This window comes from Myotis myotis, unplaced genomic scaffold (genome assembly GCF_014108235.1).
Source record: "Myotis myotis isolate mMyoMyo1 unplaced genomic scaffold, mMyoMyo1.p scaffold_m19_p_9, whole genome shotgun sequence".
Lineage (NCBI taxonomy): Eukaryota > Metazoa > Chordata > Mammalia > Chiroptera > Vespertilionidae > Myotis > Myotis myotis.
This window is the reverse complement of record NW_023416401.1, coordinates 87,366,622-87,438,562: the sequence shown is the minus strand read 5'-3', so window position 1 is coordinate 87,438,562 and position 71,941 is coordinate 87,366,622. Positions and strand designations below refer to the sequence as shown.

The 71,941-nt window shown below is 50.7% G+C and overlaps 1 long non-coding RNA gene and 1 pseudogene across 1 annotated transcript; one reads left to right on the top strand and one right to left on the bottom strand.

The window, feature by feature from the left end:
* The first annotated feature begins 16,835 nt into the window (after positions 1-16,835).
* LOC118662506 lies at positions 16,836-17,583 on the top strand (annotated as a pseudogene).
* Positions 17,584-29,270: 11,687 nt separating this feature from the next.
* LOC118663464 lies at positions 29,271-59,696 on the bottom strand. Its single transcript, XR_004970055.1, has 3 exons — positions 59,523-59,696; positions 43,718-43,898; positions 29,271-29,459 (listed from the first exon to the last, which is right to left on the bottom strand). It is a non-coding gene; the product is annotated as an uncharacterized LOC118663464 (long non-coding RNA).
* Positions 59,697-71,941: the final 12,245 nt, after the last annotated feature.

Below are 71,941 nucleotides of genomic sequence, written 5' to 3'. Positions count from 1 at the left end.
TGTGGCCCGCTGGGTTGTGAGGACGTCTGTTCTAACATCCAGAGCTTCTCTGATTCCACTTCCAGGCCTCACGGCGGAGCAGGAGGCTGGCACACTGCCTGACTCTGTGGTCCCTGAGCAGCAGGTGTCCACCCAGGAGTCGCTTGTCATGTCTGTGCTCCTCCCCCTGCAGAGGAGGCCTCTGTCCTCACTGTGAGTTTGCAGCCCTGTCTCAGCCACATCACATCACATGGCACCCGTCAGTCTCTCCCGTCAGAATCAGATTCCCTTGATAATAAAAACATTTATTTGTTCTCATTTGCCCCCCAGCACCTTGTATGGTACCTGGGAATTGGTAGGTGTTCAATGTAAGTTTGCTGAGTGGATGGATGGATGCGTGGCAGATAGGTGAGGTAAGACGTATAGAAGCCTGGTGCTCAAGGCTTGAAGGGACATCAAGAGCTTTTCTGGGCCCACACCAGGCCTTTGGTTATCAACCCATTTGACAGATGAGACAGGTGAGGTTACTTGAAGTCACAGAATGCTCCCAGGCCCCCAAGTGACGAGGTGGTGGTGAAGGTGGAGAATACAGCACACAAACCCTGCTGACCTGTGATGGCCACACCGCCTCCGTGCTGGCCTCATGGGAGACTTCACAATCTTCTCTCCGTCCCACACCTCAGGGTCTGGAAAGGACCTCTGCCTCCTTGCAGGGATGAGACATGAAAAGAGGCAAAGGTGCCGGCAAAAGGGCTCTTCAAGGAGTTGATCCTCCTGGTCACAGGCACTCGTCACCGACGGCTGTGTGACCTCGGTGGCTTAAAACCACCACCACCACGGACTGTTCTTCCAGTTTCCACGGAGCAGGAATTCCGGAGAAGGCTAGCTGAGCAGCTCTGGCTCCGAGTCTCTCACGAGGCTACATCAAGAAGTTGGCCAAAGCTGCTGTCAACCGAAGGCTTGGCTGGGGCTGGGGGTCCAGTTCTGAGGCTGACAAGTGGGTGCTGGTTGCTGGTTCTCTCAGCCCCTCCCCCCAGGCCCTCCACAGGTTGCTTAGTGTCCTTACGACATGGCAGCCGGCTCCCCCGGAGGGTGCATCCAGGGGGAGAGCCAGTCTCAGAAGGCATGGACTCAGCCTTCCTCTGTTGCAAGGGGCGGGGCGAGGGGGCGGGGCGGGGGGGCGGAAATCTGAGGACATATTTTAAAATGCTGAACAGATTCCCAAGACCAGCCACCGGCCTGTCCATCCCGAGCCTAGCGATGGTCAACTGGTTGGCCCGAGTGTCCTGGCCGCCACTGATGATGGGCAGACTGTGGCTCACACTTGCATCACCACTGGGGACCCATCTGTGTCAACAGGTCTTCTACCAAGTGCTGGTGGAGTGGGGACCTGGGGGTGCGCCCCCTGGGCTAACCTCCTCTTAGATGGAGACAGAGGGAGTTGGGCCAGCAGGGAAGTTCCCCCTTGCCCTCCCTCCTCCCTCCCCCTCCCCCAACCTTCCGGGCTGGGAGGCTGCTTTGCCAAGAAGGGGACTTCTCTGTCCTCATCTGTCTTCCGGAGGATACACAACTGGACCTGGCACTTCGTTAAGAGACTCTGCATTTCCCAGACCACCTCTGGCATCACCCCTCCCTGAGCCGCGGCGAACATTCACTGCTCCGTGGGCCTTAAAATCAGGCACCGGGTCAAGTTGGACCCCTGGAGCCTTCTGCTGCTAATGGGCCCCTCCGCCTCGACTTGGTGGAAGAACTTGTTGACACAGACGGGTCTCAGGTGGTGATGAAAGTGTGTCAGGCTACTCGGGGTATGAACTCACACAATTCCAAGGGAGCACAACGAGGCAATAGATTGCTTTTTTAAAAAATATATATATTTTATTGATTTTTTACAGAGAGGAAGGGAGTGGGATAGAGAGCTAGAAACATCAATGAGAGAGAAGCATTGATCAGCTGCCTCCTGCACACCCCCTACTAGGGATGTGCCCGCAACCAAGGTACATACCCTTGACCAGAATAGAACCTGGGACCCTTCAGTCCCCAGGCCGACGCTCTATCCACTGAGCCAAACCAGCTAGGGTGGCAATAGACTTCTTAATTAAAAAGACACAGCCTTTGGCCAAGCATCCCCACCTTGGATAATTTACCCTGCAAATACAGCCCACCTGTGAGACAGGTGAGCACAGGATAGACTTGGCAGCATGTTCCCAGTAGCGAGAGACTGGACACGACCTAAGTGTGCGCCGTCCGGGGCTGAGTCGGTAGAGCATGAAGCAGCCGCTCCACAGAACACTCGGTGCTGTTAGAAAGAGAATGAGGCTTTTTATACTCTGAGATGGAGCGACCCCCCAAGGTACATGGTGACGTGAACTGAGCATGATGAAAAGCATTGCATATGATTTGTTATCGGTGAACACAGAGCCCCTTTTAGTTTATTCAGTAACTTATAATTTTTGAAAGCACAGACACTATGCTTGTCCGTGCTCACATTGGAAAATTTTAGGTGCCCATTTTGAGTAGTTATGTTCACATAGGTTTTGAAAATGCTACCAGCGAAGTGTAAGCAGAAGACATAAGAGCCCCTCTGAATGAAACACGGCACAACCTCTGTTTTCTAGCACGTTCCACAAATTCCCTTTTAGAATGCTCTTCTCGATGGCTTCTTGGTGAAGGGCACATTGGAACAGCCCTCTTTTTGGAGGGGATGTTGGCATTTTGGAGCCAACATTTAAATGCTTACACCTTTGATCCAACAATTTTCCTTGAACAGACGTGTCCCGTAGAGACACTCAAATGTGTGTGTGCAGATGTAGGTGTGAACAATTTCGGCTTTGACATGCATGGGGGAACAGCGGAAACCAGCCCAAATGTTTGCTCATGGGAGGCTCGCTGAGTTCTGACACCACTGAACTCTGGAATCCGATGCAACCAGCGTGAAGTAGGCTTGTGGGAGCTGAAGGGCCAGGCTGCCGGAAGGGCCAGGATGAGGCGCTAAGGGAAGAGCCCTCGAAGAACCACACCGCTGTGTCTCTACACGGGGGTGGGGAACCTTTTATCTGCCAAGGGCCACGGGATGTTTATAACAACTTTTGTGGGCCATACAAAATTATCAACTTAAAAATTAGCCTGCGCCCAGCCGGTGTGGCTCAGTGGTTGAGCATCAACCTATGAACCATGATGTCACAGTTCAATTCCTGGCCAGAACACATGCCCCGGTTGTGGTCTCGATCCCCAGTGTGGGGCGTGCAGGAGGCAGCTGATAATAACTCTCTCTTATCATTGATGTTCCTCTCTCTCCCCTCTTCCTCTCTGAAATCAATAAAAATATATTTTAAAAGATTTTTAAAAATCAGTCTGCTGTATTTGGTCAAAGATTTAATTAACTCACCCCTAATGCCTTGGCAGGGCCGGACAGTGGTTCTCAGTCGGGGCGGTGTTGGTCCAGGGAACATGTGACAACGTCGAGAGACATTTCTGGTTGTCACAGTGGGGGTGGGTTGCGACTTGTGTCGGTGGGTAGAAGCCAGGGATGATGCTGAACAGCCTACAGGGCACAGGACAGCCCCCCACAACAGAGAAGGATCCGGCCCAGTGTCAGCAGTGCCCACGCTGAGACCCTCATTGACGCCCAAAGCATAACCTGGCAGGTACTGCATCTCATGGGATGCTGTTGAATGAATGAGTTATCACTAAAACACTGCACACCTGACACTCCCGGACGCTTAGCAGCACGAGGAGAGGAATAAAGCACAGGCTTGGGACACTTTCATGCCTTACCTAGTTCACGTTTACGCTGTTAGCTTTTTAAAAAGCAGCTTCTGTCAGGAAGGAAAGAAGGAAGGGAGGAGGGAGGGAGGGAGGAGGGAGGAGGGAGGGAGGGAGGGAGAGAAACTAGCTGAAGCAAATCTTTGGTAAGTTATTTCTGTTGTTCTGGCCCCATTTTCTCGGCTCTACAGTGGGTGTGGCGCTGGCCTCACGGGGCTGTTGAGAGGGTTAACTCAGTTCGTCCATGTGATGCCCTCCATTCAGCACGGGGACTTACAAAGTGCTCAGTAAATGTCCTGTCCTGTCATTCAAAAGGCACCCTGAATGGCACTTTGGTTTATGTCCGGAACATTCTCCAGGCCCGGGGCTGGCTGCGAGCCTTGACTGTCCCCTCTGATTTCCGGAGTGGAGTTTGGGCAGGTGCCTGTGGGCCAGGTGGGCTGTCATGCCCCAGCAGGTGGGCCGTGGCCGTGGGTTTGCCCACATCTATCATCTCTCCAGCGCGGGGCCAAGTGAGAGCAGTGCAGCCTCCCTCCTTCCCCTTCTCTGGTGCCGCCATCTGCCCCTCGCGCCTGCCCAGGGTTAATGGAGCATAAATGTGTTTGTGAGCAGTGTGGGGCTCCCCCAAGCGCACTCTGGCCACAGCAGGGCTCTCCCCGACGTCAGGAGACCTGAACCCACATTTTCCCTGCTCCGGGCCAGCTGCTGATCTGGGTCCAGGAACCCCAGTGGCTGCAAAGGCGTTTTTAATGGAGGAGCGTTGTCCTGGGAGACGGAAAACTTTCTAATCAATGCAGAACGGAGACAGAGGAGAGGGCTGGACAAGAAGCCCATTACCCGCCCCCCCTGCATGCAGCCCCATTTAACAGCAAATCCTTAAGCCGGCGCTTGTCAAAAGCTGCTTGTTTGGGACTGACCTTCCCATTCATGTAACGCAATATTGCACGCTTGGCCAACCCCGGCGAGCAGCTAGACATATGCCGTCAGCTGGGCGCTGCTGCCCGCCATTAAGACGGTTCTGGAAGCATATGTGGGAATGGGCCTGCCCTGGAGACTGGAGGGGCAGGCGGGACACGGGCAATTAGAGGAGCCGCCCGACCCTGACGTGGGGCTGCAGAGGAAGTTCGGGGCTGCCTCCCATGAGCATGGGAACAATTAGGGGCAACAACTAATCGTGGAAAAGGAAACTTAAAAATAGGAACCTGGTTAAATGACCCAATAAACACCCACCCCGCCCCCAGCCCTCCCGGCGAGGGCGGAGGGCGGCATCTGGGATCCACGTGGATGGTCACTCCTCCCCCTCCTCCGGATAATGACTTCCCTTCACAATCTCCTGGAGGAAGTTGCTGGAATGATCTTCCAGGGGTAAAATGAGCGGGTGAGTCTTAATTTCAGTCTGAAGTCTCTCTCCCAGCCTCTCCTCATTACCTCGGGTGCACGGCTCTGTGCAGGAGCCCCTGCGCCCAGGAGAAGACCTTTCCTCTCGCGGGTGGGGGTGGGGTGGGTGGGTGGGCTGGCCCCGAGCTGGGGCTGGGTGGGCACAGGACCCTCCCAGCTCCAGTCACTGTCAGGGTCGGGTCAAGGAGGAGGAACTTTCCATTTCCTCTCGCTCTGCTGTTCCCAGGAACAACAGCAGCGGCCACTTCCCAAGCGCTGGCTCTCGAGCCGCTCTTGACCTGCGCCGTCCAGCAGCGCAGCCGCCAGCCGCGTGCTACGGAGCCCTGACTCGAGGCTGGCAGTGACATGAAGGAACTGAAGTTTTAACTTCATCCAACTTCAATTAGTTTCACGCTAAAGACTGACAGCCAGGGCACTGGAAACTCTTTAGTGTGCTGGGAACCCCTTGGGTGTGTCCGTCCGCCTTTTCAACTGGAAGCTGGCAGAACCTAAGCAGAGGTGAGCATTTCCACGGAAAATCTAGTGCCTGGATGGCGGTGTGCCATCGGTGTGAACACACACACCAGTTTGCAAAGACTTAAGAAACAACTGATGTTGAAATGATAATGCTCGCAATAGACTAGGTTAAATACTGCATTATTAAAGTTACTGTTGCCTACATCTGTTTGGCAGCAGTGTGAATACACACAACACTACTGAACTATATGCTGAAAAGTGGTTCAGATGGTAGATTTCATGTCATACGTTTTATCCTATATACTAAAAGGCTAATGTGCAAATTGACTGAATGGCGAAACGACGGTCACTATGATGAGCACTGACCACCAGGGGAGAGCTGCTCAGCCAGAGGACAGGCTCAGGGCTGGCGAGCGCAGGGGCAGTGGTGGGAGCCTCTCCTATCTCCGCAGCAGCACTAAGGACCCCTTGGGGGATGTCTGATTGCTGACTTAGGCCCATTCCCTGCAGGGAGCGGGCCTAAGCCAGCAGGTGGACACCTCCTGAGGGGCCCTGGACTGTGAGAGGGTGCAGGCCGGGCTGAGGGACGCCCCCCCCCTCCCCCAGTGCATGAATGTCATGCACCGGGCCTCTAGTACACAATAAAAACATTGATGTCACCTGTTCCTTTATTCATTCTATACGGCTGCTGCTAGAAATGGGAGAGTCCATCATGGCCCACACTGTAGTCCTATTGGACAGAGCTGGATGCACACGACCTCTTTTGTGGACCATGGCCCTCCCGGAAGACCAAGCCTGCGTCGGGGAGGAGGGGATGTCCCTCCATAGTGCTAGGCTCGAGGCAGCCAAGCCAAGGAAATATTTTGGACTGGAACGTGGAGGTCTGGGATGATAACTTCCTGCTGCCTCTCCGTTGGAGAGGGGGCGGGGGAGTTAGGAGAGCATTTAGAGACGAAACAGCTAGGCTTTAAGCTCAGGCACGGCACAGGCAATTTTACTCAACAACTACCTGCCTAGTTAATCAATCTGGACTCTCCCTTAGACACTGGTGCCTGAGGGTTACTCCCCAACTGATATTCACCCCTCCCTCCTCTTCTCCATGGAGTTGTAGTAAGAGATGGAGAGACATTTGAAAGGAGAGTTCGCTCCTTCCTGGCGCATTTCCCAAACCCCTGTCGAAGGGGGTCGGTGCCCTTCCTCAGACCCTCCCAGGGCTCAGTGCGCACAGGCTGGCGGCAGGGCCCAGCCGTGCAGTCTCCATTCGGGCTCTGCCCTCAGAGAGTAGGAGAGACGGCACAGAGGTGACCTGGCCGGCCTCAACCTGCTCTCCTGACAACGCCCCCCACGGAGATGGTGCAGACCCAGGCTGAGCACAGGACACAGGGCGGAGCTACTGGGCTCTGCGGGCCCACAGGACCCTGATGCACTCTGGCAGCTGTCACACTCCCCTGGCCTCTGTGCCTCCAAGGCTCTGAGCAGAGGAGCACCCACTGGACAGGGGCAGGGGTGCCAAGGGCCCACGCACGCCTGGTGTCCACAGCCATTCACTTCACTCGGCAAATGCCCGCCCGCAGATCTCGTTTGGCACAGGCACCCGCCAGGCGTCGGGGACTGTCCTGGTGAATGATCTGCACAGGCTTCTTGCCCCAAGGAGTGTACATTTCCCCCGAGACAGGGAGCAAGCAGACTTGTGACAAGTGGTCTGTGGGGGCGCGGGCCGCTTGGGGCAGGCCAGGTCGACCAGCATGTTCTCCAAGCTCTCACGCAAGGCGCTGTCACCTGCTCCTGAAGGCTGGGGTCGGAAAGCCGCCAGCCGGAGCCGCAGAGAGAGGGAAGAGACACCCTGGCTACAGGGTGGAGGGGGGTTCTGGGAAGCCGAGGACTAGCCATCTGCAATTCTGCTACATGCAACTTCAAAAAAGTGCAATAAACTATAACCCACATGTAAGGAAGTCCAACGAAGTTCTACATTTCCCAGGACGGCCAGTTTGATACCTTTTGTTTCTTGAATATCACATATGATTTCTTTCCTCCAGGATTTCCGCTCAGTTTGGGATGCCTCTGCCTTGCTGTCACTTTCAGTGGGCGCTTCGGTGGCTGGTGCAGGAATCAAAACCAGGCGTCGATTCGAGGATGGAGTGAGAAGTGCTCCCTGTATGGGCGACTGGGCGCCGACTTCACACCTGCAGCCATCAGCCCGGCCACAGGTGGGAGAGGCGATGACCCCATGGGGCCACAATGTCACTCGTGGGACCTGAGGCAGGTGGGAGCCAGTCCCACCCACATAAGTGAAGCGTGCTCTCCTGCCGGCTAGACACCGTCCCCACGGGGGGAGGGGGCCGAGGGGTGGCCATGACTGACAATCGCTATGTGGGGCAGTGGCCCTTGTGCCAACTCGTTCACAACACCTGTCATCACGCGCTGTCAGGAAGCACTCGCTTAGGATTTAATTTATGCCTTGGGTGTCAGAGCGGCACAGGCTGTGGGAGCCATCACGTGGCCATTGTTGACGAGCCACGTCTCTCCTGACAGATGTTGGGGGTGGACTGTTGGGGACACCTCCAAAGCCTCCCAGCCCTTGAATCCCAGGACAGAGGGTGGCGGTGGTGGCTCCCACCTGGAAAGCTAACAGCAGAGCTGCTCAGGGAAAGGGGAGGAGAAAGGGCCACCTCCTCGGGTTTGGGACACCCCACCCATCACAGGAAGCCAGTGACAGCCGCCTCGCAGCCCAGAGACCTTCGGAACGCCTTCGTTCCCCAGCCATCTGAGCATGGATTTCCGCATTGCGCTCAAGGCCAGATTCTCACCACGCCTCGGCCGCGCGTGGCGGCTGTAAGCAGTCTTCGTGCGCGGAGATGTCAGTGCATAATTGATCTTTTGGAAAACGCCAGCCGTGGAGGCGCATGATTTGCCTCTGACAGCCGGCGCGTCTGAAATGTAAATCAGGCGGCCGGGTCCTTCTCTAGGAGCAGAGTGGCGGGATTTCGCAGATGCCAATGGAGGGAGAGGGTGAGGATATCGTGGTTTTACAATTCTACACAGAGCTCGAACTTTCTATGTGAGAATTCTTTTCCTTCCCCAAGAACCCATTTCCTGTTTTACATAGGGTGCTGGTGTTATTGTTTTTTGGTTCAATATTGGAGACAGAGGACAACTTTGGCACCACTAGCTGTCACCTGAGGCTACAGAGCTGGTGGCAGGAAGCTCCACCCCCTTAACCCATCGCAAGGGCTTACACATGAAGAGCCGGAGATCGGAAATCCGGAAAATAATCAAAGGGGCCGATGGATGCCTCCTCTTCCGCTTTTAAGGACTTTGTGATGTCACTGGGCTCACCTGGCAGCCAGCATAGTCTCTGCATCTGAAAGTCGGCTGAGCAACAACCTTAATTCTACCTTCGACGTGAACTTCCCTTTACTGTGTAAGGTCCCATAGTCATAGGTTATAGGGATTAAGATGGATGCTGGGGTGGGGGTAGTACTGTGCCATATTTTTTAAAAATATATTTTTATTGATTTCAGAGAGGAAGGGAGAGGGAGAGAGAGATAGACACATCCATGATGAGAGAGAACCATTGATCGGCTGCCCTCTGCACGCCCCCTACTGGGAATTGAGCCCGCAACCCAGGCATGTGCCCTTGACCGGAATTGAACCCAGGACCCTTCAGTCCACAGGCCGACACTCTAGCCACTTAGCCAAACCAGCTAGGGCCTGTGTCATATTTTAAATAAGGTGGATTCTAACATACTTCCCCCAAATTGGATGGGCCACACATTATCACCAAAACGTTTTTCTATATTTCACTTTTTTGCCTTGTTATAGAGATATGTCCAACGCAAGCCACAAAATACCAGCAGCAGCGATGACCAAGTATTGTCTTCGCCCCACACGCCAACAGTGTGCTAGTATGTCCTGGGCGTGGTCTCACTCGCCACGCCTCTCCATGTGAACACACGGCCCCACTTCAGAGGCAGGACCTGCTGGTGTCTCGCATCTGCGCTTCCTTCTCACCCTGTCGCCTCGAGACCTGCTGTCCAGACAGAGACACAGTCAAGAAACTGATGTCCTTGGCAGTGACAGTGAGGTCGGGCATCCCACACTCACTAACGTCTGCTCTTTAAAGTAAAAGGGGAGTGGAAGTCCCGAGTTTGAGGACTGGTTCGAGAAAGGAGCCCAGGCCTCACTCTTTGCCATGAGTCCTCTGTAACTGGGCTGCCTTTCCCCCTTAGGAGGATGCCATCGTAGAGTTCCTCTTTCCAATTACTGGGGGGCAATCCAGGCTGCCTGTATCAGTTTCAGACGGACTATCATTTTTCAAGAACATGGATGTCGACAAGAGAAATCAACAAAAAAGCTGCAGTAAGCACCACGTCAATTCATTCTTTCAGAAAGAAGGCTCTTCAGCCTGCACGGACCCTTCCCCTGCCAGAGAGCGCTCTCCATGCACACGGCTGCCTCTCATCCTCTGCCGCCTTCCTTTTCTTTCCTCAACATGGAGTCAACCCCTGGGAACAGAAACCGCCCCGGGAGCTGCGGGCTGTGGGGACTAACGCTGTCTCACTGGAGTGGAGGCCTGCGCCCCCGCCAGCAGAGCCACGCCAGAAAGCCAGCTCCCACAGGCGGGAGCCATGAGTGGGATTACCTGGCTGCAAGGCCAAGTTCAGGAGATCATTGCTCCCTTCGTTGTGTGGAGATGACACGGGATGTTGCCTTCAGGATCACAAAAGAAAATATTCATGCCCTTTGCAGAGTCTTTTAGAGACTGTGATGCTGTAGGAGGAAGCAGGTGTGGTGTGGGAGGGTTTAGAGCCTGAATGTAGAGTCAGTTAGACCTGGATCCAAAGCCCTACTCTGCAAGTCAGTTCCTGAAGCCTCACTCTTCTCATCTGTGAAATGGGGAGGCGGTTATTCTCAGTATTTTTCTCCAGATTTGAACATGGGCCTCCTTTTAATTATCCTTTCATTCCTCAGCAGGCCAGTTTACTTGGATGCTTGGCACACATCCGTCAGATTTTCACCACTCACGCATACCATCTCACAAAGCACGTTCTATAATTTAAAGACCGATAATGATTCGATGGAGCCGAGAATCCAGGGGACTGGTGCGGCCCACGGAGGGGCTGGGAAAGCTCTGCTTGTTTTGTGTCATTCACCACATTTCTTCTCACCGAGTCCAACCAGGACCTGCTCTGACCACTGCTGCCTCAGGACTCAGTTTAAATACGCATCCATCTAAGATGGCAGTGTTCAGTGAGTGTCAAAATCACCCTGGACCCAGGCACCCCACCTCCTGGAAGCGCCTGCTGAGCCGCGTGGACGCTGCCCGGCTGCGTGTCTCCGCGGCCCTCAACAGCTCGGCTGTTGCCGGGAGCAGAGGACAGACCCCGATACAGAAGGAGGAATCTCACGCTCTGGAGAAAGGAAAATCTTGACGGGGGCCAGAAGCAGCGGAGTGGAAACGCTGGGTGGTTCACACAGGGGAAGATGCCCTCCCCGTGCCTGGAAGAGGACATTCTTATCGCTAGAGATGGAGAATGCACATCAGGCTGAACCTGTACGAACAAACCTACTAAAACAACTCTTCTCTTCCATGGGTTCCCTGGGCGCCTCCTGGCCCCTTCCCCACACTTCACTGCCCTTTGCTCCAACTCTTTTCCTTTGTCTTAATGCATCCCCACAACTTACTGTTCTTCGTCTCAGTAACATATAAGCTCTCAGGCCTAACTTCATCCCATGAAGCCCCCATGCCACGTAAAAATAGCAGTATCAAATACCATTTGTATGCTCTTTCTCCTGTTGGCCTGTCCTTTGTCAGTTCCATTCACAGACCCCAGTCACAGAACCTAATAGGGTAGCAGAGGCCAGTGCCCAGTGGGAAACAAATGTCAGAGAAGGAGATGAGGGAGGAGGAAGTGCAGGCCTGATGACATACAGATGTCTCTGGATGCAGCCGAGCCTGAAGCTGTCCCTTGGTTTCCCATTTCCGCGAGTCGATAACTCTCCTCTTCTTTTATTAGGCCAGTTTGCAAGCAATGGAGCACCGAGTGCTGTTTCCTCCATTTTACAAAGGGGGTGCAGAGTCTGAGAAGTTAAGTCACTCTTCCTATGGCTACAGTGCAACTGACAGAATTCAACCCCAAGTCTGTGCAACTCTAAAGCCAGAGGGATGCCCATGATAGGAGACCCCTTGCCCTCCCCAGTGCTGTCTTCAGGGGCCCAAGAACCTCACTGGACAGCAGCTATGAGAGCAGTTCCTGTTGGGGAGAAGGGAAGAATGAGAAGAGACAGGGCCACCCGTCAACTCAGGGTAGCTGGCCCCCCGCACGGTGGCAGGTGGGGAAACTGTGTCTGCAGCTTTTCCTTTGACAACTAGCTAATCCCTTCTCTACGGGGAAAGCAGCGTTTCTAACAGAAATGCCAAGTTTTCTCAGTTGGAGATAGTTTCTTCAATATAACATACGCTGAGGCTTGGATTTCCAGACTAGACATTAATAATGTACATGTACAACCAAGACAAGCCGTCCAAAGCCAACCGGAATGTAATGTTCTGCATTTGGATCCCGCTGGCCTAATTGCTGCCTTGATGCGATTAGTCCCTGGGGGCTGGTACAGATAACTTGGTTACGGCTTTGAAATCCTCCAAAATTGCTAGATCTTACCCGAAATCTGATTTCACATTTTCTTAGTGCATTCCAAATGTGAGTTGTGATTTTTTAAAATGCACATAAATATTTGCAATCAGCATCGCTTGGGCTCTGAAGATAAACAGTCATAAAACAATATTGTGACCGCATTTTCCTCTCCTGCTAAACCACTTCCTCCGAGGGGGAAAGGTTAGACTAATCAGAAGTAAATTAACTACAGCTGCAGCCAACCCCCTTTCCACAGAGAAGACGGTGTGCAGGGCGTGTGCCTGCGTCCTCACTGCTCGGCTGCGGCGAGGACAGACGCTCTTCCTAGGGCACCTTGGAAGGTGGTGGTGGCTCTCGCTGCAGCCGAGAGTTGGGGCAGGTATGGGGCCTACAGCCTGCGTCTCTCTCTTCCATTGACCGTCTTGTGATGAGTTAATTCATGTGCATGCGTGTTTAGAAATGTTATTTTTTTAAAAAAACAAAACCAGCTTATTGTTTTAATTTACGCAGCTACGGGCTGCCAGCAGTCTTCCGCTCGGCTGCCAGAAGAAATTTAGCTTCCAGCTTTATGACGCTATTGCCTAGCTCACTGCAAGTGCTTGGTGTGGATGCTGTGCGAAGCAATGGGCCAGCAGCAGGCGTGCTGCCCCTCAAACTCGGGGGGGTCTCAGGCTCCTGCTGTCCAGACGACTTTCCAACCCACTTTGCCCTCGACATCAGTCAGCAACACCAAATGCCAGGTCCCCATCTGCATCCTAGTGGCTGAATGCTTTCAGGGTTAAGATTAAGGTGATGCGTTCATTCATTTGTTCACCCATTCAACCATTTACCCAGTCCTGCTGGTCACCAACATCCATCTGCGTGCTGGAGACCCAGAGCAGCAGAGATCGCTCTCCTGAGCTGCCCTCTATGGGGACGACACGCCATGAGCGATCAGCACACTGTGGGGTGCTGGCAGGAAGAAGGACGAAGGAGGGAACGGGTTTGGAGTGGAGGGGGGGTGATGCCATTTCATTGTGTATTTGTTTATATGTAGCATTGGGTAATGATAGCCCCTTTTCTTGCAACTTCCTTTGTTCAATAGGCCACATTTTTCGGGGCTAAGGTTCCAATTAGCCCGGAGTTGCAGAGTTCACAGTCTGGAACCAGGCAGTGGGTTCAAATCCAACTTGGCGCTCATGAACTCGGAGATCCTGGGTGGCCTGCTGCCACCAAAACACCTGCGTTTCCCCAGCTGTTCACTAGAGGAATGACCAAAGCCGCTCCATGAGCCGCAGGACACAGCATGTGCACTGACAGCGTGGCTGCGGCTTTGCACAGAGACAGTTACTGTCTCTCCCGGGAGCTCCGATGAGCCCAGTCAGTGGCTGGGCAGCCTGCGGATGGGGTCACCTCACCCTGCCCCGGGCCATTGCCAGGCGGCCACGCAGGGTATGTCCAGGTTCCCGACGATGCTGTGTGAGTGCCTCGGCAGTGTGTGTGTACCCACTGGCCCCTGTATTTCTGGGGCCACTCACTCCCCAAGAGTGAGGGTCAGCGGGTGTTCTAGGGGGACCCAGGCCACTGTTCCCCAGCAGGCCATTTGCCCGTACCTCCCTACCTCCAAATGTTACCAGTCTCTGAAATCCTTGCCGCTATGATGTGTGAACACTGACATCCAGGGGTGTTTGATGAGCATTTCACAGGCATTTGGTGGGGCTGGACATCTTTTTATACGGAGGGTGTCGTCTCTGTGCTACCCACTGAGTAACTACCTGTTCATAGCCTTTAGCTCCTCCCCCTATCACCCTTCCCCTTTTTAAACTAAGCATCTGTTTTCAAGATGAAAAATGCTCCATGCACCTAGCCAGTATGTTAAGCCAACTTATCATGTAAAGAAACACCAGCCAATTGCTAACATTCTTAAGCTTGGCGCCAGGTATTGGGTTAAGCACATTCCATGAATTCACTTTCTTCGCCATCACAGCATTCTGATAAGGTGGACATAATGCCTATCTCCCTGTAAAGAGATGAAAGCACAGAGAGGCTCAGCTACTGCCCGAGGTCACACAGCTAGGGAGGGCAGAACTAGACCTTGGATGCAGGGAAGTCTGGCCCTACCTCCATCACTCTTCTGTTCCCACAAAGCCACCCAGCGGCCCCTCAGCTGTTGGCTTTGGGGTTCTTCTTATGAGCTGGGCCCACACCACCTAAAGACATGCTTCCTTCAGCCACTCAGGGGCGGTGCTGCTGAAATGCCAGGTTCCTTGTTGGGTGGCACTAGCGAGATCCCTACGGAAAACCAGCAGCTCCCGCATCCTTTCCGGTTGGGGATTTTGCTTCCTTTTGTCTTGTTTTTAAGCTGCAGCTCTGAGCATGTCTGACCCAATGCAGACGCTCTGGTGTCTCTTTGCACGAAAAGAGGTGCTGTTATTGAGGCAAATATTGACTTATCAGTTGTAGCTACTGATGCTGGAAAGCGGAGGAGGGTCGTGTGTGTGTGTGCTTTTTTATTTATTTCAGAGAAGAAGGGAGAGGAGGAGAGGGACAGAAACATCAATGATGAGAGAATCATTGATCAGCTGCCTCCTGCACACCCCACCCCACACTGGGGATCAAGCTGCAACTCGGTCATGTGCCCTGACCAGGAATCGAACCGGAACCTCCTGGTCATAGGTCGATGCTCAACCATAGAGCCACACCGGCTGAGTGAGGGTCTTTTTTTAAAGTGTGTGAGCAGTGAATGCACATTTGGGAGCACATGTTCTGGTGGGTTGGCTCTGCACCATGCACCGCGCCAGCCCCTGTGATCGCCTCTCTTACTGATTCTGCATGAAGCCCCTGTGCAGCGGGGCAGTGGTTACTGCTGCCATTTTACAGAGCAGGACACTGAGGCTCGCCCAGGTTCTCCTGGCCTGTGAGGGGTGGAGCTGGGTTTGAACCCAGCCTCTGGTTCCCACAGCCAGGGGCAATCCTAGCCTCTGCCCCAGAGGAAAGCACTAGAAGGCACCACTGGGAAGACTGCAAGATATTTCCATTTTGTTCACTGCAGTGACCAGGTTTCTGTTTGAAAGAGCTCATGTACCAAACAGCAACAAAAAAAACCCAAAATGAAACCACAGCAGGCCGGTCCACCTGGGGAGAGAACCAGGTCGCATGTCCACGCCCCGCCGTCCGGACCCAGGGACTGTGGGTGTTCTGTGAACAGAAACTTTGAACCGACACCTTTACAGGGGGAACCCCAGTGCTGAAAGATGACACGAAGGGGGCTGCATCTCACACACAAGGAAACTGAGGCTTGACCCGGGAAGAAATTTCCCCGATGCCACTCTGACCGCTAGCTGAAGTTAGTGTGGTGGGCCAATGGATGGCTCCCCAGAGATATCCGAGCCTTAGTCACTGGAACCTGTGGCAGCAGGGACGCTGCAGGTGTGATCACAGACTCTGCAATGGGGGATTATCCTGGGTTATCTGGGAACCCCAGGTCATCATCAGGGTCCTATGAGAGGGCGGCAGGGGGGTCAAAGTCAGAAAGAGATTGGAAGAGGCTACACTGATGATTTCAAAGATGGAGGAAGGGGCCACAAGCCAAGGAACGCAGGCGGCCTGTGGACATGGAAAAGGCAAGGATGAAATTCTCCCCGGAGCCTTGACTGGAGCTGGGCAGATCAATGTAGGACTGGGCAGGACTTCTATGTAACTGGAAGATAACGAACTTCTGTTCTTTGAAGCCACTAGTTTATGGTAATTTGTTACAACAGCAATAGGAAACTAATACAGCTGCCCTTCTGCATCCCCCCTTCACGCCTCCCCGCACCCGCAAACACACATATTGTTTCCAGGTTATTATGACAGAATGGTTCACTATTTGCTAATTCAGTGTTTTCAGCATCTTTACAGAGCATTACTTGGAGAGCAGTGGGAATTGCCTGTTGTACAGGAGCCCAGCCACACCCACGGTCCACGTGCTGTCTGCGCGGTTCTCCTGCTGCTACCGCGAGGCTGAGGAGTTGCCACAGAGACCGTATGGCCCACAAGGCGGAGAACGTTCTCCGTCTGGCCCTCTGCAGGAGTGTCCCGACCCCTGCATTATCGCGCGAGGAAATCAACCCGAGAGTGAAAGCACGGAGGACAGACATTTCCGTTCAATTAAACCGGGACCTAAAATGCCATTTTATTCTGCCACAGGCCAGTTCTCCTATTGCAGACAACTGAGAGGGGCAACTATCGAGGGGCCAAAAGGCTGTTGTGGCGTTCTGTCACTTCTTTAAGCCATATCTGGGGAACAGAACTAATGACTTTTGCTTAATTTGACTGCTCAACTCAGCTCCAGTTTTCCAATGGAATCACTTCTTGTTCAGATGCGCACTCTTGTCTGTGAGGGAGGAGTCTTTGAAGGTAAGGCACTGTGGGTTCAGATCCCAGCTCTATCACTTCCAAGCTGTGCAACCTTACATGAGCAATGGGGATACTAATTATACTTTTTATTATTTGCTGATTACTAAGCGATGATCCTAAGTTGCTTATTAGGATCATCGTTATAAAGCCCCTGATCCAATACTGGCCTCTACAAAGGGTTTAAAATGGAAGTTCTACCCTTTTTAAAAATATATATTTTATTGGGTCGCCATGTTGTCAGTTGCTGCCCGGTCAGGCCCATTCACGCCCGTTCTATCCACCTCCTCCTGCGCAGGGGCGGGTGCGCTGCGGCCCCTGGTGCCACTGGTGCTGGACGGTGGACGTGGAGCGGCCCTTCCTCTGCCGGGAGTCGCTGAACGGCCAGGCCACGAGTGGGCCTCTGGTCGCCGTCATGGGCCTCAATGTCCCTGCCTCTGTCCGTTATTCCCGTACAGACGTCACCATGCCCGACTCCTCTGATGACTGCCGCGCGGATGACTGTCCTCCAAGGAGCGCTCCCCTGTTTGCAGGAAGGGGCTCTCCTCTTTGGTAACTGCAACCAGGACGGTGGCCGCCGCCCACACCCCGAGAGTGCAGCCTCCCAGGCTGTCTCCAGCAGGAGCGCCTGCCGACGTTGGCCATGTCCAAAATCGAAATCCGGTTGTCTGACATCCTGGAGGGCAAGAATATGGCCTTCAAGCGGAGAGGCAAGCTGCTGTTCGTGTGCCACCAAACCCAGAGGAGGTGGGACAGGAGGTCGCGCAGACATGTCCCCCTGAGGGACCCCAGCACGACCTGGAACAAGGGAAGAAGCCCGAGTGGGTCATCCTGATCGGGGTCTGTGCGCATCTCGGCTGCGTGCCCATTGCCAATGCAGGAGATTTCAGTGGATATCACTGCCCTTGCCACGGGCCACTATGACGCCTCTGGCAGGACCGGACGGGGCCTGTGCCCTCAACCTCGCGGCTCCCTACTGTGAGTTCACCAGGATGACATAGTGGTGGCTGGCCAGGCCCCTGCTGGGACGCAGGCTCTGTCATCCTCATGTCTCCTCAGAGAAGGTGCCTGAGAGCAGGTCTTCTGTACTTCAGGGTGTTGATTTGTACGATGTAAGATTTGCTGATAATGTATTTGTAATGTTAATGTGAAGTGATTTTTACAGAGAGGAAGGGAGAGGGATAGAGAGTTAGAAACATCCATGAGAGAGAAACATCGATCAGCTGCCTCCTGCACGCCCCCTATTGGGGATCGAGCCCGAAACCAAGGTACATGCCCTTGACTGGACTCGAACCCGGGACCCTTCCTCAGTCTGAGGGCTGACGCTCTATCCACTGAGCCAAACCGGTCAGGGCAAATTCTACCTTTTTACCAGTAAAATATGGGGTGTGCAAAAGTAGATTTACAATTGTTTGTATGGAAAATAACACAATAATAAATAATAATACAAGAATAAAACTCTGTTTTTCATGTACTCAGAACTGTAAACCTACTTTTGCTCCACCCTGTATAATTTTTTTAAAATTTTTATTTATTGAATTTAGGGAGAGAGAGGAAGGGAGAGAGAGAGAGAGAGAGAGAGAGAGAGAGAGAGAGAGAGAGAGAGAGATCGACATCTATTTGTTGCTCCACCCATTTATTCATTCATTGGTTGATTCTTGTACGTGCCCTGACCAGGGATCTAACCAATAGAACTATTAGCCAGGGCCACCCCTGTGTAATCTTATTAGGTGTTTTATTACCATCTCAGACACACAAATGATGGAATTATAAGGAACCAAGGTTTGTTATTCCTGCCTCTAACAAAGTGGCCAAATTAAATACAGGACACCCAGTTAAATGAATTTCAGATAAACAGAGATGAAGTGTTTTAGTATAACTCTGTCCCAAATATTACCTGGGACATATTTACACTAAAAAAAATTCATTGTTCATCTGAAATTCAAACTGAGCTGGCTGTCCTGTTTATTTTTTTCTTTTTTGTGATAAATCTGATGGCCTTAGTTCTTGCAACATAGGAAGAGCTATTCTCCATATTTGCCTTTCTCCTCAGAAAGAAATTCTAAGAAACAACCAGCGAGGATTTTTTCTCTTTTAGATCCAAACTGGCTTTTACCTGGGTTTCCTGAAGGTCAGCACCTCCCTGTCCGCCCCCCACCCCTGTCCCTCCATCCTTCAACCAGCGAATTGGCTTCAGCAAATACAGAAAAATCCTGCTACAAATACCATTCTGATCCGCAATCCAGACAAGGGGCCCATGCGGTTGGATTTCCTTCCTGTTTATGCATCTTCTATCTAAATGAAGGCGTAATGATACACTTGCTATTCTTGCCATTTTTGCTCTGTTTGATGCTTCGTGATGTGCTCCTCACAAATGGCAGCGAGGAACATTCCTTGTCTGTCAGGAGCGCCTGGAGGCAAAGAGCAGCCTCCATCAGCCCTCAGAAGTAATTAAAAACAATCAACCAAAAATGCAAGGGGCTTTCGACCCGGATTCCAAACTCCACCTACTTAGAGTGGGAGCCAAAGGCCCTGCAAAGATGAGCTATTTACATTTAACTCTTTGATGCACAGGGGCTTCCAGAGGCTCAAACCCACAGAGCTGCCCACAGACATAAACACCTGAGAGCCGGCACAGGAGGATCAGTTTCCTAAGAGACTGGGGGTGTGGTGGGGGTGGGGTGAGGGGAGAGTCCAGCCCTGAACCCTAGACTCTCCCCTCCCCCCCACCTTTGGTTGTTTGCAGATTATTAATTTCTAGCTCCTTAAAAAGGCTTATAGGCAACAATGGAAAAAATGACGATGTAAAATTTTTCTTAAGCGAGCATGGGCGGCATTTTCTGAACAGCAGCAGGTGAAATTAGAGTGAGGGCTCTTGCGGCAGAAGCTCAACAGTTTCAAGTGGTTTTTTGTTTGTTTGTTGTTTGTTTCATGAAAGTCTGTACAAATCTCCAGATACAGAATCATGTGCCACCTCTGCGCTGATGTCCCAAACCGTGCTGATGGCCATTTTCTTTGGGGTGAAAAGAGCTGCGAATCCTGAGAAGGCAACTGGGAACCGCGTTTTCACAGAAAATGCTGCTGGTTGGGCCAGGCACACAAAATTGGGTAAAGAGCAACTTGGGAGCCAGGCATGGAGGACGCCAGAGCCCCCTCGGTGCGCCTCTAAGAGGAAGCGCATGCAGGGCGGCTGTGAGGAGGAGAAAGGCGGGTGGTCTTCGTAGCCGGCTGGAGAGCTGCAATGCCCAGCGCCCGCAGCCGCCCCGACGGGCTCTACACCGGCCTTCCCTGTGGGCTCTACACCGGCCTTCCCTGTGGGCTCTACACTGTGTGAAAGGACGAGGAACTGAAGGGCCGCACAGCATGCCAGGGTCCCACCCAGGGCTCTGCTCATGCTAAAGGCACATGCATTTTTGTTCATTTCCAGTGCAGTCTGCCCCGTCTATTAGTTGGACCTGGTGAAGGTGGGAAGTGGTGGGAACTTCCGGGACATCTGAACGAAAACCCTAGCCACGGAGTGTGGAGACTCAGCCGCTTCCTGTGGTCAAATGCCTAAGCAGATGCCTCATTTTATCATGCCTGGTGCCTTCTCCCTGTCCTGGGTTTGACCTCCCCATACAGCCTCCTGGTGTTCCTTTGGCCGGGCTCCCAGGGAGCTCTTGGCCCCCAGGGTACAGTGACTGTCAGCGGCAGGGTGACGCCAGCCAGAGAAAGGGACACACCCCAAACAAGGCTGCAGGCCCTCCCCCATTTATGCAGAATAAACACAGCCCACCGCTGGTTTCTTCTTCCCCCCATGGGGGCGGGGGGAGGGGGGATTCCATGGGCCAGCATTCCCTGGAATTCCTAAGTCCCGGCTCAGTGGGGGATCGGAGTCCCTCTGCATCTCCCTTTGAGCCTGGGGTCCATCCAAAGTCATGGGGGCGACTCAGCAATTAAAATATCATTCAGACATTTACCCAGATCCCAGTGACAGAACTGACAAAGCACGGGATGGGCAGGGAACCGGCCTGGCTTGGGGAGTGCACAGCAGTGGGTTTCTGTGGAGGGCAGTGTGGCCATAGCTGTTCAGTCGCTAACGCACAGCATTCCCCCCGCCCCCCCACCCCCACACCCCCACCAGAAATGAGCAGATCTGGCTTAGCAGCAGCAGGGGAGTTTTGTTTGTAATAACCAGACTGCGCCCAACCTAAGTGTCCCTTAGAGGCCACTGGTTAAACTGGTTCGTTCACACCGAGGAATATGGATCCAGGCACTGCAGGGAAAGAGCAAGAGAAGGATGTGTACTGTACGCTAACTTCCCATCAAAACGGGAGACGAATAGGTACAGACATGCACGAAAAGGATCCCGAAGGCAATGCCTTTGGGGTAATGACCCAGACCCTGGGGGGATGCGGTGGGGGTGGGGGTGGGGGTGATGGAGATGATGTGGGGGAGAAACTTTTCGCTGTTTGTGTTTGGAAAAAATGTTTACTATGTGCATTATTGTTTTGTTAACATGAAATTGAATCTCAAAACACTGATATGCCACCTAATTCCACTCTGTTTTCTGTTTGACGATGGATTTATCCCGCAGACCAGATCAGCTTGGACATCATCGCCCCATCCAAGGTACCGTCTGCATTTTATTACAGCTGGTAGTTCCATTTAATCCAGTGGTTCTCAACCTTCCTAATGCCGCGACCCTTTAATACAGTTCCTCATGTTGTGGTGACCCCCAATTTCATTGTTACAAATTGGACATAATTAAAGCATAGTGATTAGTCACAAAAACAATATGTAATTATATATGTGTTTTCCCATGGTCTTAGGCGACCCCTGTGAAAGGGTCATTCGACCCCCAAAGGGGTTGAAACCCACGGGTTGAGAACCGCTGATTTAATCAGTTACACAATGTCATTTGCTGTCATTTGCTGTGTCCAGTGTTGCTTCCAAGTCTGGCTTTGGGACCTCAGGGTCATCAGTGCTCAGCTTAACTGGGAAAGGGGCTTTGGCTCCAGGGAAGACAGCGAAGATGAAATCGTTTCTAATTGTGGCTGTAAAAAGGGGACTTCAGTCCTAGCTGGTTTGGCTCAGTGGATAGAGCATCAGCTTGCGGACTAAAGGGTCCCAGGTTCAATTCCTGTCAAGGCACATGCCGGGGTTGTGGGCTCCATCCCCAGTAGGGGGTATGCAGGAGGCAGCCAATCAATGATTCTCTCTCATCATTGATGTTTCTATCTCTCTATCCTTCTCCCTTCCTCTCTGAAATCAATAAAAATGTATTTTTTTAAAAATAAAAATATTTTAAAAAAGGGACTTCACTGATGGAAGGAAAGGGCGGATTAAAGATCAGAGACACCCCTTTCCCTGGGTGACCCCAAAAGTTCTTCAAAGAAAAAGGAGGTTTCTGGGTTGGAAAGGGTAAGAGTTTAAGTGTATATTCACATTGACAAAGGCTACATTATGGTCTAGGCTTAATTCTAGCTCCAAATATAGAATATATGAGATATAGCAGCCTTTACCCATGAAATAACAATGATTCATCTTAATGAGATAATTGGAAGAATGTATACAAATAGCGTATACAAATATATTCATAATAATATTGTTTTTAAAGAGGAAAAAAATGGAAATAGCCTAAATGCCCATCGGCGGGGGATTGCTTAAATAAAAAAGGGGAACTCCATGCTGGAAGTGGTAGGCAACCATTTAATAGCTGAATGTACATCAATACTATTGACATGAAAAATGTCAGTGAGGGTAGGTTGGATTGGGTTGTGAAATACCATGTATGCTATGATCCCTCTAATGTAAAAGCAGGACTGTGTGACACATGTTATGTGATGTGTCGTATAGTCTTACAGAAAGAACTCTCTCTCTCTCTCTCTCTCTCTCTCTCTCTCTCTCACACACACACACACACACACACATACACACACGTCTGGATTGGGGTGGAAGGATTATTTTCTTTTGCCCTGTTAGTATGGTATAAGTTTTTCTTTTTTACTGCAAGAGAAAGGAGGTGAAGGAGATAGTCCAGGCTGCTGGAAGCGCTTGCCTAGAGGAGGTGGGGCTGCTGGTGGGAGGAGGGCAACTGTATACAGTTCTATATTCATTCAGTAATTCATTAATTGCACAAGTACTCACTGCGTGCCTATTATGTGCCTAAAAGACCCAGGTGAAGCTTTGTGTAAACCCTAGGAACTGAAAAGACAACGTCTGCAAACTCATTCACAAGGACCCATTTACTCCAAGGGCTGGTGAGCCAGGGCACCCGCACTAAACTGCCAGCTTCGGAGTCAAAAGTGGCCGAATTCTGGCAAAGTCATGTGATTCAACTTAATCCGTGGAGCATGATTTTGAAATATCAGATATCCAGTTCTCTTTCACTCTTCCCTCCTCCTCCCTCCTCCTCCAAAATAGTTGGGGCGGCTGCTTTGTGGTGCTCTTGGCGGGGCCACGCCTGCTTATGGGGAAACGCACAAGTGCCTGGAGAGCAGCCAAGTGCAGGGCCCTGGGACTCGTTGTCCGCATTACTCTTGTAATTAAGAGAGCAGTTTTTGGGAAAACGTGGAAAACCACCCTTCCCAGGCCGCATGGGGCGATTCACAGCTGCCAATCACACGCTGGTGCGGGTCTGAGCCAGTCTGGATAGACCGGCCCGGGCGCAGGGCTGGTGTCCGCGGTTCTGCGACGGTCCATCTGCCGCGAGAGGGCCTCCATCCCTCCAGCCCCTGACCTCCAATCTGTCACTCTCTGGCTGAAAGGCGACCGCGGAAAGGGGCGCCTCCCGCTCCGCCTATTCAGAGCGTGAATGCAAAGTGGTCCAAGTTGACCCGCCGCCAGTCTCCGTGGCTCCAAGTCGGCGAGGCACCCTACAGTTTACACAGCCAGGCCTCAATGCAGCCTCGAGGCGCCCCATTCAGGAGAGCCTGCATGCAAAAGAGCCGGCCATTAGATCATCGTAATTATCCCATTGACATCGCCCGGGGCCCCAGTGGGGGCCGGGAGCCCATCAAACGCGTCTCTAATGAGGCGCTCTGGGCCCTTTGTGCGCGCCGCGCCCCCTCGCACGCTGCCTCTCCGGCCGCAGACAGGCGGTCCCTTTCAGGCGCATTCACTCCCCCTGACCCCCGACCCCCAGGGTTATGACATCAGCAGCCCTGATTTGTGATCATTTTTATTGGCACACACTCAACGCTTGTTTCCTGTGTTTCCCTCCGCCCTCCCACCCCCACCCCCGCTTCTCTCCTCCCCCTCTTCAGCTAAACTTATTGGAATCTAATAGGCATATGCCGGGCACCACAAAGTGAGCCCGCAGCGTTCTCACAGAGGACCCGGCCATTGTGCCAATAACGACAACCAGAGACTCATTATCTAGGTGCACGGACCGCTAATCGCTGCCACGCTCGACAATCCCCAGCAGATGTCCACTACTTTATGAGTTTTAATTAAAATGTTCTACTTATTTTTATCAATGCACCCCCCCCCCAAATTAAAAAGATGTTACTCCCTCGTAGTGTTTTGCTAATTCCTCCTTCATCAGGGCGATTAAAAGACTCTTATTTGGAACTAATGGGGGGGCGGGGAGTCTCTTCTTTCCTTTTAAAGTGCTGCTGTTAAATTATTTTTTTAAAGAATTCATTGAACTCGGCATTTAAAAAGATTCTGTTTTCTTATGTCACAACAACTCCATATAGCAGTGGGACTGTGTACATTTCCTCCTGCTGATGCCAAAGATGGCAATTTGCACGAATTCCTTAATTTCAAACATGGTTTGACAGCAAAATCCGACTTAGCGTTTTCAGTTCGTGTCCTTCCAAGCTGTTTGACTCAGTGAAGGGCCTTATTGTTGCTTCGTGACTCCAAGTTTATGAAAGATCCACTTAAAACAGAGCCTTTCGGGCTTTTCAAAGCACAAACTTGATGCTACCCACAAAGCTTCTTCAGCACATATGGTTCTTAATGCAATTTTGTTTAACCGCAATCATAATTTAATTGCCATAAAACTGAAATGAAAGGACGTTACAAACAAGCCTTTGAGTTGAGTGTCAGTTAAAATAACCATTTGCTGAAGAGGCCAGAACTTAAAGGAGAAAATGGCACCAAAATTCAAAAGACAAAAGAATTTATATTTTCAAAAGGTGACTCATAATCTGTGATTGCAAAACCTTAGCCTTCATGTGAAACAATATCGCAAGTCCAGGGGTACTGCTCTTGTGTTAAGCCCTTGGTCCTGACTGAAAATTAATTAATTTTCAGGAAGACATCTCAATCAGGAGAATATAAAGTGCACTCTGAAAGTCACGGATAACAATTTCCAGTTGTTAAAAATCACTACCAATCATTGCAGGAAGTGAAAAGTAAAGGGATAGGAAACTTTTCATTACAATCAAAAAACATAATAATAACCAGCCTCAGATAATGTCTCCATTAACAAGATTCTTGGGTTCTAATATAAAGAATCTTTTTTCGTAGCCACAAAATCATTTTACCTTCTAATTATGAGTTGGTTTAAGTCCTGCAAGTTTTTCAGAGCCCTCGTCTTAGTTGTGCAACCTGAGACTTTGCAATCCGCTGCTCTGCAGATGTCTGCCATTACCAGCTGCCTCCCGACCCTTGCTAAGAGCTCCTAACTTTCCAAGTCTCTCTCCTGTGGCCCATCTCCATCCACAGTCACTTCAAAAAGGGACACAGCGTGTCACCCGCCTCCCCACATGAAAACAAAACAGTGGCCACAGCCCGAATGAATGAAATTAGATAGCTTTAACTCACACGCACGCACATCACTACGTTCGCTATCACAACCCACAACAAATGATGAGTTTTCCTGTCCTCCAACATCCAATTTTCATTTGCCGCAATTTAAAATCCGGCGCTGAGTCCCACTGGAGGGGTGAGCACTGGCATGCCCGGTCTAGTCTTAGAGTCTTTACCATTCCTAACTTTTCATACCACAACCAGGTTAGGAGAGAGATCAAATCTGACCATTACAAACACCACTATGACTTCCAAAACTACAATCACAGGGGAACACCCAGCCCAGCCCTGCCCTTTGCAGACCCTTGTGGCAGGTTCCCAGCCAGATGTGGCCCCGGACTTCAAGGAGGTGTCGTCACATCTTCGTTATGGGGGCTCAAGGATTAAGAGGTTGAAATGGAAACCGGGTGCCCTGCCACGATTCGGTTTATACAAAATCCACAGGCATATTGGAGCCGTTAGAAAGGAAACCTCGGAACGGTAAATATTTAGCCATCCAACCCCTCGGCAGGTCCTCAGAGAGCAGGCTTTCTCGGTGGCACCCTAGCGCCCGCGGAGCCCCTCGGGCAGCCCACCTGCTCACTCCCAGGCAAGACGCTCAAGTTCAAGCCTACAAGATGCTGTGGAACAACACTGTCCAACAGAAACACAGCAAGAGCCACAAATGGGAGCCACATGTGTGATTTTAAGTTTTCCAATAGCCATATTTTAAAGAGCTGGGTGAAATTAATTTGAACAATATATTTAATTTAACCCAATATACCCAAAATACTATCATTGCAACATGTCCCCAAGATAAAGATGCATTAATGGGGTATTTTATGTTCTTTTTTGGTACTAAGCCTTTGAAATCAGTGCGTATTTTACCTTGCACTTAGGACAGGCCACATTTCATGTGCTGAAGAGGCACGTGGGGCTAAGGGCTGCCGCAGTGGCAAGTGACAGGTGGCATGGGGATCTCACTGCCCAGGCTTGGACCCCAGCGTGGCCACCTCCATACTGAGACCCTGGCAAGCCACTCGGCTTTCTGAGCCTCAGTTCCGGCCACTGCTCAGCATGTCTGTGTGACTGTGAGTGTGGGAAGGGGACGATGAGAATGGTACCGACCTCACAGCGTCAGCTTGAGGATGAAAGCAGAGATTCCTTAGGACACGATGCTGGGCTCATTCCGTTCCCAATAAATTCTTCTGCAGATTCAACACGTATTTAATGAGCATGTAGTAGGTGCCAGGTCCTGGCACAGATGTGAGGAACACAGCAGAGAGCAAAACTGATACAGGCCCTCCTTCACAGAGCTGGCAGCCTAGTGCGATGATAGACAATAAACCATAAGAGAAGAACAGCATCCCATGTCAGATGTTGGTATAAGATACAAAGGGGTCATTCTGTTATCCAGATGAACCAGGGAAGGCCTCACAAAAAGGTGGCACTGAAGCAAAGACAGGAAGGAGGTGAGGTTTCTGGGCACATAGCCATCAGCAGGAAGGGCATTCGAGGCAGAGGGAACAGCCAGTGCAAAGGCCCTGAGGCAGGAACATGGTTGGTGTATGGAAGGAGCAGCTGGGAGGCCAGGGAGGCTGGAGCTGAGTGAGAGACGGAGGAGGAGTATGGGGTGCTCCCACGGTGCTGGTCAGTCGCAGGAAGGATGCTGACTTTAACTTAGTATGAAACAGGGAGCCATCGAGGCCTCTGAGCAGAGGAGCGCTTGAGCTGACCTGAGCTTTCAAAAATCCCTCTGCGGCTCTGTGGGCGGGAGATGGTAAGAGGGCAGAGGACACGGGAACACCAGGGAGCGGCTCTCTGGGGCATCGAGGAGAGAGATGACGGTGGTTTGGGCCAGGGTAGTATCCATAAAGGGTATATGTTGACGGCAAAGCCAACAAGAGTTTCTGATGGAGGGGGGTGGGGGCTGAGAGAGAAGGTAAAAGGTGACAAGGATCATGGCCTGAACACTGGCTCATGAGAGTCAGTTAGTTAAGATGGAGGATTTGGCCCTGGCTGGTTTGGCTCAGTGGAGAGAGCGTCTGCCTGCAGACTGAAAGGTCCCAGGTTCGATTCCAGTCAAGGGCACACACCCATGTTGTGGGCTCCATCCCCAGTGGGGGGTGTGAAGGATGCAGCAGAACAATGATTCTCTCTCATCATTGATGTTTCTCTCTCTCTCTCTCTCTCTCTCTCTCTCTCTCTCTCTCTCTCTCTCTCTCCCTCTCTCTCTCTCTCTCTCCTTCTCTGAAGCCAGTAAAAACGTATTTTTTAAAAAAAGATGGAGGATTTGTCATGTGTTCACTGCGCACCAGGGTCCGTGCCCAGTGTTTCCCACGAGGGTCATGAACCCCAGCAGCAATCCTCTGAGGCAGCACTGTGGCTGCTCCCATTCCACAGCAGAGATAACTGAGGCTTGAAGAGGTGAGACCACCCACCACACAGCCGGACTCATTAAGTTCAAATATGGGCTGTTATCTCCAGAGGCCAAAGGTCTCTCCTCCACACCCAGCACTCCTGTCTCCCACCCCCAGCATCTTACAGGTGAGAGGATGGGACCCCCATCCCTCCCTGGAACCTTAAAACATCCAGCGCTGGGCCTTGCCTGAGAGATTGGTCCTCCAGGCGGATCTTCTGCTCCTACAGGACACAGCTCCCCTGGCTGCAGTGACCCTTCCATAGGCCACCACAGCACCTGCACAGGGCGGACCCCGAGGGGGAGACACACTGAGGGCAGCTGTGAGGGGCTGGGTAGTGGCCCTAGGATACTGAGGTTCAGATCCCTGGGGCCTAGGGCTGTGGCCTCGGGCGGCAGTGCTTTGCAGGCGTGCTTAAGTGAAGGGTCTTGAGACAGAAGGTGACCCTTGTTACCATGTGGGCCCTAGGTGCATCGCAGGCATCCTTGCTGGAGGAAGGCAGAGGGAGGTGTGACACACGGAGGAAGCCCCTGTGGCTGGGAAGAGGAAGGAGGGGCCAGGCACCAAGGACCTTTGTCTAGGGGTTGAGAATTTGAGGACAGCAATAGCAGGGTGCTGCACCAGCCCGGGCCCTTCTGCATGGGCTGTGTGTGCCTGCCCGGCTCCCGCACCCATGAGGTCAGAAACAGAGACTAACCCACAAAGAGGTGCGGAGAGAAAGCCCCTCCCCACCCTCCTGGCCTCCCCATGAGGCAGAGGCAGTGGGGCTTCTGGGACCTGCGGGGGTGGCACCAGGTCACGAGAATCCAAGAGGGATCTTTTCAAGCAATTCAGCTCTGTGTTGGCACAGGGCCTCGGATAAGCGGTCTTGCACCTCGTGCTGCATCCCGACATCTGCTTCTGTGACTGGGGCCAGCGCCCAGGGAGGCACCATCCTGCCCAAGTCACCATGCTGGTGACAGGGCAGGCGCCAAGGGCAGGCCAGCCGGGGGGGGGGGGGGGGGGGCCTGGGAGGGAGGGAGTGCAGGAGAAGGGCATTACCTGCTTTCCCCATCCGACAGTATCACCTGAGCGTCGGCCAGGGGGGGCTCCGAGGTGGCCCCAAATAGTGGAGCTGTTTGTCTGCTCATCCCCACTGTGCGTGTCGTCCCACACGTGCCTCCGCTCCTCCACTGCCCAGATTAGGGGCCACGGAACACTTGTGTCCCGGCAGGGAACGGGGCATCTGCCAGACGCTGCCCGTGGAGGCCAGAATCCCTGAATCTGCCAAATTTCACCAAGGCTCTGAACGAGAGGCAGAGACTGTCAGAAACACCGACTCCGAGGAGAGGAGGGTCAGGAGGAAGCGTGCAAATGAGAAGCACCCGTGCGCGGCCGTTACCAGGAGCCCTGCCTGCGGGACGCGGCCGGGCTGTCCGAAGTGCCAGCAGTGTGAAAATAAATATTGATGTTCACTCTAAGGAACAAGGTTTTGTTTTATTTACTCTCATCCGGAGCAGAACATTTTCAACATAAACTCATCATCCCGACCACCGCAAAGCGAAGCCGTTTCCCACACATGGCCGTCTTTCTCTCTAAAGAGGGAGACGGGAGGGGAGCATGGGGGGCTCTTCTGTGAGTTTCAAAGGGCTGGTTTCAATGAGGGCGCTGGCAGCGCTGGCAGCTGTGTGGCTTCAGGTTTGTGTGAGGTCAGATGATTTTTCGAATTCTTGGATCCCTGGAGGGGGCAGGAAGGGAGAGAAAGGGGCCAGGGTCTGAAAGATCAGGATTGCCTGCCAGATAAAAACGAGGGGCTTGGGAGGGGGAAACACAGGATTAGCATAACAAACTCGCATTCTTTTGTTCACTCATTCAACAAATATTGAACAAGCTCCCATTCAGTGGAGGGTTCCGCGGAGCAGGTCCTTTGGGGAGCGGAAGAACAAATCCACTTGGCGGCTGTGAGACACTGTTAGCTCCGGAGTTGCAGGCGGGGGCCTGGGTGGATTCTGTCTGTTCCACATGGTGTTGGTGCTTTTAAAAATGAACTACTTGCCAGCGTTAAATACAAAATGAGGTTCTGAAGAACTGGAATAGGGAGCCGCTGGGCCCCCCCGCACAGGGCAACCATCGCTGAAGCCGCGTGGAAATTTCCCACAGGGGGTAATTTCACCCTCTGGGGACATTTTTGTTTGACACAAATTGGGGGAGGGTGCTATTGGCATCTAGTGGGTAGAGGCCAGGGATGCTGTCAAACATGCTCTGACACCCATGTCAGCCCCCGGAATAAAGACTATGTAGCCCAAATGCCAAGAGGGCCCAAACTGAGAAACCCTGCAACAGACAGGCGTGCCTGTAGGCCACAGTCTCCACCACTCCCTATTGTTCCAGGGCAGTGACGACAAGAGTGACTTGTCCTTTGTCATCTTACATGGGCCCTTCATTCATGTTCATTATAGTCTGGCCCCACAGGATCCTACCCTAACAGGAGCTCCTGTGTGTGACTGCCTGTCCAGCTCCCATGCCTTGCCCACCCACTCCTCACACTGCAGGCGGCTGATCTTTCTGTAACTTCAATCTGATCTGGTAAAATCCTCATCCCTCAGCATAGACTCTGAAATCGATGTCTCCTACTGAAGATGGGGGAGCAAAGAGAGAGAAGGAGCCCTGGTTTCCAACATGATTGACCTGAGCTACTACACTGAGATGCAAAAAGAAGCAAGCTTCTGCCTGGCTGGTGTCCGTCAGTGGCTGAGCTTCCACCCAGGAACCACGAGATCTGTCTCAGTTCGATTCCCAGTCAGGGCACATGCCCGGGGTGTGGGCTCGATTCCCCAGTAAGGGGCGTGCAGGAGGCAGCCGATGGATGATGTTTCTCTCTCATCGATGTTTCTCTCTCTCTATCCCTCTCCCTTCCCTTCTCTCTAAAAATCAATAAAAATATATTTAAAGAAAAAAAGAAAGAAAGAAGCTTCTGTGTAGCCTCAGCCACTGTCATGTTGATCTTGGTCACAGCAGCCACACTAATAAGGTGAGTGAGTTGTCAGAGGCTCCGGGATCCGGTCATTCTCAGGATCCAGGTCATAGCTCATGGCTGGCCTTAGCCAAGTCTTTGGGTTGACATCTCTGACTTGGGTTCCCCCCTGAAACTGAAATGGAGCATTTGAATAATTTCGTGGGTCCTTTCCCCATCCAGTCGTCTAGGTCTTGCTTCATCTCCATTCCCACCCCAGCTTCCATAGAGATGCTCTGACTGGTGCCCCCTGTGTTAACAGGTCATTTTCCAGGAGCACCTAGTGGCAAAGAACATGATCTGGGAAGGGATGGACTGGATAACCTCTTCCTTCTAACACTCTTCATCCACTGTCTTCTGAGGAAACCTGGGCAGAAATGGCTGCACTTGAGGCTTCTCCGTCTGGCTTGGGGTCCCAAGGAGGAGGTTCCCCCACAGGAAATGAGAAAATTAGTGATACCGTTTCATATATTCCAGGATGGAGAGCTATGGTGTGAACTGAAAAGACACGTCTAATTAGTCAGAAACAGCATTTGACACTGTCCTGCGCTACAGACTGAGACGCTGTAGCAGATCTACCTAATCCAGTCACAAACCCAAACAGGCAGCCACAACGAGGAGGCAAAGAAACAACCCCCAGCCCTAGCTGGTTTGGCTCAGTGGATAGAGTGTCAGCCTGTGGACTGAAGGGTCCGAAGTTTGATTCTGGTCAGAGGTACATGCCTGGGCTGCGGGCTTAATCCCCAGGAGGCAGCCCATCAATGATTCTCTCTCATCATTGATATTTGTATCTCTCTCTCCCTCTCCCTTCCTCTCTGAAATCAATAAAAATATATTTTAAAAAAGAAGAAACAACCCCCAAATGAAAGAACAAGAGACTTCTCCAGAAGAGATAAATGAACTGAGGAGACTGCTTGATCCTGCCAGGAAAACCCTGCCAGGTCCAAGCCCAGGGCGTGCTTCACAAGCTACCAATGGTGAGGGATCACTTTTTATATCTGTCAACACACTGCAGGCCAACATGTGGTCCTACTGTGCATGGCTAGGACCAGCCTGCACCACATGGGCCCTAATCTCACCACTGTCTACTCTGTTCTGTAGAAGAGACGCTGACTGGTCAGATGCTTGGCCGTGGTTTGATGTCACTTTGCTGTAAGTCTCTCAGCATGCCCCCCCCCCCCCAATTCCTCAAAGACGAGTAACCAACACTTCACAGGTGGCACCGAATCTTCAACCATGCTTGGAGCGGCCAGGGTCCAGGGCCTGTGTTTGTAGGTGGTGACGGAGGCACAGGCTGGGATATACACGGGGCCACGCTGGAGGTTGTGACTACATCTATAACTTACCTCTCGATACAGGAGGGCCCTGTATTGGATGCAACACTTGCCCCCACAAGGAATCTCCATCAACCTGAGCTTAAGCAAAAGAGAGAATTGATCTAAGATGCAGCGATATCTGGGAGATCCCCCTGGCTGGGTATAGCCAGGCTCAGGGAAGGGCTAGAACGGGGTGCAGATCCCCCCCCCACCTCACGTCTCTCTCTCCCCATCACTGTTCCCTGTGGCTTCTGCAGATGACCCCCAGCCTCTCAGGACCTGTGGCTTTGTGAGGTTGTACCTTTAAACTTTAACAAACCGAGTTTAATCCAACTGGAGAAAACTTCTGCTTTTAAGGGTCTCATGTGATTAGACTGGGCCCATCCAGATAACCTTCCTTCTGATGAACTTAAAGCAACTGATTAGTAGCCTTAATTACATCTCAAAATCCTTTTTGCCATTTAAAGTAACACAAGCATGGAGCGGTCTCTCAGCACGGACACAGTGCCGGGGTTAGGGCAGGAAGAGCAAGCGGTCTCGGAATGTTGCCTACTGCAGGACATAACCACTCCCTCAGAGAGGATGGCTGTGTTCTCACCAGGAGGGAAGCTTTTCCAAGGATACCCCCAGCAGACTGGCCAGGACTGGGTCCCAGGCCCAAACTCAGCAGAGGAAGCCAGGAAATGAGCTCTGGTACCGTCACGGCCTCTAAGGGCCTGGCCAGGAAGAGAGAAGATGTGGGGAGGAGATGGCTGTTGGGAGGCAGCAGCAGGGTCTGCCACACATGCTCAGAGCAATGGTCTTCCCTTGCTCTTTGTCCAAATCATTTCCTTTAATTTGTAATGAAATGTTGAATCATTTAGCCCTTTGTTGTCTATCATCCCCCCAAAACTGGTATTTATCTGTGAAAAGCTGCCTAGGAAGCAGTTCCTGTCACTCATAAACAAGGACCATAATACCCACCTCCCCCAAGTGTAGGAGGAAAGTGCTCTATAGGTGTGGTGCTAACTTGCATCAGTTAGTTAGCCTTTGCTGCGCAACAAATGATCCCAAGCTTAATGGTGTAAAACAGCAAACATGTTCTTTAAACGCCTCCTAACTCTGTTGGTTGGCTGGGCTGTCTTCTGATCTGGGTTGTCTTGGCAGTGGCTCGCTAGTCACTCACTGGTCTGAGGTCTTGCCTAGAGGGCTGGGCCTATCATGTACTTGTTCTCATGGTGGCAGAAGGGTTTCCAGCAGGAGGAGGGACAGCAAACCCTGTGCAGAAGCACTTTTCAGTCTTCTGCTTCCATCATGTTTGATAAAGTCCCATTGGCCCAAGCAAGTCACAGGGCCAAGTCACAGTCCAAAGCGTGGACAAATAAACTCTACTTCTTGATCGGAGAAGCCATAAAATATTGTGGTCATTTTTTCCCCTCAACAGAGTCCTAACCCAACCACTCAGTCATCGGGCCCTGTTGGAAATGGCTCTCGGAGAACTGCATGGTCGGAACAAAGAACACACAAATGGATTTTCCTAGAATACGTTCAATCCGGTTCCAATCACTCCCACTCAAGTTTTCCATTTTGGAGAAGATCCACTCTATGCCCAAAGTTCTCACATCTCAGCCTCTAAAGCACTATTGTTGACAACTAAACTTCTCATGAAACGCAACTGTATCTATCTGTCAGGGGGAAGGCGTCCTCCCAGACACCTTGACCACCTGTCATCACAAGCTGCAGGCAGCTGTCAAAATGCTCTGTGCCTTATAAATATGTATCGTGCCAGTTCTCATATTTTGTGCTGAGAGAGGGTATCAATGCTACAATTAATTAGCCTAATTTGCATTCAAGACTATACATAATTAATTTCTTCATTAAAAGCTTTCAACATTTCTTTGCAGAAAGTGCAAAAAGATCATTGATGAGGTTTGAAAAAGCAATTAGTAATAAAATATGTCAATGCCGGGATGAGAAAACAGTACCATGGTAACCCATGCCACTCAAAGCCAGGATGATCCTGGGGCTCAGAGACACTTGCTTGTCATCCGACTTGTCCCAGACTGTCATTTTCAGGCGAAAACAACCGTCTCATTTATCCCTCCTCCCCACGCTGTTTTCCACTCTCCCAGGTGTCTATGAGCTCCTAGGGAAGAGTTCTAATCAGAAATGCCAGGCAAACAGGTGGTCCTTGGCCTGTCCTCAGTGTTCTGCTGGGCAGACTGCTGGAAAAATCAAGTATATTTCTCCTCATGTAGCCACTACAATAACAGTGATAAAATAATAATAATCAACATTTACTGGGATCTTGCTATTTTTCAGGGACCGCTAAAACTTTACATGTCTTCTTTCATTTAATGCTCACAAGACAACATTTCGAAATTGCTACTACTATAAATCCCTATTTACCATGTTAGGACAGGAATTTACATATCATAGCCCACGGGCCAGATCCAGCCACACTCATTTATTTGCCAACAATGACAGAGTTGAGAAGCTGTGAAGAGAACATATGACCTGCAAGGCTGAAAATATTTACTACCCTGACTTGTATTAGTTTCCTGTTGCTGCTATGACAAATTACCCACAAACCTGGTGCCTTGAAACAACACACACATACTATCTCACAGTAATAGAGGTCCAAAGTTTGAACTGGGTCTCACTAGATGGAAACTAAGGCCGGGCGGACTCCTTTCGGAGGCAGTAGGGGAGAATAGGGTTCTTTGCCTTGTCCAGCTTCCAGAGGCGCCTGCATTCCTTAGTTCATGGCCCCTTCCTCCCGCTTCAACGCCAGGAATGGCCAGTGGAGTCTTTATCACACTGCAGTCTGACATTTCTTCTCCAGCCGCCCTCTTCCTCTTAGAAAGTCCTTGTGATTATAAGGGGCTGCCTAGAGACCACAGGATAATCTCCCCATCTCAAAACCCTTACCTTAATCCACCTGCAAAGTCCCTTTTGCAGTGAAAAGAAACATATTCACAGGTTCCAGGGTTTAGGATATAGACATTGGAGGCCACTGTTCTGCTGACCACAGACTCGTTATAGAAACATTCTGATAAGGAAGCTGTTTAGTTAGTTGACAGTCTTACCTCCCAGGAGCTCATAGCTCCTGCAGCAAGCACAGACACAGGGAATGCTGTTGGTTTCAGCACACAGTAGGTGTTCAATTACTATTTGTTGAGTGGATGGAGGATGGATGGATGGGTGGATGGATGGATAGATGGGGTGGATGGATGGGGTGGATGGATGGATGGATGGATGGGTGGGTGGGTGGATGGATGGATGGGGTGGATGAGTGGATGAATGGGGTGGATGGGTGGATGGATGGATGGATGGATGGATGGGTAGGTGGATGGATAGATGGGGTGGATAGATGGGTGGATGGGTGGGTGGGTAGATGGATGGATGAGTGGATGGATGGGGTGGATGGGTAGATGGATGGATGGATGGATGGATGGATGGGTGGATGGGTGGATGGGTGGGGGGATGGGTGGGTGGATGCGTGGATGGATGTGGTGGATGGATGTGGTGGATGGATGGATGGATGGATGGATGGATGAATGGATGGATGGATAGATGGGTGGATGGATGGGGTGGATGAGTGGATGAATGGGGTGGATGGGTGGATGGATGGATGGATGGATGGGTAGGTGGATGGATAGATGGGGTGGATAGATGGGTGGATGGGTGGGTGGGTAGATGGATGGATGAGTGGATGGATGGGGTGGATGGGTAGATGGATGGATGGATGGATGGATGGATGGATGGATGGATGGGGGATGGGTGGGGGGATGGGTGGGTGGATGCGTGGATGGATGTGGTGGATGGATGTGGTGGATGGATGGATGGGTGGATGGATGGATGGATAGATGGGTGGATGGATGGATGGGTGGATGAATGGATGGGTGGATGGATGGGGTGGATGAATGAGTAGATGGGTAGGTGGCAGTATTCTTTTTCAAAGAACCTGTAATTAGTTAGTGGAGGAACCAGGATTTGAATTCAGGGCTGTTTGACTCCAGACCTGAAGCTCTTCTGTTTTCTTTCTTTCTTTCTTTTCTTTTTTTAAAAATATTATTTATTGATTTCAGAGAGGAAGGGAGAGGGAAAGGGAGATAGAAATATCAATGATGAGAGAGAATTATTGATCGGCTGCCTCCTAGATGCCTTCTACTGGGGATCGAGCCTGCAATCTGAGCATGTGCTCTTGACCGCAATCTCCGGGACCCTTCAGTTCACAAGCCAATATTCTATCCACTGAGCCAAACTGGCTAGGGCCAGACTGAAGCTCTTAACTAGTTCACACTCTTCAATGTCCTTATAGCTGAAAGCCTCTTAGAGTAGAGGAAAGACAATATTTCTTCCCCTCCACCTTCTTAGTACATTTACTTAGCATTAATTTCTGAGCTACTTTCTTATTTAAAACTGCAATGGAATGGAGTTTTGCTGTATAGGCTCATGGACAGTCAGGAACAGAATACATTCCCCTTAAATGCTAATTGCTGTTAATAGCTCATTTATACATCAGTTAGGGGCAGAGATGCCACCTGGCCTAAGCAACGCCATAAAGCTAGAAATCAGGAAGATGTGATCTTGCCCACCTGCTTCCCCTCCCTACCTTTCTCTGGTCTACGATGTGCTGCAGCAGAACCTCCAAAGGGAAGATGGTGGCTCCGTGGTCCTCTTTGGCCATTCAGCAAACACTGTCCCATGGTCAATACATCACCCAAGAGAAGCAGATATTCCAGTATCTTCTCTTCCTATCTTGATGGCACCCACAGCACACTTTCCCTCCCTGGGCCGGCTAATTGCAGGGAGAAGAAAGCGAGACTGTCCTGCACTCTCCTGGAACAGGGTCACCTGCTGCTTGTCGGTTGGGAGAATATACCTAAGCCACTTGCCCCTCCTGAACCTTCCTCTCCTCCTCACCTAATGGTGATAACTGAATCCCACAGGGACGTGAAGATGCCCTCCCTCCACTCTGTTGAAATACACCTGGCCAGCGACAAGGGCTCTCCCTGGACCTCCTCTAGCTCATCCACCTACAAATCATCTGACAAATATGTGCGCTGAAACAGACCTAGCATTTTGCACAACAGGATGGCCGTTTTCAGAGCTGGGTCATTATGAGAGCACTCCTAGGCCCAACCTTCATAAGGGCTGTGCACAAAGGGCTCGGGAGGATCTGGGGTGTCGTTAGGCACTCTGGCAGGAAGGCTCTCCCCCTAAGAACATGCTGGGAGGCCAGTGCTTGGGCGGTGGGGGGTGCTGACAAGCAGGAAGTGCTGGAGCCAGACAGAACTGGCGCATCCTGCCCCCCACGTGCGTCTGGCCTGTGTGCATCTCAGCTTCTCCTCTGTGAGCAAGGAGCAACAGACTCATTCATTTGTTGACTCACCGCATTGCACTGGAGACTTGGGTTTGAGGGAAAATAAAGATGATTAAGATACAATCTCTGCCCTGGGGGAGGAGGGACAATTTAGAAATGTTTGATTATTTATTTATACAAATGTCCTTCCACTTCTGAAGTTTTCCCAGGTTAAATAATCTACATGAAAAGTTAAAAAAAATAACAAATAGAAAATCACAATGGGGGGAGGGGTGAGGCTAGAAGGGGTATCGTCTAATAAAGTCTAGAGCAGACATGAAAACCAAACCGCAGTCGCACCCCGCCCCCGCCATCGCCATCCTAAATAAAACAACAAACAGCCACAAACCACATAAAACTGAGAAGCATGGGCTTAAGTCCTGCCTCAGTCAGAAGAATGTTCCAGAAATTATCCTCCAGCAACTCCACTGGGGAGAGAAATTACTGGATGGAACCTGAAGACCAGCCCAGGGGACCCGCTCCCCAGCCCTTGCCCCTTACTCTTGCTGCCCAAAGACACAGAGCCGAAGTAGCCTCAAAGCATATGTTGCCCGGACTGTGTCAGCAATTCATTTGTATCCCAAACACAAGCAAATGTGTGAGTTCAGGATGTAGGGGTCGCTGAGCAGATCAGGGGAGATGGGGAGTAAGTCTCCATGATGCATAATTAACCATGATGTTCCAATCGACAGAAAACCCACTGAAACAGTAAAGGGGTTTATTTTTTGGCTCAGAATCGGAAAAGTGAAGAATGTGGTTAGTTTCAAGTAAGGCTCGATCCAGCAGCTCATACCATCTCACCAAGGATTTTCCTTCTCTCTAGCCCTTCTTTCTTCATTCTGAAGGTGAACTTATCCCCCGTCTGTACCTAGCAACTACCAGCAGCTCGAGTCTTTCCCTCTTGGGTAGCAACACATCACACTCAGTTTTAAACTCCGTATCCTTATACCCTACACGTGATGCAGTACAAGGGAGCTTTATTTTACTTGTGATAAGAAGGACCCAATAAATATATCTTCATATCAGATTTGTTAAATAATATTTTTAAAAACTTTAGAATTATTTCAGATTTACAGAAAAAAAATGGCAAAGATAGTACAAGGAGTTCCCATATACCCTACACCCTGTTTCTTCTAAGTTAACATCTTAGATGACTATGATACACTTGTCACAATTAATAACCAATATGGTACATTATTATTAACCAAAGCCCAAAGCTTTAGATTTCCTTAGCTTCTACTTAGCGTCCTCTTTCTGGCCCGGGATCCCACCCATGACACCACCCGACATTTGGTTGTCAGGGCTCCTTGGGCTCCTATGCTTGTGGCGGTTTCTCGGACTCTCCTTGTTTGCCAAGGACCTGACAGTGTGGAGGAGTCCTGCTCAGGCATTTCCTGGGCTGTCCCTCCCTCAATTAGGATGGCTCAGATGTCCTCATGAATATCCTGAATATCCTGAGGTCCTGGGTTTGCGGGAGGAAGCCCCCAGAGGTAAAGTGCGCTTCTTATCACATCATATTAAGGATACACACTATCCATGTGACTTATCACCTAGATGTTGACCTTGACCCCCTGGCTGAGGTCGTGTGTCGGGTTTCTCCGCTGTTCGGTTGCTCTTTCTCTCCCTTTCCATAGTATGCTCTTCGGAAGGAAGTTGCTAAGGGCAGCCCACACTTATGGAGTTGGGGGTTACACTCCCCCTCCCTGAGGCTGGGGTATCTACATCAATTATTTGGAATTGTTCTACATCAGAGATTTGTCTATATTTCTTTATCTGTCCATTATTCGATTATTTATTTATTTATATGGGTCCTACATATTTCTCTTAGACTTTGGGCTATGATCTGACACCACCTGACTTTTCTGCTCAAATTGTCCCCGCTTGGCCATTGGGGACTCTTTCAGTTGGCTCCTGTGTCTCTTTATGTGCCTCCATTATTGTGGGTGCTGTTTATTAAATCAACTTTCTGGCATTACAAGGTCCTGCAGGCTCATCTTGCATAGTCCTGCCCTGGGTAGCCCTTTGCCAAGGAGCCCTGGTTCCTTCATTTGAGAACAGTGCTGGAAACTAAGGCCTGGACGCTGGGTGTGCTTGCTGCTACTGGTGTCATCGCTTCTAGGTGCTCTCAGTGAACAGAACAAGGAGATACGTGTCCGTCAGATCTTTTGGAAGTGGGCTTGGCAATGTGCCCATTTACAGAGCCAATCTGTGTCTTGGGGATGGAACTGGTTTTAGCCAATCAGGGCCCAGCCTGAGGCAGGCTATTGATATATCTTGACTCCAAATTCAAGACCAAAAATAGAGGAGGTGTGGTTTCCCCAAGAATGCTCAAGGTGCTAACAAGGAAGAGGGGAAAGGGATGTTCAATAATAAGGACAGATATCCGTCACTTGGGGAGGAGGGGATGTCAATGACAGAGGCCAGAAAGAAACAAAGCTCTTGATCCCTAACAGTCTGTAAGTCCCCTAGCCCTAGAGAAAGCGCTGGGCAGCAAGTGACTCAGGAAAATGATAAATTTCCTCAACATCCATTCCCTAAGTCACATGTGCATTAATGAAATATTTTTAATCTTGTCCTTCAAATCAGCCGGCTTGTCTCCTAATAGGTTCCAATTAAATCCCTTTTTAAAAATTACATTGTTGTTAAAGACTTTGCTATCTTTACATGATTCACCCCCACCCTTTCGTCCTCAATCCTCTCAAAATTGCCTTGCCATCCCCTTTTCCTATTAAAAAATGGGAAATTGCACCCAATTAGTCAAATGTGAATTGTATGTGGCTATCACAGCCCAATGGTTGAATTTCACACACCATTTGAACAGATATGGTAGAAATGTCATTGCTGATTTCCTCCCACACTCCAGTGACACTATTCAATTACAAAAGGAATTATTTGGCTTTCTGTCATTGCAATGCTCTAGCAATATGCTATTAACCTTTATTGATTTTTGCTTAAATATATTCAAGATGGGTACATTTTTGCAAATCTAATGTGCTGGTATTTAAACGGAAATATTTCATTAAATGGCTTTTCTTTTTAAATGAAACTTGCCAAATGATTATAAATGACTGAGTTTTGAACTTGAATGAGATGTTGTACAGAGATGGAAGAGGGTACTCCGTGCTACCAAATGGACCCAGGGAGTCCGAAAGGATTTTGAGGGGAACTCGTGCGGCCTAGAAGAAAAATGCTTGCCCTGACAGGCACCCAGGCCAGTGATGGCAAAATGGGTCCCCTGCAGGTTGTGGTGGGTCTCGGAGCAGACAGGGTGAGGAGTGTGGACCAGTGGCTGGCAGGGGACAGCCATCAGGACAATGATAACGACGAACACTGGCGTGGGTCGAGTGCCAATCCCTCGTGTTTATCACGGGCTCTCCCTGTTAGGAGACACGCCCACAGTGTGAGGAGACCTCACAGAAGTCCTGCCCTATTTAACTGGGTGCAGTCCCTTGGGGTGAGGACCCTTTTCCACTGCCCACCCTCCCTCATAGCCTCAATTTACATTTACAAAGACTCCTCTACTTTTTGAGAAGTTTTTTGTTTAGTTTTGTTTTGGTAGTCAATTGCCTTTTACTGTTCCGTGGTTTAGGAAATGTTCAGGAAACTTTAGCTCAACCAACCTGGGTGTGGAGAGGACAGTGAACTTTCCGGTGGGTTTACACACACCTGTATACGCAGCCATGTACATTGTAAACACAGTTCAGCTCCTGATTAGCACCATCCAGAGAGGGTGACATTTGTATGGAAAGTTCCAAACACCCTGTTAGGTTTGTCCTTGGACTCTATTAAATATGAATGGGGTTGGAGAAAGAGCAAGTTCTCAACCTATCTGGGATGTGCACAACTTGATGAACTATTAAAGCTGGTATTTCGAAGTCAGAAGTCACAAGGACACAGTCTTGGACAATTGACAGCTTTTCATGTTTTCCTGGAAAGTAGAGTGTTCTATAGGTATGGGCATGAAGTGACTTCCTCCTGGACAGTATTGCTTCCTGCTTGCCCTCGCCTGATGTTTTCATTCAGACTAAAATCCTCTGCCTTCCTGAAGGCTGACTTGACCTACCCAGTGAGCTGGGGCTTGAAAGGGCATGCGAGGGCCTTAAAATAGATCAATCACTCCCTGATGATCACCATCGAGGTACCCTGTGCCCTGCCCCGTGGAGGTGAACGGCTTCTTGTTCACCTACTTAGACCCAGGTCTTTGAGTCGCCATTGACTTCTCTCTTTCTCATGCTGTATCCCACCTGTCAGCAGCCCCCTTGGCTGCATCTTCAGAGTGGATGCAGGATCTGACCACCTCTCATCACTGCCACCATCCATGCCCCTCTCCACGCCACCGTCACTTCTCATCTGGACCCTGTGGCCTCCCAGCTGGGCTGCCTGCTTCTGCGGTGACCCCCACATGCCTTCTCCAACCCCAATGAGTCTCCAAGTAAAGCAGACCCTGACACATCCTACTCAAAACCAGTGGCTTCCCACCCCTCATGGGGCGAAAGGCAAAGCTAGCAGAGCCCCTCCTCACTGTCTGCCCTTCCCTGTCTCAGCAGTAGCTCTCCTCTTGCTACCCAAGCCCTAGCCATCCCAGCCTTGAACTGGAACCTGAAAACCGTGATCTCACTCCGGGCTTTTGCCTGAGCTCTTCCCCCTCCCGCCAGAGCCATCTCAACCCAAATACCCACACGGTGCCCTCCTTCTCTCTTATCACCTCCCCTGAGAAGCTTAGCCCGTCCTCTACCTAAAGTTGCCCAATTGTGTTTCCCTGCTTTCTTTGTCCTAATACTCACAGCTCTCCCTTCCCTGCTGCCAGCCAAGAAATGCACACCTATAACTCATCGAACATTCACGGTGACCCCGTGAAGCAGGGTCTCTTAACTCGCCCGGGTTACAGGAGAGAAAACCAAGGCTTGGAGAGGTCAGATGCTTGAGGACGGTCCTCCGCCGTGGGGCATGGGGCGGCCATGGCCTGGGAGCCACTGAGCACACCACACTTCTCACTAATGCACCTTCCCTTCTAACCCATGTGACATGAGGGGCTTCGTCAGCTCTGCTCTCTGCCGCAGCTCTGCATTCAGGGCCTGGTGCACAGTAGGTGCTCGCTAAATGCCTGCTGAATGAATACCAGATGCCATGCTAAGGACATGGCACATACTCATCCCGTTATCCTCAGAGCAGCCCTCTGGGTCTGACCGCTGAGAGGAGCCCTGGCAGAGGCATTTTTTAAGCTACTGTTTACGGAGCACCTGTCAGGTATTTTCCATTCCTGGCGCTAAATGCTTAAATAAAGGTGAGGACTGCATTGCACTGTGGCTAAGCGCTTCACAGTAATATGGAGCCCAGCTAGGAGCCCTGAGTGCCTCCTGTGCGCGAGGCCCTGGCTCACCCGCACTGCCTGCGCATCCCTCCCTGCGCATCCCTCCTCCGCAAGGAGCCCTCCCAAAGTCTGATCCCAGGTACCCTGGGGAGCCAGCATCCTGAGCGGCGGCCAGAGGAGCGGGAGGATTGCCCAGCAGGCGGAGAATGTAAAAGGTTAAAAGAGGCAAGAGTTTTATGGGACAGAATAGTTGACAAGGGCATGGGGATAGGGGTCTGCGCTAGCAGGGTCCCACTCACTCCCAGACCTGCCTCTCATCAGCCAAGTAACCTTGAGCAAGTCACTGGGCCTCTCTCAGCCTCAGGTTCTGCACAGAAAGGACGGGCCGGGCACTCCCTCCAGCCCTCACCCTGCAAGTCCGCTGTGAGCACTGTGCCCAGGGGCAGCCGACAAAGCCCAGGCTCCCCAAGCTGCAGGCGGCAGAGCTGGCCTGCTTGGGCCAATTCGGGAGCTGGTGCAGTTCCACTCGGCGCACTGCCTGATTTAGAGAGGAACAGGCCTAATAATTATGTCTAAAATCCAAGGAGAGCAGAAATCCCTGGTGCAGTCCCCTTCCCTGCAACCCTGCCACCATCTCGATTTTGTTTCTGTGTCGTTTCTAAGCCTCCTCCCTTCTGGCCCCTGTGTTACGGCCCCAAACCCACCAGGATGTTGGTTGCCTCTGGTCACCTGTCAAGAGGCACTTCCGCTGCTGCGCATTCCCTGAGCAAGCCTATAACAGAGAGAGAAGGATGGGCGGAGAGAGCGAGCGAGCCAGAGAGACAGGAACACAGCGGCGAAGCAGCTGGGCCTGGAAGGCGCGATCCGCCTCGCAAAGCATCAAAGCCAGACTAAACGACCACACAATGACAAACTCCCACTCGCTTTTAACCCACACATCATTTCCAGCTGCTGGAACTGCAGACCCAGAATTAGATTTGGGGATGCCCCCTGGGAAACAGAAGCTCACCTTTGCACCGGGAGGGTTCCCGGCTTTAAGACCACGCAACGAAGGCACCGGAAGGCTCTCCGGGGTGCGACTCCCTCATTCTCCAGAGTCACCAGGTCCCTGCAGGTCCCCGCTTCCTCTCTCTGCCTCCAAGTTCACTCCCCTATAGCGCTTCCAAACGAAACACAAGAAGCAGATAAATCTGAAATCCAGAGGAACAATGAATACATTTATTAAACAACATTTTGGGACATACACTAAAGATTTTGGCATAGTAAATTTGGAACTTAGTATATAAGTATAGTAACTTCAGAATTTTAGAATAATTTTGAAATAATTTTTAATGTAAGTATGTCCCATGTAATATTTGGGAGCATACTTAGATTAGAAACTTCTTTGTTGTTTACCTGGAACTCAAATTTAAGCGGTGCCTTGTATTTTTATTTGTACGTCTGGCAGCTCTCCGCACCCACACAGAAGGGGCTTCGTGTGCTAGGCCTTCACACCTTCGAGGAGGGGGCCCGAGGCCCGGCCTGCAGGGTCACGCCATCTCCCTTGGGGAGGGGACACCTCCAGGTCGAGGTGGGCAGGGCCAACCACCTGCTCTCAGGCTGCTTTGCGCTGCCCCCTGGCTGGGCCTGTGCCCTAAGGAGTCTTTCCAGAGCTCCCGCCTCAGAGGAGCGGAGAGGGCTCTGCCCACATTCCGCAGCCTCTTTTGTCACTGGCCAGGGAGTAAACTTTGTCGGCTTTGAGAGCCACGTGGTCTTGTCACAACTACCTGATTCTGCTGTGGTAGCAGGTGACAGTCACAGGCAAGCAGTAAACATGGGGTGTGGCTGTGGCCGTAAAACTACTCCAAACACAGCCGAGGTTAGGACTGGGTCCTTGGGCCATAGTCTGAGCAGCACGCTCTCCCTCCCGGCCCAGGGGTTGGAGCTGGGAGAGAAAGCCCAGTCCCCTGATTATAAAAATAAACTGAGTTCTGGGTTTGCACTAAGTACTTTCCATGCATTAGCTCAGTTCTTACAAAGCCTGTATGAGGGAGCGCCTGTTGTAACGCACAGGCTTTGAGGGTGCTGCTAGGATGGGGGCAGAGGGGGGGCAGGCAGGTGAGCCTGGAAGTCTGTGGCTTACCAGGAGAGCTCAGTGCCTGTGAGTCTTCTCTCGGCCCTTTACCTTGCAGTTGCGGGGGGTGGGGAGGGGACCAGGGTGCTCGTGCATTTCTCACTTGGACTTAAACACCCTCTTGCTCTGCCGCTCCCAGGAAAGCCAGGCACCCCGCACGCAGGCGGCAGCCCATGAACGCTTATTCTGCAGAATCAGCAGCCCCGGAGGCCAGCAGCCTCTGAGTCAGAGTGGTGCCTGCACACCCTGCAGGGCGGCCTGGCGCAGCCGAGGCTCCTGAGCTGCAGGACCCCTGGCCTTGCCCTATCTGCAACCCCACCCCCGCCAGGCCAGCTGCTCTGCTCCTGGAGACAGGCCAGGCAAACTCCTCTGTGGAGATGTGGAGAGGCTGAGATGTGCCTGTTCCATCCGGGGCTCCCTAAGGCAAGCGAGGCCATGCAGTGTTTATATGTCAGATCAGCCCGAGTTCAAACTCTGCCCCTTCCAACCTCTGGGCACTTGGGAAAATCCCTTCACCTTTCTAAGCCTCAATGTTTCCATCTGTAAAATGGAACAACAGCAATGAAAGAACATTCTTCTTGGGGCTGTGATGAGGTCAAACCAGATGGTGTGCTCCGAGTGCCCAGCAAGTAGCTGACCATTCCACATGCTCTTCATCCCCTTCCCACCGCCGACCCCAGATGGCCCCTGGAACAGATGCTCTGAGGTCCCTGTCCAGGACTCCCTGCAGACGGTACAGCCATCGAGGGCTGTGTTCTGGCTCCATAGGCACCCTTCCTGAGAAAAGGATCCGGTGAGGGTGCTGCTGTGCCCAAGGACGCCTGGAAGAAGCGTTCCCCACCCTGCTTTCCCTGCCCATGAAACAGCCAACGCAATATTCCTGATGGCAGGTGACTCTCCGTGATGCAGCCACATGGGATCCCAGGCCCCGCCCTGTGGCTATGCAATTTGCTAGGAAGATGCCGCCCCCCGCGTGCAGACAGCAGGAGAGGTGAGGAGGGGCCACACCCCATCTTAGAAGCCTTGGTTCCAAAGTGACACTCATTTCTGCTCCTGCTTCTTTGGAGAGAGTTAGTCACCTGACGACAGCTAGTTGCAGAGCAGGCTGGGTGGTGCGCCACAGCCATGCACACCACTGAGAAAGGAAATGAACGCTGGGAGATGGCTAAGCTCTGCCACGTGACCTTCCTTCCTCTGTCACCTTCCCTCCTTCCCCACCTCCCTCCTTCCCTTCCTTCCATGAATATTAATTGAGCTTCTACTTTGTACGATACACCATGGTGGGTGGGTGCCAGGGCCTGGGTCTTGTCCTCATGGAGCCTATGGTCTCACCGATGGTGGAGGCTGCCTATGACCTTCTACTGAGTTTGGAGGACACATTCGGGCTGAGAGGAGAGCCTCCTTGGACCCAGTAGTGATGACTTCTTGGGCTCCCTTAGTGAAGAGCCAGGAGTTGGGGTGCCTGAGGCCTAGGTTTAAACCCCGTCTCCACTCCCTCGACCCTCAGCCGTGTGAGTTGGCCAGGTTCTCTGCTTTCTTTGTACTCTGGTTTCCACGGGGCAAACGCTGGTTTACTGCAGCCTACCTCTTAGGGTTATTCCACCGGTGCAGGTAGAATGTCTGGGGAGCCCTCAGCACATGCCCGTCTTTGTAATCACCGCTGAGTCCAGAAAGCTAAGGAAACAGGGGAGCAGGGTCCGATAAGATGAGGCTGCGAGGGGCTGAGGGGCCTGTGACTGCGTGTCTGGGCAGGGAGGCCAGTTACTGGGTGGCAGCAGCTGTGTGCACAGGAGAACCAGGGCCCGTCGGGTGACACCTGGTGGAACCTCGTCTTTCCTAGAAGTGATGCTTTCACACTTCTGTCCAAAGGCCTCCCAGGAGAGCCACAGTGCGGACAAGAGGGGGGGTCAGCTGCAAAGGCCACAGGGGATGTTACGGACTGTCCCAAATCGGGGTGTCATGCAGAGCGACCGAGCCCTGTGCTTGCCCTCTGCACAGACCGAGGTCGGCGGTGAGGACAGCTGCCGGTGGGATGCTTGTTAAATGACTGTGGACATTAGTGTGACAGGAACTGTCATCACAGTGAACGCTGCCCCTCCTCAGAGGCGCCTGAGGGTGGCAGAATGGCTCAGTCAAGTGGCTCTGGCCGGGCTGGCAGCCTCTGAGGACACGTGGCATCGCAATGTGGGCCGGACTGCCCTGGGAAGGAGCTCCAGGGAAGCAGATGGTTGGCTGAAATGGAGGCAGATGCCCCTCTGGAAACGGGCACTGTGCCCCCCACACCTGCGTTCATGGCGAGCTCGCTGAAGGAACGTCTCCCCCGCGTGTTTAAAGAAGCATCTGTTGGAGCCCAAGCCGTTTCTATGTCTTATCTTTTCTTACACACACACACACACACACACACACACACACTTAATCTGTTAATATACATGTACACAGGATAAAGTCTCCAATGCAACATGAACAGTTATGTGGGGAAATGGGCCATCTCCCGTACCCGGAGCCCCTGAGTTCTCTGTTCTGTTCCTGAGTTCTCGGGTAACCATCTCGAGGGCACTGGCATTTCTTGCAGACGCGGGCACCGATATTCTATTTTCCCCAGCAGACAGCTGTGTTGCGCACACTTTTCTGCATCTGGCTTGTGTGCACAGCAGCGGTCATTCTGAATCAGACACAGAGAACGCCCCGCTCTTCTCTAAAACGGCGCAGCATTGCCCTCTGCAGATGTCCAGCACTCACGTGACCTAATTAGGCGTGCTGATGGGCATCTGGGTTGCTCGTATACCCTTGCTGTTAAGTCATGCTGCCGCAAATAACCTTGCACATATGTCATGGTCATGCCTGTATCAAGGACATCTGAAGGGCACTATGGCTGGGTCTAAGAAAAGCTATTCACTGGACACTCACAGAGATCTACAGATGCAGAAACAGCTGTTGGCAAGTCACCCGCCAGAGTAACACTCCCTCCCCGCTGCGGCAGGCGCCTCTTTTAGGAGTTCTATCTGAGCAGCCAAGACAGGTCCGTGTCTGGAGGCCAGTGAAAGAAGAACCGAACGGGCAGTGTGACCATTACAGGCTCTGCCACTGACTGCTGTGTGACTCTGGGCAGGTTACTTAGCCTTTCTGGGCCCCAGTTTCCTCATCTGTACAATGGGAAAGCGATACCACCTGCTGCCTCGGATGGTATAAGGCTGCAATGCGTTAGTCCAGGCCAAGACTGAGATCAGGTGCTTGGCAGAGCCGGGCTCTGAGGTCAGCTCTTTATTATTGTGGCTGCTGCTGCTGCTGTGAGGGTTGTGTGCATAATTCGAGGATTCTGTGTCAGGTCTGGCTGGTCACACGTCATCACTGTCAATGAGCTCATTCCGACTTGTTGGGGAGCCTGTGGCCGTGAGGCTGACGGTTGTCTGGGGAAGCCTGGCAGAGCTGGGGCACGGGGTCCTCCTCCATTTCCTCCTCCCTCTGGCAGAGGGAGTCCCTCGTCTCCTTCCCCACCAACACCAACTGACCCCTGTGTTTTCCGTAACTGTCAGCTCCTCAGGAGGCCTCCCTGTCCCACCTCCTCTGGCCTAAGTCAAGGTCCCTTTTTCAAAGCTGACCACCCTGACCTTCTCCTTTAAAGGTAAATGGAGGGTTGCTTCAAAATAAAAATTAAATATCGTACTTATTTTAAGTTTAGCTCATATTATAAACTCTTACTGCACAATGTAGTGTTCGGTGGACAGGCTCATAAAATCAAATCATTTCTGTCTATGATCGCACGTTACACATACAATGCGTTTAGGACCATTTTCTTGCACACTGCAAAGCTGGCCCCAGCCTTGCTCATTACGATGCTGCTGTTCTTAACAGTGAGTTTATCTTCAGTCACAAACCCCAAGCCCTCCCCTGGCGGGCCGCTGCGAAGGTGCTGAAACCCCGAAGACCTGGACATCATCTGAAACTTGGCCAATTTGTGCACAGAACCTTGCGATACGAGGTGCCGGGTCCCGGGGACTCCACGTTCTCCAGGTTCCGGGAATCGCCTTCCATGCCCATTGATTGGGAAACTGTTGACTGATTCCCAAACTTGATTTCCAAAGGCCACACCTTGCTTCTGTGTCTGCACACGCAGACGAGGTTGACGGGATGCCTCACATTACCATAACTTGTTTTGGCATTTTGTATCGCCTCAATAAAAAATATTTTAGAAAATAATTTAAATAGTGACAGGTTGCTTTCCCTGATTCTTCTTGGCGTTTGTTGTTATTTACATAATATTCCCATCTGTTTCCCAGGGCAGATTCTGCGTCTGGCAGTAGAGTACATTGTAGTCTTTTGCCAAATTAATTTCCATCACTTTAATGGTACATTGCTATCTCGCCGTCTGGAGGACTGAGGCAGCTTGGGCTGGTCTCTCAGGTAGTCTCAGACAGAGGATAAAATCTGAACAGCAAAGACCTCACCAGGCAAGGAAAACATGTTTCAGGTAAGAAAAAAAAAAAAAAAAAAACAAGCTCAAAATGATCAAAACCGAAAGACAAGCAGTGAATTTCCTGACTAGGGCCACCACTCAGGATTTTGTCACTGACCAGAGTTATGGACCGATTCTGGCCCAAACAGGGAGCAAATGACCTCAGTGCATCTGATGGCCAATGTGACCCCAATGACCCCTGCCTCCTGGCGTTTTCCCCTGGTGCAGTCCCCCTCACACTGAGTACTGTGGGAGTTTGTGACTTCCGAGATGAGGTCACAAAAGGCACCGGGGCTTCCAACTTGTTGTCTGGGGTCACTTGCCCTGGGAGAAACCAGCACCATATTGTGAGGACACGCAAGCATTCTGTGGAGAGGCCCACACGGGAACTGAGGCTCCTGCCAACAGCCAGCTCCAACTTGCAGCCGCGTGCATGCCCCGCCCAAGAAATGGATCCTGCAGCCCCAGTCAAACCTTCAGATGACGGCAACCACCTGAGAGAGCCAGAGCCAGAGCCACCCAGCTGCGCTGCCACCAAATTCTTGACTTAGAAAAACTCCGTGAGATAATAAATACTTATTGTTGCTGGAAGCCACTAGGTTTGGGGATAACAGGTAACTAGTACAGAACCTCATCTATTAAATTATGAGACTTCTTATGAATCATATACAAATAAGATTTCCCATAAATCTTAGTGGAGTGGAAGGAGTGGAGAATGTAAGGGGTAAAATGTAAGAAAATAGACACTTTTGCTCTGTTTTGATACTAAATAACAACTGATTTATTAAGAGAGAGGCTTACTGGTAGTTTTCGATGCATCGGTTTCCTTGCTGTCTCACCCCACTTTGCATTTGATGCTCCTCCACCTGGAACAGTCTCCCAGGTCTCCCCCTGGCTCCCTCCTCCTCATCACTCAGGTTTGGCTCACACGGCACTCTCTTCCCGGACCGCCCTTGCTGAAGGGGCTGTCCCTGCTCCCCTGCGCCAGCCCTCTCGCCTCTGGGCTAACTTATTCACAAGAACCACGAGAACAGGACCTTGTGGGGGCAGGGTCCTAGCCTCTCCTATTCTCCACCATGACCCTGGCAGGCGCAGAGGGGTTGTGGTTGTTTATGGCATGAAGTTGGGTTTTCCTTGGCCTGGCATCAGCTCAGGCACGTTACATGCATTATCTCATTTAATCCTCCCCAAAGCCTGAGAATCAGTCCCATAATTACCCTATTTCACAGGTTAAAAAAAACACACAAAACAACTGAGGTTAGTCATACAGCCAGTAAGCATTAGACTTGGGACTCTAACCCTGGCCAGTTGGTCTGGACATACTGATGCTTAACCGGCATGCCAGTGTAAAGGGGGCATTACACAGAAAGTGGGGAGGGCTGCAGACGGTGAGGCTGTGGGAGACTGAATCTGGGATTCACAGGAGGGTGAAGGGGGACTGGCATGATGGAAATTAAGAATCGTGGGTGCTTCATCTGTTGTCCCTTCTGCAAATTTCATAATTCCTAGTTCTGTATATTAGAATGCTTTCAGCTTAAAAGACCTCAAATGGCTTTATTTCCTACACTGAACCCCAGTGAATACAGTGGTTGTCAGTAAATCCAATTCATTCAGTCATTCAGTCAGTCAGTCATTTATTGAACATCTACTGAGTGCCAGGCCCAGTTTGAGGCACAAGGGATACATCAGTAATTAGAGAGACAAAACATCCTCCCTCATCTACATTTCCTGCCTTACATTGGAGTTGAAGGACATGCAAGGTTCCTCCTCCATGCCTTTTCATGGCTTGATAGCTCATTTCTTTTTATTGCTGAATAAACTCCATTGCTGGCTGTGCTAAGGCTTGTTTAGCCATCGGATCATAATGTGTGAGAATGGGCGGTGGACCGATTGGTGATGGTCGCGGCCTGTGAAGACGGGGAGGGGGAGGCTGAGCAGAGGGAGGCCCAGCTGCCACGCCCTGCTCTGGTCTGGCTATGCTGGCCCTCCTCCCACCCCTCCTGTCCCAGGAGCCATCCTTCCACTGGATGCAGCCCTGACCCCTACCGACCAACGGAAATCGGCCTGCAAGCCCCAGGTTCTCATAGCCTGACCTCACATGAGTCCCCCGGGAATGACAACACAATGAAAATAAAAATACAAAAGGGGCTCTTCATGATGAAATCGTCCTCAAAACCACGGCCACAGTCGAAAATAACATTCACAGTCAGTTTTTCCACACTGGTTCCCAGCCCGCAGTGCTGGCTGGCGGACTCTGAAGCTCCCTCCGCCCTCCCGAGGGTGAGCGAGCTGGGCTGGGTGACTGTGTGAGCTCGTTCTCAGACGGGCCGCCAGAAGCTCCACATTGTCTGAGGATCCCTTCAAGCACAGGCAATAAATCACACTCGTCTAAGACGTGCCGGGAAGGCACCACCCGAGGGGCTGCCTCCCGGTGCCGAGCGCTCTCCGCACAGCCTTGCAGATCAAGGGCCGCCAGGGCGGGCCTGGCTACCCTGGCCCTTCTGTTGCTCAATCCATGTTTTCGGCTCGGGTGTTTGCCACCCAGGCTGGGAAACAGAGCAAGAACGGGCTAATAAGCAGACAACAGACTCTGAATACAGGAAGTGGGGAGGGGCCGCCCCAAATGCCAGGGCTGCAGGCCTGCAGACAGCGAAGCACCCACCGTGACCTATGAGAAGCGCATCACAGCTTGGAGCGGGCAGAGTCCCAGGCAGGGAAGTGGCCTCTAGGAACTGACCGACCCGCTGAGACCTGGTCTGCGAACGATGATGGGGCCCACTCCTGGTGCCTGATGGTTTTAGAGGGTGGACTTTAACTCTCCCACTCTAAAAATAGGTATAATTAAGATGCCATAACGTTTATCCGTTGGAAGTCTACAGTTCACTGACCCCTAGAGCATGCAGACAATTGTGCAGCCGCCTCCAGTCCCATATGAAACCCTTCTGTAGCCCCACAGTTCCTCCGGGCCTCTGAGCTGTCAGTCCTTGCGCCCCAAAGGGAGGCAGCCCCTCAGGACCTGGCTCAGGCTGTTTTGTGAAAATGTAAGTAGTTTCTAGAACCAGCAGCGTCTTGCTCAGGTAGGCTGTTCACACTGTACCCCTAGGTTTGCCCCTGCACCACCTGCCCAGCCGTTCACACAGCCTTGTCTGTGCCTCAGTCACTGGCAGGGGGTTCCTGGGGATTGTATTTCCTGGGGAAGATGCTCAGGGTACATCAGAGAGTGAAACGGAACTGGGAACTCTCAAAAAGCATTTGTTTAAAAATGTGTGTACACAGCCCTAACCAGTTTGGCTCAATGGATAGAGCGTCGGCCTGCGGACTGAAGGGTCCCAGGTTCGATTCCGGTCAAGGGCGTGTACCTTGGTTGCGGGCACATCCTCAGTAGGGGGTGTGCAGGAGGCAGCTGATTGATGTTTCTCTCTCATCGATGTTTCTAACTCTCTATCCCTCTTCCTTGCTCTCTGTAAAAAATCAATAAAATATAAAAAAATAATAATAAAAAAAATAAAATGTGTGTACACACACACACACACACAAATGACACAAACGAAAGACTGGAAGGAAATATACCAACCTTTGATCTTGAGACAATAGATTTAGGTATGATACTAATTTTCTTTTTTACTTTTTTTGCAGTCACCAAATTTTCTAAAGATACATACAATATTTTTAATGAAATGACTTATTTGGTTGGAAAATGGAGGCAATAGCATACATTATTTTCTGCCTTTTTTTCAATACAGTGGATTAATTTCGATGGTGACTTAGTAAAAAGAAATCTTTAAAATTCTCACATCAACTTTGTTTTTTGAGTAAAGTGAAAAGTAATAGATAAAATAGCTCATGCCTGTGTTTTGCACATGTAAGTGCATACAAGCACACATACATACTGTATTAAACAAGACTTTTCACAATATGATTCATTGAACTTGGCCAAAGGAGTTTCTGCAAAACAAATCTCACTCGCCCAATTGTACTACATGTCCTTCCTGTACGGATTCTCCCAGACAAGTCGCAGAGCAAAAGCTTCCTCATTCTCCACCGGTCACCTGCCCACTTGTAGGAAGTAGAAGTCGTCCTCCTAGAAACCCCTGCACATGGTGTGCCTTCCGAAAAGCCAGCTGGCCACGGGGTGAATAAAAGGCCTGGTTTTGAACTGTCTCAAAGGCAGTCATTTCCCGTAGGAGGTGCCCATCGGTGAAGTTCGAAGGCTAGTCTTCTCAGATGGCTGTTTTCTAGTCAACAGCACTCGCTTTCCAAGTGCACTGGGGAAGCTCTCTTCCTATCTGATGTGTAATAGTATATACTTCCATCAGGAAGCTGTCATTTAAAATACAAGAAATAAAAAACTTAAATTTCCCCAACGCCCTCTTTTCTGGTGAAATGAAATTAGTAACATAATAGTAAATGTAAGACAATGCTCATTGTAATTAGATGTAATGCATATGAAAACGTAAGTACACACACACACACACCACCCACACGGAATACCACATTAGCTATATTATTACTGCTGGCCTCTCGCTTAATTAGCTATTTTCTTAAGCAGGATCCCTTAAAAGCACCATCACAGAGAACTCAGCACCATAAACTGTCGCTTGGGCTCTGTTTATGCTTGAGGAGATGTGAGGATGCTTCCCCCTGGAACTTTCTAGAACGGTGACTTCTGTCTCACAGATGGTGATTTTGTCCCCCAGCGACATTTGTCTGCAGACGAGTTTTGTTTTTCATGGCGAAGGGAGAGGTGTCTGCTGGCATTTGATGGGCAGAGGCCAGGGATGCTGCTAAAGCTATTGCAGTACTCAGGATGCCCCATAGCAAAGAACTATCTGGTCCACATGTCAGTGGTGCTGAGGTTGGAAAATCATGTTCTAGACCAAATAAAAACAAATATTGTAAAATGTTGTAAAAAAAATATCAAAATATTCACAGTCTGACTGCCAGCATGCCAATTTCCTGGAAAACAAAAGTTCATGCTCTTGAAAAACATCAAAAATGACAGCTAACCTGTTTTGGGAGCCGGTCAAGTGTGTTTCGGGGACTCACTCTAGCATTGCTCATTAACCTGATGCAACTCCAACTTCATCCAAGTTCTCAAACAACAAAAACAGAACCTCTATTCTCTTCACCCCTCGCCTGTCCTCCTGCCTCCCAAACCGGGCGCAGCTGCCAAAGCCATAGCCGTGGAGCGGAAACCCTGAGCTGCAGACCCACCCCCCACTCAGGTCGGCGACCTGAGCTCAAGGAGAGGCCCCAAATGTCTCTCCTCGGGTTGGAGGTGGGTGATGGATGGTGCTGATTTTCGCCTTCCAATGACCTGCATTCCCTAACCTGACCACCACAAGTGCCTTTCTTCATGAGAAATAAAAAAAGCTGCTCGTTAACATACCCCCAGCCTCCTCTGCCCGCTGCAGGCTCCTCGGAGGACCCTCGCAGCCAGCGCAGGAAAAAAGACACCGTGAGGAGCTGCCGCCAGCTGGGCGCCGGGGCTTAGTCTCCTCCTCAAAGGCGAGGGGGTAAACTGGAACACTTTCAAACTCAGCTGTGAGGGCAAAGACCCAGGCTCTGCCAATAAGGTCACACACCAGGGAAGTCTAAAGGCCGCAGGAGTGTGGCTGATCTTTTCCCTAATTGGCATTATCTTGAGAAGCACCTCTGTGATCTCTGCACATTCACTTCCTCATGGGGCTCTTTTAAACCCATGTCTAGAATGTTGATAAACGTAGCCTGGCCTCACGCACAGACAGAAGGTGAGTCTGCGCCTAGGGCAGGACTGCTGGCTCCATGATCCCAGTGGTCCAGAGCAAGATTTAGATGTGACCCTCTGGACAAAACTTATTAAGAATCCCAGGACAGCGACAACAAGCGTTAAATTCGGCTTGGGGTCCTCTGAGCAAGGGCCTGTGTGACTGCCAGGTCCCTTGTCCATAGACAGAGCGGGCTCTGGGTGCCCATCCCTAGGGTCTTGCAAGCTTAGGAGTGTGATTTTGTTTTAAGGACAATAGGAGCCCTTAGAGGAGCTGGGAAGGCAGCGTCAGTCCTGACCTGGCTTTTAAACCAGGAGAGCTTCAGCTTTGGCAGGGTGAGAGGCGGCAATGACCTTGACTTTGACCTTGAGCCCACTGGCATGCCATGTGAATCAACAAATGGGCTGAGTCTGTGACCATGCTCAAACATGCGTGAGGATGGAGCCCTTCTCCACAGAGCATCTCAAGAGCCCAGGGTTCCACAGGGCACACTTTGGGAAATCCAGGCCTGGCACATCAGTGCTAAGAAACCCCTTAAGGGCCAATAATCTGTCATATCATAGAGGGGGAAACTGAGGCCCAGAGAGCAGCTGGAGGTCAGCCGAGGGTACAGAGGTGAGAGCAAGGTGGTTGTCTTCTGGGTCCCCATTTGGTGTCTTTACTGAGCCCAAAGCCAACACCCGCAGAGCATGTGCAGTCACAGGGCCTGGAAGCCAGCCAGGTGGCCCCAATATCACACGGCATAGGCCATGCGCTCAGATGGGGGAAAGGGGGCGGTGGGAGAGCATCTGAGCTTCTGGGCCTTTGAGAAGAGACAGATGCATGCCTTCAGTTCAGAAAGAGGCTCCAGCCCGCTTCTTCTGAGTGAGCATGGGTGTGTAATTTAAATCTTATTAAATCATGAATCTGGGTCAGTGGTAATTTATAGATTACCTTCATTAACTGGATAAAAATAATCACCAACTCAACAGTGAGTCATAACAGCAATTAAAAAAAAAAAAGGTACAGCTTTGTACTAGTTGGGGTGTGAGGACATGTCTCCAATTATTTCCCAAAGATTCTGGAGATTGGAAAAAATCAGCACGCATTTGGCCCGAGACAACTCCCTTTTCCTCCCCCTTAATTTCTAAGCCCTCCGGGAGAAATTTAATCCATGTGTTTCGGATTCATTTACGTTTAACCCATCAAAACAGTGTTTGTGAGGAGCATTTGATGTCCAAGGGCCCTTTTTTCTCTCCTTTTTTACAAAGGCCTTTAGTCTTTGAACCAGGAAGTTGTCTTATGCCAAGATGAAATGGGGCTGTCCCTCCTGCCAGCCCTCCTGCCCTGGGGGGTCTGCCAAGGTCCCCGGGAATTCTCCTCTACCCTTGGGAAACGCCAGGGCTGGGAAGGCAACCCCAGAGGAGCTGGTCTCCACAGAAACGATTCACTAGGCTCCCATCCCAGATGTAAGAATGGTAGCTTGAGTTTACTGAGCATCTACTAAGTGCCAGGCACAGGACTGAGCTACATAAAACAATCCACAAGGCAGGTGCTCTCACCATGCCCATTTTATGGACTGGGAAACTGGGGCCAATAGCGAGTAAGCCATGAACACAAGCTAGTGTGTGACTGAAATGAGAGGCAGAGATGCTGAGCATTTCTGATAAGAGATCTGATGCTCAGTGTATGTAAAATATTTGGGAAGGCATTAATATGATGAAATACCATTACCACTGTGACTGCAATACTGGCTGCTGCTCCCTCTCTACCCTCCCTCGTGTAGATGTGGCTAAAAGCCCCGGGTCACAGCTGAGAAAGCAGACGCTTGGGGCAGAAGTAACCTTTTCAAGCCACTCTGCCGCAGCTGTCGTAGCCAGATGCGGAGGCAGGAACGCTATATTCGTTTCCTGAGGCTGCCATCACAAATTACTACAAAACTTGATGGCTTAAAACAACGGAAGTGTATTTTCTCACAGTTCTGGAGCCCAGAAGTTTGAAATCAAGGTGTTGGCAGAACTGGTTCTGTAAAGGCTCTGAGGGAGACACCCTCCCATGCCTCGCGGGGGTCACCGGCTTCCCTGACCTGCTGATACACCACTCCGATCTCTGCCTCCATCATCACAAGGCCTTCCCCCACATCTCACTGCTTTTTCTCCTTTTCTGTCTCTTACAAGGACACTGGTCATTGGATTTAGGGTCACTCTAATCCAGGATGATCTTATATCAAGATTCTTACTATAATTACACCTGCAAAGACCCTTATTCCAAATGAGGTCCCATTCTGAGGTTCTGGGTGGATGTAAGTCTGGGAGGTACCACTCAACCAACTAAAGTTGCATTGTTCCGAAAGAGGGGCCTCTCGGAGGAGGGGAAACTTTGGCTGAGACCAGGGGACACGGGAGGTCTTGGGCAGGGGGCCCAGCATGGCCTAATGTCCCTGCTCCTCCCTTACCCAGCTGTTAGATAAACAGCCCCACTGCTTATGCCGGCAGCTCCCGGCTCTGATGGTGATGCTAACAACCTGCCCGCAGCTCAACAGGGCAATATTGTCCCCCACGGGACAGCTGACAATGACCAGAGACTTTGCTGTGACACCTGAAAGGGTGAAGGTGTGAGGAGGATATCACTGGCTTTAGTAGGTAAAGTCCAGGGATGCTGCTAAGCATCCATCCTACAAGAGGCACAGCCCCACAGAGAGAGGTATCCAGCTCACTGTCAGCGGCACTGAGACTGACGCACGGGCTCCGCAGACCTCCATGGTTTTCTATGCCTATATTTTTAAAATAACAAATATTAGCCCTGGGTGGGGTGGCTCAGTTACTTGGAGTGTTGTCCCATACACTGAAAGGTTGTGGGTTCAATTCCTGGTCAGGGCACATACCTAGGTTGCAGGTTAGCTCCCTGGTTGAGGAGTGTACAGAGGGTAATCAATCAATTTTTCTCTCTCTCTCTCACCACCCTTCTCCTCTCTCTAAAATCAATAAGCATATCCTTGGGTGAGGATTAAAAATAATAATAAAATAACAAAAGTTACATCATACAATATATATAATTGGTAACCTGCTCTGTACATGTGATGACATATGGGGAATTATATGTATCAAGAGTATGCTTATTTTATAATTCATTAAAAGCTATATAATGATCCAGGATATGTAAAGACTGTAATAAAGTTCACTGATTTTCTATTGATGGATTTTTAGCTTATTTCCAAATTTTCGCAGTTAAAAACAACCCTGTGAAGATACGTACTCTTGTCCAAAATCCGTTTGCCCACCCATCATTTTTCCCTTGGCACCAATTTGACAGGGACTTGCTGGGTTTATGAGCAAGCATGCCCTGAAGGCTTTTGCTGCAAACTTTTGCAAGGCTGCAGAACAGATAAGCTGGCGGCCTGGTTGACACTTAATAAATACTTGACCTTGGGCAGGTTACTTCACCTCGTTGTATCTCAGTGTCCTCTTCTGTGAAATGAATGAATAATAGTTCCCACCTCTTCAGGTGGTTATGAGGCCTAAACGATGAATGCAAAACCCACAGCACAGTGACTGGCACGCAGCACCCGCAGCACACCCCGGTGTCCCTCCACTAGCATCTTCCCACCCATTCCCATGCTCAAACCAGCGGGACCAGTCCTCTTCCCTCATATCTGCCAACATCAGGAATCAGCAAACTCTTTCACCTTTGCTCATCAGATCACCAACACTGATATCACAGGATTTTAATTAGTATGCATCAGGGAGGTCTGCCAGTCATGCGAATAAAGCAGTCATCTGCCAGTCAAGAAGGGGGGTGGGTTCAGTGCAGTGATGTCTGTGGAATGGGCAAATGACAGAGGCTGACATAACTGCATCCCCTTCAAGAAAATGCCTTAAGAAACTCATCTTTCAAAATTTCAGAATCATGTGACCACATCCACTGATTGGTTGTTCTATATACAAATTTGTTACATATATATTAGGCAACTGAAAGACAATGTGATTTACAAGCTGAGCTGCTCCGGTGGACACTGTAAAGCTTGTGGCTGCCTATTTTAGTCAAAGGTGCCCTCCATGAGTTTTTACGGATAATGTACAAGTAGACCTAGTAAAAAAAATAAAGTGAGAGTCCTGTTTCACACCATATGCTAAAATTCATTCCTGGTGGGTCATAGATTAAAATGCAAATATATAAATAAAATAATGAAACTAAAAGGACTAAATCAATAGGTATGAATATTTTAGAATCTTGGGGATGGAAAGAATGTTTTAAGGTGTGGCATTTTAGACTGACACTTTAAAGAACAGTTTTGACTACTTAAAATTAAAATTAAAAACTGAACAGCACATAAAATAAACAAGCTGAGAAAACAAAATTTGTAAAATTATGGAAAATATGTAAAACAGGACAAATGTATGGTTTAGAGCCTTATATAAAGAGCAATTGTTAATCAATAAGAAAAAAGTCAAATATACTAAGTGAGATATAAACAGGCAAATATCTAAATAAAAAATGCAAAACCAAAGAAACATAAAACCACCTCATGTAGTCAGTGCCTTCCGCGTTGTAGATGTTCAGTGAAATGGTTATTTGATGCCTGTAATAACAGCTCACCAAGCCCTTGCCAGGGGATCCAGAGAGTGAGGACAAGCACAGAACTCAGCTCTATCCCTAGGCCTGCAGAAGTCAGTGTACGCACAGCAGCCACTGGGGAAGTTCCTGTCACGAGCTGTGTGAGTTTGGCCAAGTGCCTTAACTTCTCTTTGTCTGACAAGTTAAAATGAGAATAAACGAGGACGGCACGAATACCTGCCTCGTGGGACTGTTGCAAGCATTAAGCAAGTTAATGCACGTAAAGAACTTAGAGCAGTGCCTGCCTGGCTCATCATAAAGACTCAACAATGCACTTCAAAGTTCAGAAATTAAGCTAACACGAGAAGCAAGGAAACGCCCACCATTCATTGATCCGATCACTCAAAGATACCTAGTCAGTGCTGAGAGCACAGTAATGACAGATGCTCGCTGAATACTAACTAAGACAGAACCTGAAGCGGTCGCAGGAGAGGGGAGATGATCTATGAGAGATGGTCTATGTCAGCGACGATGATCTAACTGGTGTAGGGACCCTGTCTCAGCTGCCAGGGGAAGCTCTCTGGAGAAGGCGCTTTGCAAGCTCTGCCTGGAAAAATGAACTGTGTTTTCTAGGCAAAAACTGTTGCAGGCAGAGAGAGCAGTGAGTTCACACACTCATGTGCAAGAAGACATAAAATCTTTTCAGTCCTTGTTTTCTCAGTGGAGCCCTGGCATGAGGGAGCAGGTTTGGGAGACAGACTGCCCCAAGTTACAATCCAGGCTTAGCCAACTTCCGTGTGTGGTGTGTGTGTGTGTGTGTGTGTGTGTGTGTGTGTGTGTGTGTGTGTCTGCGCGCGCGCATGGTTGTGCACAGGAAACACCATCAGAAGCCAGCATGTGGGGAAGGCACACTCGGGCAGGCCTCAGCCAGAAATCCATCTTTTTGGGTGGATTTCCAATTGGTCACACAACTAACCCCTAAAGGCCGTTGCTCAAGAGGTAGGACTTCTGGCAGACAAAGCTGGCTGTCGCAAGCCACCTTCCCATGACTCTAGGCAGGTTCTCACTACTGACACTTGGGACCAGGTTGCTTGTGGCCACGGTGGGAAGGAGGCTGTCTTGGGCGTTGTCCTTTAGCAGCATCCCCAGCCTCTGCCCACTGACAGCCAGTACTAAACCCTCCAACTCACCAGCACCACCACCCAGTTTTGACAACCAAAAGTGTCTTGAGACATTGCCAAATGTCCCTCCATTTGGCAAACTTGCTTCACTGAGGACTACAGCTCCGGGTCAATGCAGGGGTTTCTGGGAATGGCCCAGCCGTAGAACAGGCCCTTTCCCACCAGAGAAAACCTACACTCCACTGGGGGTCCATAGGCCAAGTTCCAGCCTTGTGTGTGTTCCCTTTGATCCAGGAGGCACTTTAAATATCCCTGATGAGCTGACAATAGTCTTAAAAATCAGCACCTTTCACATAAAAGTCCAGCTTTCTGGCCTATCTTGAAAACTGGAAATATCTGGTAACCCTGGATCTGCCTTCCAACATGCAGCAAAGCAGTTGGAGGGAACTGAGCCACATCTGCCAGCCTCAGATGGGCATGGGCTCCCATTTGCCACAGTCCTCACCACTCTCTATTGTCCTCTAGATTCCAAGAACCAAAGTTAGCATCTATCTATCCCATCCCATTTCGACAACACTGCCAGCCCCAGGAGATGTTTGAATTTGGAACTCGATCTAATGTGCTTGCATGTATACACACATACACATGCAGATATACATATAAATGCATAAACACATCCATGCATGCACATAGACACACATATGCACACATGCATGCATGCACATAGGCACACAATACACACATGGGCCTATGCAGACACACATGTATGTGTGCACACAGATATACAGACATGTGCATGCACATGTGGCACGCACATGCACACACCCACATATACACACACGTACACACAGACTCCCAGAGCTCACCTGTGCCCATCCACCGCAGCCCAGGACGCACAGCATCCCTGACGCACACACCTGGCTGGGAGGCTCTGCCCCGTGAAGTCATGCCTTTCTCCCACAGGGACTCTTTGGGTGTCACGCAGATTGATGGATGGGACAGCTCGGCTCAAAAACTGCCGCATGTGTTTATTATGGCGATGAGTGTGGGCCGGGCCCTTCTGGCTTGTGTAAGTGTCAACTGGTGACATGTGCTCTACAGAAGACAGATGTCAAAGCGGGCTGGGTAGCGACACGTGCACGAGACCACCCACGGGCAGCGCTCAGGCTTGCCCAAGTCCTGGTCACCATGCTGCTTCCCTGGCCTTTGGTAAGAGAACTAACAGGTATAGAGAGTGACACTGGCCACCAGGACAATCTGACATTGTCCCCCATCACCATTTCACCCGAAGAGAGCCCACAGCCTGCACGATCCTTCCATTCCCTTCTCTCAGGAAGGTTCGCAGACCCCCCTGAGGCCACAGCTTCGAAACTGATCAACAGAACCTGATCAGCTCTGTCTGAATAACAATCATTACGCGCTGGGGCATTACTAGGGACTGAGCACTTTCTATTCACTTCAGGTACAGTATGTTGCTGAATTCCCACCCCAACATTATGAGGAAGGTGGCTTATTATCACAAGTCTATTGACACTCAAAAGGTTGTATTTATTGAACACTTAGTATAGGCTGAGCATAATGCTAAGCATCTAACTGACATCCTACCAATCTTTTCTACAATCTTATGAAAGAGGTTCTCTTGTCAGTCCCACTTTCTAACTAAAGAAATTGAGGCTCAAAGGATCTCCTTCTTCCTCCCTCACCTCCTTTCTCCTCGCCATCACTCTTCAGGCTGGGCTTTATCGAGCCCTCATATGTGCCAGGCACTGTGTCAGGCACGTGACTGTTACTATCTCCATTAATCCCCCCAACAGCCCTGGGAGGCAGACGCTGTCACCAATGCACAGATGAATTTGGAACTCGATCTAATGTGCTTACATGTATACACACATACACACACGGATATACATATGTGTACCCTGGCTGGGACCCAGGATCAGGAGATGTGGGGTTCCCAGCAGGCATGACCAGCACAGTGCCCACTGGACGAGAGCCAATCCAGAGGCGCCCGTGCCTAGCAGCCAGGAGCACCGGCAGAGGTGACAGTGCTTGGGCAGCATCAGGCCTCCAGGAGGCCTCTGTATTAGACTGCACTCCTGGAGCCTGCAGCTGGGAAGTCACCCTTGGTCTCTTTATACGGTGCTAAAACCTGTCTCGCAACTTCTAATCTGTGAAATTCGTCCCGAAAAACTGGGTGGTTACAGAGACGCCGGATGCCAAGCAAAGCAGAGAAATAAGCAGAAATAACACGAACTACAATGGCACTTGTTATCTTAATGTGAGGCATTTGAAATCGCCTGATGCATTGGGAAACAGTGATTGCCAGGAGTTGCCTGCCTGCCTTCAGTTTAAAGGGTACTGCTAAGACAGAGCTGGGTGCAGCCAGATGACCGTACCCCATTTCCCTTTTTCCTACAAACAGTAGGTTGGCTAATACCAGCTTTTTCCAGAGCCTGAAGTCAGCCAGATGTGGGTTTGAACCCCAGCCTCAGCACCCACTTTCTAGCTGTGTGAATTTAGTAGATTATTCAGCCTCTGGAAGCTTCGGTTACAAAAGGAGCTCAGGATGATCATGCAGATGCCACAGCTGATGGCACCATTCAGAGCAGGCCGAGCCGGGAGGTGGCCTGGGCTGTGCGCTGGCCGTGTCTAGGCTGGTCACGTTGTCTTCCTGCCCGCCCCCTTTTGTTGGTAAGAGGCCCCTAGCATGCTTGTTATCCCAAAGGTGGGCATTTCCCATTTCCTACATCTTTCCTCCATCTCTAGAGACTTTGCAAAAGCCCATTATCATATCATCTTAACGAAGACTACAAACGAGAGTTTCAGACTTAAAGAAACACCTAACTGAACTAGGGAGAGGAGGACATTTTCCCTGGAACAGAGAAGTGGCCAGAGGAAACCTGAAAGCTCAGCTTCTCGCCTAAGTGAAGCAGAACTTCCTCAGCCTCTAGATGCGTATCGAATAATTAGGCTCACTAGTAACTCAGCACCTGGGCTGGGGTGAAATTATCTTTTACTGCATCACCCCGGCTGTTTGATGTTTCACATGTGCCTGGATGTCAAGCCCCAGACAAAAACCTGGCCTGTGCTCCTAGGCAGCTGCTACGGCTGAGCCGAGGACGGTCAGTGTGTCGGAGACTGGAGGTTGCTGCCAACAGGGTGACCACCCTGTGTGGGCAAAGCTGGATGAGTCGACCACCCAACCTACCAAGTGTGCTGGCCCTCTCCCAGACAGACGAAACCACATTTACACAGGGAACAATGCATCCTGCTAAAAAACGACACTCCCCTGGCCACTAGGGATGGTCATGTGACACGATTCTGACCAACGAGATGTGAGCAGATGTTCCAAACAGGGCTTCCGGGAAGCTCTTTACAGGGAGCCAATTCAGCAAGTAAATAAACACACAGTTATAACTTGTGCTACTGGTTGTGAAGAAAAGGATACAGAGGCGGTGGGGAGTGAGGGGCACCCACTTAGGAGAGCAGGGAAGACCCCTCCAGACAACAGGTGAGTGGAGACTGAAGGACGGGAGGCCTGTGGACAGGCTCCAGGCGGAAGGACAGGCACAGGCAAAGGCCTGGAGGCAGGAGCAGCTCTGGGAGTTGAAGACACAGGAGTCCGTGTGGCTGACACTAGCGAGGTGGGTCAGGGAAGCAGGCTCACATCGTAGCAAACTTTGAATTTCAGTTCTGCCGCTCAGCAGCTGTGTGACTGTAAGTTAGTTAACACTCTGAGCCTTGACTGTCTCGCTTGTAAAATCAGATAATTATCAGAGTTTTTAGGCAAAAAAAAAAAAAAAAATGTTAAGCACTTGGCCTGTCGAGGATGGAAGAGGATTGCTTCCCTGCATGATCATCACTGAATCAATGATGCGGAGGAATACAAGGGCCCGGTCCGAGCACAGCCTTACAGAAACAAGAGCAGTTTCTCGCGAAGAACATTCTATAAACGTTGAGCTCGTTACTTCAGCGCTGGCAAGGCTCCCCTGCTCCTCCCACCCTGCTCTGCCTGTCACGGAGGCAGCACCTGAACTGGTAATTATAGCTCTGTAGACAAAGGGAGGACATTGTCTAGTTTCTGGAGTATTTCCCCCACCCCCTCATCATTCACCTCCGTGGCAGCAAATGGTGTGTTTTCTAGCCGCCACTAACCGGGCACAGGAAAGGCCAGGATGTCACTGCAATGAAATCTCTGACATCCTGAAGCCCAGCCCAGCGCTGCCCCCGCTCCACACCCTCTGGTTGCACAGACACAACAGGAGCAGTGCAGCTTCTCCGCAGGACCAAGCACTTCCCTCCAGTGTCTGCTGGGCCCGGTGCAGCCGGAACAGTCCCTGAATGGCTTTATAGGCCCACACACTCCCCATCACGCTTTCACCAAGGACTTCATGCGACATCTCCAGAGGCCGGGTTGCTCTTGCATCTCCAGGCTGGACCTGGCTTTCTGGGGGAGGAGAACCTTCCGAGGAGCCCGATGGAGACCAACCCCACGTCAGTGACCCCACGTACGCTCAGAACCTACATTCCAACTCCATGTGCTCTGGCTCGGGGCACCCGGCCTGGCCATGACCCTTTCTCATTGTGTCCCTCTCTGGACTATTGCAGGTGGCATCTGTCTTAGGCCAGCTTCCTCAGACACAGAGCCTGACAACCTGACTTGTTACAAATATGTTGCCAGGAAGACCGATGTGGGCGTGGGGGAGCAGGCCGGGATGAAAGAAAAGCAAGGTGCGATTTCATGCAAGTGGGAGGGGGGCTTGGGCCTGATCCCTAGGGGACTGCGGAGGGTGAGCTACCCCAGGAAGCTTGCTGGGCTGGGCTGGGCTGGGCTGGGCTGGGTTGCACAGCGTTCCCGCCCCACCAGTCCACCTGGCCTAGGGCCATCCTGGGCTGCACTCCCAGCAACTTCTGCATCTCCAGGCCTCCCGGTGTGCCCATCAGTCCCCAAGCGCCTCTCCAAAGACCAGCTACTGGGAACAGAAGCGCAGAGAGGAGGAGCACACATATCCATGGACACCCCTGTGGGCTGCGGCCCCTCTCCTCCGTGGGCACTTATGAGGGAACAGCCACTCGCATCTCAAGCCAAGCCCAGCCCACGTGCGCCAACCTTACATCAGACGTGTCAGTCTTCTCCATCCCAGAGCCTCGCTGACCTTAGTATCACTGGATGGAAAGCATTAAACACTGAGCAGCTAATCATATGACTGGCTGGTGTTAGGACTGTGCCAGTGGCCCACAGACAGCCCCTGCTCTGCGACTCCACCTTGCCCAGCCTGTTGAACACACTGTGCTCCTGGCCCCACCCCATTCTCCACTAGTTTCACGCTGATGGTTAGAGCCTGTGGAGAACACCAGGCCTTCTGTCCCTCCAGCTCCCAGGGCCCGCCGTGTCAGCATCTCCTGGGAACTCGTTAGAAATGCAAGATCTCAGCCCCACTCCAGACTACAGAGTCAGAAACCCTGGGCATAGGCCCCCCAGCAACTAAGGACCCCACTCCCAGGACTAGGGACAGAGGACATAGTCGAGACTATCGTCACTGAGGCGTCTGCAGTGATGTGTGTTGGAGACAATGACTAGTGTTGGACCCTGCCTTTCTGCATCACCTCCAAGGCCAAGGCTCATCTCACCCACCATTCAGTCATCCATTCCTTCATTCTGCACGGATCCCCTACACTGCAGGCCAGCTCCACCTGGGTGTGGGACACAGACCTGTTCCAGGGGTTCTGGTCACAGTGACTTTGAGGCAGGAGCAGAACCCTCTCAAGCCAGCTCAAGTTAAAGGGAGTTTGTGCAAGACCCTCAAAGACACCAAGTGCAAGAACTACACAGGGCCTCAGAACTGGGGCTGGTGCCTAGGGCCAGCCTGCTCCCCAACTCCAAGAGCAACATGCTCTCTTGGCTCTGTCTCTCTCATTCTGAGGCCCCTGTTCTTTCCATTTCTCAGCTCTGCCAGCTGTGGGGTCTTGGCTTTGACCTTAGACCATCTTCCTGGTGGTCAGAAGATGGACATCGCATGCCAGTTTCTAGGCAACCACATCCAGAGGAAGGAGGGCGGCTGCTTCTGTGCATCTCTTTCCAGGAGCCTGCGATGCTTTCCTGGGAGCCCCACAGCTCATTGGCAGAAATGCATGACACGTGCCCTCCTTAACCAGCCTCAGGGGGCAGCAGCACCATGGCAACCTACCACAGACCTATCACCTCTATCTAGCTTTCAAGACCCTTCAAGACCTGTGACCCTAAAACACACCTGTCTCTTGACAATTATTCCTGGTATGTCCTAATGTCTACCGTTTGGTCAGATCAGATTATTCTTGCATTTTGTCCAATCACCACTGCATTTCTACTTCCTTGACTTTTCCCAGCCTGTGCTTGCACCTGAAATGTCATCTCCCCTTTTCTATCTAATGAAGACCCACCCAGCTTTTAAGTCTGGTTGTAGGAGGCGCTAGACATGGGCTCAGCATCCTGGATGTCTCATAGAAACCGTAGAAAAGACTCTGAGGCACAATGGCTTGTGCTTGGTCCCTTTTCTACTAGGACTGTGTGACCTAGCATGTCAACAACTTGTCTGAGCATCAGTTTCCTCATTTTTAAAATAGCAATAATGGCACATAGCTCACAGTGCTGCCTTTGGGGTTAAAAAGGCAAAACACACATTAGGCCCTTAGTGTCTGGCATATACTAAATGCTCAATAAATAGTAAAGATGATGCAAAAGCTCCCCAATGAGCAAGCTTTGGCATTATTGCCGCAGATGCTGTTTATATTGGGAATCTCTCTGCTTGCCAGCTGAACTCCTGACCTCCCATCTCATCTGCCTCAAAAGCTGGATTAAATCTGCCACTGGTCTCTGGGCAGCTTTTGGGGGGGCAAGGGTGGGGGGGCGCGGGGGCACGGGGTGAGGAGCAGAGAAGACACTTCTCAACAGATGTAACCAGACCTGTGTTCCATCTTGGCAGTTTGCTCCCCTGACATGATCATCTCTGGACAGCCTTCTCCCAGGGTCTCCACGTGGCCAAATCTTTAATATATATATATATATATATATATATATATATATATATATATATAGAGAGAGAGAGAGAGAGAGAGAGAGAGAGAGAGAGAGAGAGGGATTTCAGAGAGGGAAGGAGAGGAGGGAGAGATAGTAACATCAATGATGAGAGAGAATCATTGATGGGCCCCCCCCCCTGCACTCCCCCCACTGGGGATCGAGCCCACAACCCAGGCATGTGCCCTGCCCAGGAGTCAAACATGACTCTGGGTGTATAGGTTAATACTCAACCACTGAGTCATTCCTGTCAGGCCACAAGGGACACTCTTGAAGCACCTAGCTCAGGTGGATCAGGAAGACTGTGCTACTGGGCCCCACTGGACACAGACTACATAAGGCTACTTACTGTACCAAGAGTGGGAAACATAGCAGATCTGCCTAATACACAGAAATAAATACAGACAGGCAGCCAAAATGGGAAGAAAACATGTCCCAAATAAAATAACAGAAATTCCCAGAAAAGAAGCTAAGTAAAATGGAAACCAGCACTCTACCAGATATAGAGTTCAAAACAATGGTTATAAGGATGCTCAAGAAACTTAGAGGTAGAATGAATGAACTCACTGAGAACTTAAACAAAAAAACATCTACACTAATAAAAGAGACAGATGCAAATTAGCCATCACTCTGTCACTCTGCTATACCCACAAGCCACACCCACCAGCCAATCAGGAGCGAGTATGCAAATTAAGCCAACTAAGATGGCGGCGGCCATGGAGCTGGAGCGAGCAGGAGGCTTGGGCTGCCCCCAGTGATAGAGGAAGCCAAGCTTCCCGCCTGCCCTGGCCGGCCCTCGGCCCCGCTCAAGGCTACAAAGTTTCAATTAGAAGATAAATAAATCCCAGATACCTGCTTCCAGCCCCCCGCTGAAAAAAAAGAAAAAGAAAAAAAGGAGAGGCTGGGAGCTTGAGTTGCTGGGGGGCATGGCCAGCCTGAAAACAGCCATCAGCCCCTCACCCAGGCTGGCCAGGCACCCCAGGGGGACCCCCCCTCCACCCTGAAAGGGCTGTGGGCAGCCTGATAACGGCCCTCAGTCCCTCACCCAGACTGGCCACACCCCCATGGGGTGAGAATCCCCGCTGGGGGGGATTGGCCAGCCTGAAAACGGCCCTCAGTCCCTCACCCAGGCTGGCCAGGCACCCCAGTGGGACCCCCACCCTGATCCGGGACACCCTTCTGGGCAAACCAGCTGGCCCCCACCCATGCACCAGGCCTCTATCCTATATAATAAAAGGGTAATATGCAAATTGACCCTAACAGCAGAACGACTGGGAATGACTGGTCACTATGACACACACTGATCACCGGGGGGCAGACGCTCAATGCAGGAGCTGCCCCCTGGTGGTCAGTGCACTCCCACAGGGGGAGCGCTGCTCAGCCACAAGCCAGGCTGATGGCTGCCAGCACAGCAGTGGTGGTAGGAGCCTCTCCCACCTCCTCAGCAGCGCTAAGGATGTCCGACTGCAGCTTAGGCCTGCTCCCCGCTGGCAAGGACATCCCCCAAGGGCTCCCGGGCTGCCAGAGGGATTCTGACGGCCAGCTCCTGGGGGAGTGGGCCTAAGCCAGCAGGTGGACATCCCCCAAGGGGTCCCAGACTGTGAGAGGGCACAGGCCGGGCTGAGGGACCCCCCCCCCAAGTGCACAAAGTTTTGTGCACCGGGCCTCTAGTCTATACATAAAAGCTTAAGCAACTGAACGAATGAATGACCAGTCGACTGGTCAATGCAGGAGCTGCCCCTGGTGGTCACTGCACTCCCACAGCGGGAGTGCTGCTAAGCTGATTGACCCATCCCTACGGCCCACCAGCCCAGCTGCAGCCACTCACTCCCTCAGTAGTCCTGCAGGTCCAATCTCCAGAACACAGGACATGCACTGATGGACCGGTGCAGCTGACATGATCCTAACAGCACCGCCAGCCTCCTGGAAGTCAGTCTCAGGCACTGCGGCCGCTTCCCCTCCCTAGACACTGCAAGGAAGAAATAATATAACAGCAGCCACCAGGTGGCTCCCAACAACTGGTGCAAACGTCAGGGGGATGGATCTGGATCCCAGGCCAGCAAGGGTGTCCCACTGCCTGCCTGGAGGGCCAATCACGTACCCCCACACCCTCGGGACAGGCACCAGACGTGAGTTTCTCCCAATCAGGATTGACTGGGTGCCAGCCCATGGCAGGTGCAGCAGGGCCGGGATGGGAGGAGCGGCAGGTGGAGTTGGACTGCCAGTTTTGGCCCAATCCCCACAGGCCATGCCGAGGGACCCTACCCATGCACGAATTCGTGCACCGGGCCTCTAGTGTAAGAATAAAAAGGAACATAGAAACCATAAATAAGAACCAGTCAGACATGAAGAATACAAATCTGCAACAAAGAAACACTAGAAGGAATCAACAGCAAATCAGATGAAGCAGAGGATCAAGTCAGCAATTTGCAAGACAAAGTAGCAGAAAACACCCAATCAGAGCAGCAAAATAGAAAAAAGAATTTAAAAGATTGAGGATAATTTAAGAGTCCTTTGGGACAACATGAAGCATAACAACATTCACATGATAGGAGTACCAAAAGGAGGAGAGAGAGAGCAAGGGATTGAGAACCTATTTGAAAAAAAGAATGACTGAAAACTCCCCTAACCTGATGAAGAAAAAGGACACACAAGTCCAGGAAGTACAAAGAGTCCCAAAAAAGATGAACCCAAAAAGGCTACACTAAGACACATCATAATTAAAATGGCAAAGGTTAACAACAGAGAGAGAATCTTAAAAAGCAGCAAGAGAAAGACAGTTAGTTACCTATAAGGGAGCTGCCATAAGACTGTTGGCTGATATCTCAATAGAAACATTTCAGGCCAGAAAGAATTGGCATGAAATATTTAAAGTGATGAAAAGCAAGGACCTATAATCAAGACTACTCTACCCAGCAAAGCTATCATTTAAAATTGAAGGAGAAATAAAGAGCTTTCGAGATAAGAAAAAAGCTAAAGGAGTTCATCACTAGAAAACCAATATTACAGGAAATGTTAAAGAGAATTTTTCTTTAAGAAGAAGAAAGAAAGAAAGAAATAGGAATGTATAATAAAATGGCAATAAATACATGCCTATCAATGATCACTTTAAATGTAAATGGATTAAATTCTCCAATGACATAGGGTAGCTGAATGGATTAGAAAAGAAGACTCATATATATGCTATCTACAAGAGACTCACTTCAGATTGAAAGACACACACAGACTGAAAGTAAAGGAATGGAGAAAAATATTATATGCAAATGGAAATAAAAAAGAAAGCCAGGATAGCAATATTTATATCAGACAAAACAGACTTTAAAACAAAGGCTATAACAAGAGACAAAGGACACTACATAATGATAAAGGGATCAATTCAACAAGAGGATATAATACTTGTAAATACTTATGCACCCAGCATAGGAGTACCTACATATATAAAGCAAATATTGATGGACATAAAGGGCGATACAGTCATAGTAGGGGGCTTCTTTAATATCCCACTGACATTAATGGATAGATCTTCCAAACAGAAAATCAACAAGAAAGAGTGACCTTAAATGACACACTAGACCAGATGGATTTAATTGATATTTTCAGAGCATTTCACCCCAAAGCAGGTGAATATACATTTATTTCAAGTGCACATGGAACATTGTCCACGACAGACCATAGGTCAGGACACAAATCTCAATAAATATAAGAAGACTGAAATCATATCAAGCATCTTCTCTGACCACAATAGTATGAATCCCTGACCTGGAGAAGAATAAGTGATATGATGTCATGGTTCCTGGCACATAGCTGGTGCTCAGTACATTACTGATAATGCTGCCACATCCAGAAGGAGCCCCAGAGGTTATGAGTGAGTTTTATCTTCCTTCCAGGCATACAAAAAATGTTCATTTGGCATTTATTGGTTGACTCATCAAGTGGTTTTTCACAAGGAATGGGAACCGTAGCTTCTGTCCAACTAAAACTGAAGGAGAGGCTATAATAAAATGGCAGTTGAAGGGCCACCGGCCCATTTTCTAGTCACCAGCACAGAACAATCAGCCCCTATGGGACCCTGCCAATGATGACAAGACCAAAATTATCTCTTCATTGGCCATGAGGAGGCAGGAGAGGATGTGGTGGGAACAAGCCCTTGGATTCTATGATAATTAGCTCCCTGGCCTTGGGCAAATTATTTCAACTTCTGTGAACCTCAAT